The sequence below is a fragment of the Rhinoderma darwinii genome, chromosome 4 (genome assembly GCF_050947455.1).
Source record: "Rhinoderma darwinii isolate aRhiDar2 chromosome 4, aRhiDar2.hap1, whole genome shotgun sequence".
In the NCBI taxonomy this organism is placed as follows: Eukaryota; Metazoa; Chordata; class Amphibia; order Anura; family Rhinodermatidae; genus Rhinoderma; species Rhinoderma darwinii.
The window spans coordinates 238,258,377-238,319,010 of record NC_134690.1 but is presented as its reverse complement, the minus strand read 5'-3'; the positions used below and the strand labels follow the sequence as shown (position 1 = coordinate 238,319,010).

At 41.1% G+C, this 60,634-nt stretch overlaps 1 protein-coding gene across 2 annotated transcripts; it reads left to right on the top strand.

Annotated features, from left to right (window-relative positions):
* The first annotated feature begins 7,624 nt into the window (after positions 1–7,624).
* Positions 7,625–40,722, top strand: ZUP1 (zinc finger containing ubiquitin peptidase 1). 2 transcript variants are annotated; one of them, XM_075862304.1, is made up of 10 exons: positions 7,625–7,726; positions 9,913–10,562; positions 12,034–12,141; positions 15,562–15,671; positions 22,147–22,315; positions 25,525–25,713; positions 26,843–27,011; positions 28,514–28,668; positions 32,311–32,531; positions 40,476–40,722. In XM_075862304.1, exons 2-10 carry the CDS (start codon positions 9,950–9,952, stop codon positions 40,521–40,523), a joined length of 1,782 nt encoding a protein of 593 aa, XP_075718419.1. In that variant the 5' UTR covers positions 7,625–7,726; positions 9,913–9,949; the 3' UTR covers positions 40,524–40,722. The 2 variants fall into 2 exon arrangements, with proteins under 2 accessions (XP_075718419.1, XP_075718420.1); XM_075862305.1 differs by lacking the exon at positions 32,311–32,531.
* Positions 40,723–60,634: the final 19,912 nt, after the last annotated feature.

Genomic DNA, 60,634 nt, shown 5'->3' with positions numbered 1-60,634 from the left:
CCCTCCTATCTTGTCTTATGGCTCTGTTATACCCTTTTTTTATAATTTTTTTAGGATATCCCCTATTTAAAAAGCGCGATGTTAAATCTTGAGCCTCTCCTTTGAAGTCTTCAAATCTAGAGCAGTTACGTCTGATTCGAAGAAATTCACTTATTGGGATTCCCTTAATTTGGGAAGGTAGGTGATGGCTACTTGCTGCCAAAAGGCTATTTCCTGACGTTGGTTTACGGAAAGTCGTAGTCATAAGCTGATTTCCTTCCCTGTGAATATTTAAATCTAGAAAACTGATATTAGTCTCACTTGAAGTAAATGTCAAGAAAAGATTCAAACTATTCGTATTGAGATCTTTAATAAACTCTTCCAGGGTTTCCACCGATCCCTTCCAACATAGGAGCACATCATCCATGTATCTGAGCCAGGTAGCCGCACATCTCCTAAAGAGAGGGTGGGGATATACAATAAATTCTTCCCACCATCCCAGATGTAAACATGCATATGAAGGTGCACAAGAGGACCCCATGGCTGTCCCCTGTACTTGGCGATAATATTTGCCATCAAATGAGAAGCAATTGTGGTTCAGGACAAATTCCAACATCTCTATAATGAATTCATTTTGATGGGCCCATTCCCCACCTCGTCTCTCCAGGAAATGCGCAGCGGCCCTTAGTCCAGCCTCATGGGGGATGGAGGTATACAACGATTCTACATCCAATCCCACGAGCAGAAAATCACCCTCAATCGTAAGTTTTTCCAATTTACTTAGGAGATCTCCTGTGTCTAAGACAAAAGAGGGGAGCGCACCCACAAATGGTTTAAGTTTTTCATCTATGTATTTCCCAAGGTGATCAGTTGGGCCATCACACCCTGAGATAATTGGCCTGCCAGGTGGGGTATCTCTATTCTTGTGTACCTTGGGAAGCACATACATGGTAGGTATACGTGGCTCCTTTATCTCCAAGTAATGGAGTTCTTGTTTACTTATCAAGCCCTCATCCACAGCAAACATCAGTTTTCTATTTAGTGTGTGTGTTAAATCTGGAATGGGGTTACCAGTTAGGGGAACATAAGAATTAGTATTTAATTGCCTCTTGATCTCACCGACATAGTATTCCTCCCTGAGGAGGACCACATTCCCACCTTTATCACTTGGTTTGATTATAACATCTTTTAAATTTTTCAACTCTTTTAATGCTTTCCGTTCTTTTTTGGTCAAATTGTCCTCACTCAGGAAGGAAGACCAGTCAATGAGGTCAATGTCCCTGTGCATGGCCTCCAAAAAGGCCTGAGTACATCTATTAGAGCAGACACTGGGCATTACGCTACTCTTTTTTCGCAATCCCGTAAACTCCGGGATAAGATCCTCCGTAAACATCTCTCCATCTCCCATGTCTCCAGATACGTGACTCTCCTTCCATAACTCATCTAGATCTATTAGTGCATTCATATCTGTCAATCCAAGATTGGACAGTAAGTTGGATCCCATTCTCTCATCCATGGGGGATATCTCTATATGGCTATCTGGGTTCTTCTCTATTTTTTCTCTCTCCCCATGCCAAAGTCTCAAAATAATTTTCCTCAAAAACAGGTGTAGGTCTTTATAGATCTCAAATTTATTTCCGGGGGTAACTGGTGAGAATCCTAAACCACGATTTAATAAAGAAATATGATCATTTGTTAAAACAATTTCTGTTAAATTAATTACATTGTTCACATTATATTCTATCTCCCCCTGCGTTGCCTCGTGTTCGGCCCTCCTTTTTTGTCTACTAATTTTTCCTCTCCGTACCTTCCTCTGTTTCGATCCCCTAAAAAAGAGACTTTACTTTGTGTATCTTCTACTCTAGTATATTTCCCTGTCTCGTTATCACTTGACAGATCACTTGTTGTTTCCCCATCCGTTGATGTGTATGTATTTTTCCTCGTCCATGGTTTACGTCTATTAAATCCCTCCCTTTTATTTGAAAAAGAGAAAATTTGCTGTTGTTCAAAATCAAAAATATCTCTTTGAAATTTTTTCCTTTTACGGGTAGAGATTTCCCTAAGTTCTAACTCTACTTCTCTCTTGAGATTAGTATTTAATTTCTCAAATTCAAGATGGGAAGAAAACTCATCCAATTTTCTAACACTATCCTCAATTTCCATAGTGAGGGATCTCAACATAACTCTTTCTTCATCTATTAGTAAATCCATTAATTTTTTTGAATGTCTTAGACATTCTTCATCCCATTTTTTTAGGAACTCCTCTCCTTTGAAATGGGAAGCCGGAACGGTGCGTCTACGTAACCCTCTAGGTGTAATATCGGATTTTTTATATGCTTCTAAACTTTGGATATCCCATTTACGTCTTAAATGGTTCAATGTTAATTTTCTATGGTTTTTAAATAGGCCGTATATATCTCGGCTTGAGTCCTCTATACTCCTATTGACCTCACAATTTAATAATGCAGCAATTTGTGCATCGACCTCTACATCTAGGCAATAAGCCATTCTTAAGGGAAAAGAAAAAAAGAAAAAAAAAAAAAAAAGAAAAAAAAAAAAGGCGGGGAAGGAAGACACCACTGATCACACAAGGCGGAAAGGGATATATTCTCAAGGTAAAGAAAAACAGGAGAGAACACCTCCTTAATTAAATATGAGCTAAACACAAGAAATGGTTATAAACCATACCTAATAGAAATCCCAAAATATGCAATCCATATATAGCACGGTGCCGTTTCGGAGAGCAACAATTCAAAAAGAAAAAAACAAAAAATATTTTCCAAAACATACCAGGCACTCTTTGGGATAAGAATAATTTTATATAAATTTTTATTAAATTCCATATAAAAATATATTTTAAAGATTTTTCATATATAAATATATCTCTTTCCTCTTTTATCCATAATACAAAGATTTTTTATAGGAAAAGAAAAGGGTTTGAGAAAACACATTTGTTTCAAACTAGATGTACATAATTTAAAAAAAAAAAAAAAAAAAAAAAATAAAAAATTGTCTCCTGGCCAGGATACCAACACAGACTTTTATAACATTACTGCCATTAATTTATCCCCCTCTAAACACAATGACATGTCATGATGAGATATCTAGGTAATAGGTGTTCTATACATAAGCCAAAATCAGACCCATATAAGAGAATTGCTATAAGAACCGGTTCTGAAGATTTTTTTATCCAGACACCATTGGTCTCCGTTCACACTTGCGCTTTTTTCTTTTTACTCCTTCTTTTCTAATTTTGGTCCGAAACCAACAGAAACAGTTCCTCTTGTGTGATAGCAATGCAATTGTATATAAGGAGTTAAATATTCATCTTTAAATCTTCCTATACTCGGGGGCAGCCGAGATTTCACCCAAAGGTGAGCAAATTTAAGCAATGGAGCACGCTCCTACATTCAAGAGTCGGAATCCTGCTATGCTGGTATCCACGTTAAATTTTTATTCAGACACCATTGGTCTCAGTTCACACTTGCAGTTTTTGCTTTTTCCTCCTTCTTTTAAAATTTTGGTCCGAAACCAACAGGAGCAGTTCCTCTTATATAATAGCCATGCAAATATAGATAAAGAGTTGAATACTCATCTTTATGTTGATCTCGCAACTCAAGGTGGACTGAAAGTTCACTCTTTTTCACTATGTTCCTCCTCCTGGAGCAATTGTAGAGTTAAGGCAGATTTTAAAAAAATATATCAATCGCGTTTTTCACCCCTTCAATCTCATCATTGGCAGATCACAATTCCCACATGGAAGGTTCTCCTTATATCCACTCCATCCACGGTCAATCCTTATGTTGAATAGCTTGGATCTTCCTATACTCGGGGGCAGCCGAGGTTTCACCCAAGGTGAGCAAATTATAGCAATGGAACACACTCCTCATTGGAGAGTCGGTATCGTAATATGCTGGTATCCACGTTGGTTTTTTCTGGCAACACTGGAGACTACAAGACGAGGCAAGGTTGACGTCACTACCTGCCAGGTGTTTTATATCCCTTTATGTTTTGGAAGTGATCTTGTCGGTTTGGCATTTGGGTGGGGGTTGCGTGGATCCTTAAGGGCCGGCTGTGTAACAGCGTCCCGTGATTTTTCCACGCACCAACCAGCGAACTAATTTTCCTTTTATAAATACTTTTTTTCTCTGGATAAATGGATAGGTCCTATGGATGTTCTCTGTCCCTGGGTGATGGGGACTCGGTCCCTCCGGAAATATTCTCGGGGTTGGACCCACTCCCTGTCACCCGGGTACAGAGGATGCCTTGCCTGATTTTCGGCAGATAAAAATTAGCGGGACACTATCATATTACTGTAATAAATAGGTACTTTATGGGCTTAATGCTTTATGGACAGTCCGTTGACAGGTGCAGCGTCAAATTAGTGTTATACCATCTGAAATGCAACATGGATCTCTCATCATTTATTTAATTTTTTGGATTTTTTATTTATTTTTATTTATTTATTTTTTTATTTTATTTTCTTATTTATTATTTATATAATTTTCTGTTATATTTTATTTATTATAGACACTGCTGATCACTAATGGGTTTGTTAGGGATAAATGAATTTTTCTTAATCCAAAAAATGGGAATTTACTTGCAATGTACTGTGTGTATATGTTTTGGTATTTTATATATATGTATATTCCCGGATAGAAATGTATGATGAAATACTGAGGGGAATCTATAAATATGGACAAAACATGTGTATAATTGGACGTTTTGGATTTGAATCATTGGATTCTATGAGTACTTAATGTAATATTTTTACATATGGGTTCAGTTCCCTTTAAATTTGGCACTATAAAGAGGCCAGACTTTACTGAACTCACAAAATGGCTCTGAGGAAATCCTGGTTTGGGATGAAACATGTCAGCTGATCAATTAGTCTACACCTGGCAGGTAGTGACGTCAACCTTGCCTCGTCTTGTAGTCTCCAGTGTTGCCAGAAAAAACCAACGTGGATACCAGCATATTACGATACCGACTCTCCAATGAGGAGTGTGTTCCATTGCTATAATTTGCTCACCTTGGGTGAAACCTCAGCTGCCCCCGAGTATAGGAAGATCCAAGCTATTCAACATAAGGATTGACCGTGGATGGAGTGGATATAAGGAGAACCTTCCATGTGGGAATTGTGATCTGCCAATGATGGGATTGAAGGGGTGAAAAACGCGATTGATATATTTTTTTAAAATCTGCCTTAACTCTACAATTGCTCCAGGAGGAGGAACATAGTGAAAAAGAGTGAACTTTCAGTCCACCTTGAGTTGCGAGATCAACATAAAGATGAGTATTCAACTCTTTATCTATATTTGCATGGCTATTATATAAGAGGAACTGCTCCTGTTGGTTTCGGACCAAAATTTTAAAAGAAGGAGGAAAAAGCAAAAACTGCAAGTGTGAACTGAGACCAATGGTGTCTGAATAAAAATTTAACGTGGATACCAGCATAGCAGGATTCCGACTCTTGAATGTAGGAGCGTGCTCCATTGCTTAAATTTGCTCACCTTTGGGTGAAATCTCGGCTGCCCCCGAGTATAGGAAGATTTAAAGATGAATATTTAACTCCTTATATACAATTGCATTGCTATCACACAAGAGGAACTGTTTCTGTTGGTTTCGGACCAAAATTAGAAAAGGAGTAAAAAGAAAAAAGCGCAAGTGTGAACGGAGACCAATGGTGTCTGGATAAAAAAATCTTCAGAACCGGTTCTTATAGCAATTCTCTTATATGGGTCTGATTTTGGCTTATGTATAGAACACCTATTACCTAGATATCTCATCATGACATGTCATTGTGTTTAGAGGGGGATAAATTAATGGCAGTAATGTTATAAAAGTCTGTGTTGGTATCCTGGCCAGGAGACATTTTTTTTTTTTTTTTTTTTTTTTAAATTATGTACATCTAGTTTGAAACAAATGTGTTTTCTCAAACCCTTTTCTTTTCCTATAAAAAATCTTTGTATTATGGATAAAAGAGGAAAGAGATATATTTATATATGAAAAATCTTTAAAATATATTTTTATATGGAATTTAATAAAAATGTATATAAAATTATTCTTATCCCAAAGAGTGCCTGGTATGTTTTGGAAAATATTTTTTGTTTTTTTCTTTTTGAAGTGAATAGACATCCCTTCCAGCCAGGACGTGATGTCTATTCAGAATCCTGACACTTCGCTAACGTTTGTGTGTCATTTACAGCACAGATCGAGATCACGCTGTGTTGTAAATGACACACAAACGTCAGCGAAGTGTCAGGATTCTAAATAGACATCCCGTCCTGTCTGGAGGTGATGTCTATTCACTGTCAGGACACTTCAGTAATGTTAATGTGTGTGTATGTGACTTAACATAGTGATCTAGTAAGAACACTATGTGCAGTGTAAATGAATGGAGAGAAGTGTATAAGGCTGAGTTCACACGAGCACATTAACGTCCGTAATGGACGGACGTATTTTGGCCGGAAGTCCCAGACCGAACTCAGTGCAGAGAGCCGGGCTCCTAGCATCATAGTTATGTACGATGCTAGGAGTCCCTGCCTCTCTGCAGGACAACTGTACCGTACTGTAATCATGTTTTCAGTACGGGACAGTAGTTCCACGGAGAGGCAGGGACTCCTAGCATCGTACATAACTATAATGCTAGGAGCCCGGCTCCCTGCAGTGTGTTCGGTCCGGGGCTTCCGGCCGAAATACGTCCGTCCATTACGGACGTTAATGTGCTCGTGTGAACCCAGCCTAACGCTGATTGGTCACTGATTGGTCACTGATTGGTCACTGATTGGTCAGCGTCATACACTCCTCTCCACAACGCCCACTTGGTCAAAAAGTAAAACACGCCCAGTTGGTCATTAAGAAAGCCATTAGCATAAAGCTAAAATAGGTCATAACTCCGTCAAAAATGATAGTTTTTCTAAATAAAAAACACTGCTGTAATCTACATTACAGCGCCGATCACATCATGTACAAGATAGGCCACTTATAATGTGGTGACAGAGCCTCTTTAAGTGCAGAATGATGGGGGGGAAAAAATTATTTTTTTATCTTAGCACAAGGTCTCAACATAACAAAATGTGGAAAAAAGTGAAAGGGTCTGAAGACTGTCCGAATGCATTGTAATTTAATTAAGGGATACTACAAGACTCTGATCCAGTCTGAAATGGCTGATAACAGGGACAAATAGATTGCAATCATATACACAGCAAATAAAGAAAAGATAGACTAGTTGTCTTCAACCTCTGTCTCTCCAGCTGTTGTAACGACTTTCCCCTTTATGTGGTTATAGAATCTAAGCCGTTCACATTGTCAGTGACAATGGCTGTAGTGTCATAGGTTGTGGTCTACTGAGCTAGTATCGCGTTAATAAAAATAATGAAATCACACTTTGTAAAGCAAACGAGCCGCTATATTGCACATTATACGGTTCTATGAGCTCTGCATTTCCAGAATGACAATCAGCATCGTTCTCTTTGTACAGAGCTGCATGCATGCGTCACTTTACGGCGTCGCACTTTCACAATAGCCAACCGCATCATGGCGTCGCACTTTCACAATAGCCAACCGCATCATGGCCGCCTTCTTACTCTAGAGAAGGTTCTGTACGCTGGCTCCGGAATTATACGTCACTTGTAGGAGGGGCTTCAGTCAGTTGTATTGCAATACTGGGCACCGAGTAGGAAAAAGAAACTGAGAAGTAAAACGGGTTATGCCCGCCATTCTGTGTGTACCGGCATGAGGGCAGGTAACAAGGGGAAGGGGTTATAAGGCTGCTGTGTACCTGATACCGGGTGCTGATATAAACATCTGTATTGTAAAATGGCATGGCGGAATACTCATTCATAGTTCATTATAAAAGTTACATGACTACAAGATCTAAGAGCTTTGTATCTACAGTCTTGTCTGAATAGCCCTCGTATTATTGGTTGGCAGGAGGTGTGAATTTGGGTGCATTTATTCAGATGTATTTTATATCCATGTTCACACTGGCGTTAAGTTCTCGTCGCCCCTGGTAGCGTAGTCTTGTGCTGATCCACCTGGTAACTTACAAAACATGAAAATAGATCCGTCATATATAACGTGGATCCTTTAAAAATGGAACGCATGATGACAGCAAATGTTTTAGAGGTGAATTGACGTGTTCTGGTCATATGGCGGTTTTTGATGCGAGTTGCTCTAAATTGTAGCAAAAATGCAATATGCGCGCATGACCTAAAGCCATCTAAAATCAATAGTGTGTGGGCAGCTTAAGCGGATGACGCACGGACCATAAATACGCTATGAGACCACATCCCTTATGTGATACGTATATTCTGCTCGTTGCCCATTTTACTTTTCATTTTACCGTTTTTTTAAGGCAAATTTGTGAACATGCTGCGTTTCTTAGGCGCTCTGACAGGTCATCCCACTGCGTTGCTGGTGCCTGCTATACAACTGCTGCAACTTTTATATAAATCTTTAAGCGACAATCTTTAGAGCTAGACATGTGGTATAAAAGATCTGAGCAATGTAGTGCGCCAACTTCCCAGAATATATTCCCTATATTCACGTATGGTAGCCAGGTGTTAGTGTAGTGAATGGATTTTTATAAAACACTGTTCATACCGTATGGTTAAAAAAAAACAGCTAGTTGTCGGGGAATGCTGCGTTTTAAAAAAATAAAAAATTATTATTTTGTTATACAGCGTGGGCCATTTATATGGATACACCTAAATAAAATGGGAATGGTTGGTGATATTAACTTCCTGTTTGTGGCACATTAGTATATGGGAGGGGGGAAACTTTTCAAGTTGGGTGTTGACCATGGCGGCCATTTTGAAGTCGGCCATTTTGTATCCAACGTTAGTTTTTTCAATGGGAAGAGGGTCATGTGACACATCAAACTTATCGAGAATTTCACAAGAAAAACAATGGTGTGCTTGGTTTTAACGTTACTTTATTCTTTCATGAGATATTTACAAGTTTCTGACCACTTATAAAATGTGTTCAAAGTGCTGCCCATTGTGTTGGATTGTCAATGCAACCCTCTTCTCCCACTCTTCACACACTGATAGCAACACCGCAGAAGAAATGCCTCCCGATCTGACCCCCTTAGACTTTTATCTTTGGAGTCATCTGAAGGCAATTGTCTATGCTGTGAAGATACGAGATGTGCAGCAACTGAAACTACGGATACTGGAAGCTTGTGCTAGCATTTCTTCTGCGGTGTTGCTATCAGTGTGTGAAGAGTGGGAGAAGAGGGTTGCATTGACAATCCAACACAATGGGCAACACTTTGAACACATTTTATAAGTGGTCAGAAACTTGTAAATAACTCATGAAAGAATAAAGTAATGTTAAAACCAAGCACGCCATTGTTTTTCTTGTGAAATTCTCGATAAGTTTGATGTGTCACATGACCCTCTTCCCATTGAAAAAACTAAAGTTGGATACAAAATGGCCGACTTCAAAATGGCCGCCATGGTCAACACCCAGCTTGAAAAGTTTCCCCCCTCCCATATACTAATGTGCTACAAACAGTAAGTTAATATCACCAACCATTCCCATTTTATTTAGGTGTATCCATATAAATGGCCCACCCTGTATTATAAAAAAATTTGATATATAAACCACAGCAATCCATAATAAAGCTCTATGCGCTATAATAATCTATACAAAAAAGGTATAACTTTTCTTGTTAGGTTGTTTTCTATTGATTGCTATAAGTTCTGGTTCCCAACGTTTACATGTGTCTACGATATAAATGACACCATACATTTAAGCCCATGACGCCAGGTCTGAAGAATGAGATACTGAAGGTAGTCCTTTAAATCGGTGTCACTGTAGAGGGTTCATCATGTCATATTCCAGCTGGGCTGTTTTTTTTTGTGTATTTGAAAGGGGTCTTGATTTTCTGCATATTAACCCTTAGTATCTTTTTTTTTTTGCTAGATTCCAAAACTTTTATCCACTTGTCAATATTATATTGATGGTGGACCCAAACAGTATCTCCAGCATGCTGGTTTGTGACATATGCACACAGGAGGTGTCCTCTGAAGAGGACATGAAGAGCCATTTGCTCTTGGCACACATAGAACAAGACTGTTGCTGTCCTTTTTGCACAGTTGCTGGTCTCACGTATGATGAACTGAGCCATCACATTCATACCGCACATGCAGACATCTTGGAACCATGGAGTAGTGATGAAGAGCGCTCTGAGGAAGTCCATGAAGGTACAACCACTGCCGTCGGCAGCTCCTACAGTGCGCCAGACAGCACGGGAAACCACAAGATGACTCCTGAAGAATGCAAGATCCCTCTAGACGTAGAAGAGAACAACCAAACACATAGAAGCTGTAAAGAAGAGGATGTCCCCAGAAATGCTGACGCTTTCTGTACAGTTCCAGCATCCGAAGACTCTGAACTTGGCGATGCTGTTATGGAGAACAATGCTCCACCTACAGCGTCTGCAGCATACATTGCTGGCGGTGGAGACCTTGTTGTAGAGTGCCCCTTTTGCTTTGAAGCTAAAAACTCTATAGACAAACTTGAGCTACATGTAAGAATGGAACATGCGGATCTCTTGGTGTCACCCACTAAAGGCTAGTGTTATTTTATGTGTTGTGTGATCAATTAAAGCGTAACTAACTTCTAAGGTGACTTCAGAATAATGTGTGTACATGGGGAATAACACTATTTCTGACTGTTATTTTGCGTGTATCCCCTCTAGCTCTAATTCTCAGTTGTCTCTGAGCTAGCGAGCAGAAACTAATGTCTGCCATCTTTCCTGTACACAGCACATAGTGAACAAAAGAATCCTGCTCTCCTATCTCTATCACAGATATATATATATATATACACAAGAAAATGGCAACAACAGTCTGTAAACACCAATGCCACCTAAAACACACTATATATATATATATATATATATATATATGCATTACTGCTGAATCTACTTGCAATGGTGAGCTTTTTAAGCGCACATTTTGATCAAGTCTTTCTTGTCTGTTATATATATATATATGGAGCTCATTATACAGCAGAATATAGCACTGGGGGTGACATAGAAATCTTACTAGGAGGCGGGTACAATTTATAAATTACCTATTTCCCGCTATGCCTTTTCATGGTTTTGGGATTTATTCTTAAAATTCAGAGGCATTTCAAATTTCTAACCTTTATTAGACGGCACTTAGCATCACAAGTTAAAAACCCACTTAGTAGGCCTATCAATCTCTGTTCGCTAGTAGTAGAAGTAGTATATTCAGTAGTGATCGTTTCTTGATATTTTTATGGTATTGGGAAGCGTCTGCAAATCACTACCCCATCAGCAATAACACAGAACCTATGTTATAGCGTCAGGACGCCATCTAGACGAAGCATGTCGAGGGGTGGGGGGAGGGCTCTGTTAGGTGTTTTTTAATCATACTTTAGGTTCTGTGTTATTGTGAACACTACTGAATACACTATTTCTACTGCAAGCTAGAAGAGATTGATAGGCCTGATACATATACAGGAGTGTTCACAGAACACTAAGTGGGTTTCTAATTTGTGAGGCTAAATGCCTTCTAATAAAAGGTCAGAAATGTTAATTGCTTCTGAATTTTAAGAACAAATCCTGATACCATGGAATAGTGTAGCGAGGAACTCCCTGTATGTGGTCGCCTTGTTGTGGCAGGTGGGCTCCCACAATTTGATCAAACTGAGTGCTAAGAACCTCACATTTATAAGTACAATAAATATAGCGTTGAAGTAATTAAAATAATAAAAATGCATAATAGATATGAAATTGTATATATATCTTAGCATCTGCAGTGTTCAGCTGCCTCTTTTTGTCATTGGCTAGTTGCATAAAAGTCACAGCTCATTAGCACATGCACATTTATTTCATGTTTTAGGAGAAGCTCACTAACCATGTTGTTTGAAGCATGGGTGTGAACATCTTTGCCGGTGTTCAGTAGGAGAATATAAAGTTCTCTACCAACATTGCGTTTTAGTTTACAGTTTTGTCATTTTCTGGGGGTTTTGGTGCAGTTTCCTTTTTTTAATTTATTTTTTTGTCTCCATTAGGAAATGCCAAACAGCAGTTTGAATGCCCAATGTGTTCTCTGGTTTGTGCCAATGGTAACATTCTGCAAGAACATGTAAATCTGCACTTGGAGGAAAACCATGATACAGGTAAATTTTGTTTTTGTCTTTTTCCTAATATTTAGTACATATAGTGACATGTAAGTGGCCTTGTATTTATTTCCTCATGCTTTCGTAATATAGTTGCTGCACAAGATTCTTGATAAATTGCAGTGGTCTTTTGCATTAGGCTGGGTTCACACAGAGTTTTTTTGCAGGCGGAAAATGTGCCTCAAAATTCAGTTTGGACGTTTGAGGCAGATTTTTCTCTGCCTGCATGCCGATTTTTCGCCCGTGGCCATTGAGCACCGTGGGCATAAAACGCTGTGAAATACGCTTTCTCTGCCTCCCATTGATAGCAATGGGAGGTCAGAGGCGTAATCGCGCGAAGATAGGGCATGTCCCTTCTTTCTCCTGCGAGCCGGTTTTACCGTTTTTTAGCGGGAGAAAACCGCCTCCCATTGAAATCAATGGGAAGCATACTCTGCCGTTTTTTGGCTAGTTTTGTGGAGCGGTTTGCATGCAAAAAGCTCGTAAAAAAACTCAGTGCGAACCCAGACTTAGGCCTTATTTACACGAACGTGTGCTTTTTGCGCACGCAAAAACCGCTGCATTTTTTGCGCGTTGCAGTTCCGTGTGGCATCAGTGTTTGGTGCGTGGCTGTGTGATTTTCGTGCATATGGCATCCTTATGACACGCGGTTTTGAGGTTTAGGAAATGAAATGAAAGAGGTGGTTTTATTTTTCCCTTCATTACTTGAACTGTTGCGCGAATCACGCGCAGCACACGGAAGTGCGTCTGTGTGCTACGCGTGATTTTCACGCACCCATTGACTTCAGAAAACACTAAAGTATAGGACATGCAGTCAGTTTCACGCAGCGGACACACGCGTGAAAAACACGGAATGTCTGAATGGCCCCATTGAGTTACATAGGTCCGTGTGGACGTGAAACACGTTTGTGTAAATAAGGCCTTAAAGGGGTTTTCCGAGTTAAAATTACTGTGTATTAATGCTTGTAATTTATTAATGTAAATAACATTTGTAATATACTTACGTTTTCCAAATTGGCCCCGTTTCCAGATCCTGCCGTGGGGTACTTGACGGGTGATGTCACTCTCTGGCCGCTGTGTTGATCTTCAATTCTCTTCCGGGTATACGACTCGTCACTTGTGACGTGCCGTGTATTTGCTATTCTTTTGTAACGCCCGTAACGCGCATGTGCGGTCCCTGCTGTTATCTCGAGAACTTGACAAGCGAGAGAACAGCAGGGACCGCGCATGCGCGTTCTTGGCTGTATGACAGAACAGCCCATACATGCCGTGTTGCTATTGACGTGCCGTCTACCAGGCAGATACTTTTAACAGTTTGACCACCTGATAGGTATATGGCTCCTAAACAGAGGGGGCAAAGAGAGTGACGTCATGAGTCATGTGCCCCATGGCAACATTGGGAAACGGGCCAATTTTAATACATAAGTGTATTACAAATGTAATCGCATTCCAAGGTTAAAAGCACGAACACATAAAAGTATTATCTCGGAAAACCTCTTTAAGACCACAATATGAAAATATTATATTTTAATTGTAACATTGGGTAATTGAGTTTTGCTGACTGTGGCTCACATTTATTGGTGTATTGTCAGAGAGACATAAGGCGGTGGCTATGATTAACTATTGGAGAGCATGTGGCCCATTTAGTCTTCTTGCCCAGGGGTCCTGTGCAGTCCGTGTCTCCCCTAATTGTATGAGACACACACATGCCATAACATTAAAACCACCTGCCTAATATTGTGTATGTCCCCTGTGTGCCGCCAAAACTGCACTCCTCCATTAAGACAGACTCCACAAGACCTCTGATAGAGTACAAAACCTTAGCAGCAGATCCTTAAAGTCGAGGCGGGGTCTCCATGGATCAAACTTATTACTCCAGCACATCACACTGCCTCTGTCGGCTTGCCTTCTTCCCCTAGTGCAACCTGGGGCCATATCTTTTCCACGTAAGCGATGCGCACATACCCGGCTGTCCACATAATGAAAAAAAACAACTGAATTCATCTGAACGAGCCACCTTTTTCCATTGCTGACATGGGCCAGTATGGGCACTCTGACTGATCTGCAGCTACGCAGCCCCAAACCCAGCAAGCCGTGATGCACTTTGTGTTCTGACAACTTTCTATCGTAGCCGGCATGAACTTTTCAGCAATTTTTGCTACAGAAGCTCTTCTGTGCGACCGGAAAAAACGGGCTAGCATTTGCTTACCTTGCGCATCAGTGAGCCTTTGACGCTCATGCCCCTGTCGCCGGTTAACCGGTTGTCCTTCCTTGGACCACTTTCAGCAGGTATGTACCACTGCATACCGAGAACACCCCACATAACCTCATGTATTGAAGATACTCTAAACCAATCGTTTACCCATCACAAGTTTGCCCTTGTCAAAGTCGCTCAATATGCTTGCCCATTTTCCTTCTTCCAACACATTCACTTCAAGAACTGACTGTTCACTTGCTGCCTAATATATGCCACCCCTTGACAGGGGCCATTGTAACAAGATAATCAATGTTATTCACTTTTGAGTGTATGTGCAGAAGGGCTTGAAAATTGTGAGATGTACAGTAGGTGTCGTTTTATTTTTCAGGATAACCATATGTAAGGGATGGTTGTGCCAATTTATGGATGTGATCACAACATTTTTATTTTGGATACAGGATAATCTGAAAACTTAGGTTGAGTAGGATTGAAATGACATTAAAGGTCCTACTTACCTTTTAAAAGGGGTTGTCTCATAAAAATAACAAATTACGGAAACGATAAAAAATAGGTTTGCCATAAATATCAAATCTATCACTGGCCAACGAGTTCTTAAAACTTTTACCTTACAATATATAACAAAATTATCCTTATACAACCGTATTTCATAAACTGTCAAAATGATTGCACCGTTGTCAGTGGTAACCAACATGGGGTACTCCAATGTGTCAGAAGTTGGGGAATTACATTCATTCAACAGATGGATATTGTATTTTAATAGGATCAAAGGTTAGCTAATACACCGTGGGTCCTTCCTATACTCAATACTGCACCTAATGTGACCCAATCCTTAACCCCAGTGGTCTCATGAAGACAACTCCTTTGTAAAAAGAAGCCGGCACAGAGATCAGATGTTCTCCCCAGGTAATCTGCGGCCAGCCGCACAATTGTATAGGAGCATATGTAGCAAACGAATGGCGATTTGTGTAAACGCTTTTTGCGCAGTAATAATGGCTGCCACACCATTAACACCCCAAGTGAATGTACCCCAATGGTATTCAGCCTGTGAAACTAAATGAAAATTTCTACGTGTGTAGATGAAAGGTGCATTATGAATACTCTGAAAGTTGCCCATATCTGAATAACTATATCATTTATATAAATTACCCCTTTCACCTAGATATGAAATGTTATATTATAAATTTGAAATTTTGTTTTCACAGCCAAGATCACTGGTGACTCTTTTTTAGCCAGACAGCTACAGGCTGAAGAGGATAAACGGAGAAGAGCAGAGGAGGTGGAGAGAGAGAAAACAGAATTCCAGAAATTGCAGGTGCTCAGGCTTCCTAAAAGTATAATAACATAATGAACTCCATATAATTCTTACGCTTCAAGCACAAAATGACCAAAACATTACAATAATTACCTTGTTTAAATAGGGTGAAAAACCGTCAATAAATGCAAAAAGAAGTGTTTCTCCTTTCCGAAATGTAGAATTTATACATAGACATGTGGTGACCTTGTTTTTCATATTGTAACTTATTAACCCCTCAATGACCAGGCCTTTTTGTGCATTGATGACCAAGCACTTTTTTATTTATTTTTTTCTCAGTCGCATTTCTAGGAGACATAACTTTTTCTGGGTGGGGGAATTATATATTTTTTTTTGTGCACTCGGCGGCTTAATCAGTGTGTTAACTTCATTGCTCGGGTCGTCATAATTGCGGTGATACCATTATAAGCATTTTTATTTTATTTTTTACCTTTCCAAAATAAAACCACTTTTTATGGAAAAAAGTGTTCTGTTTTATTTTATTTAGAATATTATTATTATTTTTTTATTATTTTTTTTCACAAACTTTATCTACCCTTTTTTTTATTTTGTCCCACTAGGCGACTTCACAATGTGATCTTCTGATCGCAGATATAATGCTTTGGTATACTTAGAATACCAAAGTATTATTGCCTGTCAGCGTAAAACTGACAGGCAATCTATTAGGCCATGCCATAGGCAGCTACTGAAGGCAGATCTGGGGTCCTTTTATTAGGCCCCCAGCTGCATTGGTTACCCTGCATCGCGGGTGTGCCAAAGGGGTGACAGAGGGAGCTCCCTCCCTCTGTCAAACACCTTAGAAGTCGCAGTCGCTATTGACCGCAGAATATAAGGGGTTAAACTGACGTAGTCTGAGTGCTCTTCGATTGCGGCAGAAAACTGGCTGTGTATAACAGCCGTGCTCCTGATGCAGATACGAGTGAAGGATATATCCTTCACAATGTGGGAAATAGCACCCGCTTGTGACAGATATATCCGTCACAATTCGTTAAGGGTATGTGCACACACACTAATTACGTCCGTAATTGACGGACCTATTTCGGCCGCAAGTACCGGACCGAACTCAGTGCAGGGAGCCGGGCTCCTAGCATCATAGTTATATACGGTGCTAGGAGTCCCTGCCTCTCTGCAGGACAACTGTCCCGTACTGTAATCATGTTTTCAATACAGGACAGTAGTTCCACGGAGAGGCAGGGACTCCTAGCATCGTACATAACTATGATGCTAGGAGCCCGGCTCCCTTCACTGTGTTCGGTCCACTACTTGCGGCCGAAATACGTCCGTCAATTACGGACGTAATTAGTGTGTGTGCACATACCCTAAGGGGTTTTAAACTATATGTGAAGAAAATGAATTGTATAACATACGATAGTAGTAAAGACTTAAACATCCATCTTTTATGATGGTAAACATTTTGGAAGTCATTTATCACTAATAATTCATATTAAAAAAGAGTTTCTTTAAAGGGGTCTTGTCCTAGACTTTAAGATATTAATCTGACAGCAGCAAGTTTTATAAAATAAAAAAAAAACAACATAACTCACCCCTGAGCTCCAGCACCGATGCTCTGATGGCCTCCGCCGGCTTTGATTGTTTATTTTCCTGCAGCAATGACAATCGCCACTTGTCACAGCGGTCACATGCCATATCTGCTAGCATCATTGTTGAGGCCAGTGATTGGCTACAGCAGTCACTTGGACACAGCACGTCATCGCTGCAGGATTATAAACCATGACCGGCGAAGACCACCAGAGCATTTGCATAACACGTGAATATTTTATAACCTATCCAGCAGTCTATTTAATTTCTCAGACAACCCCTGCAAGGCAGCAGACATTTTACTTGCTGTAGAACTTTATTATTGAACGGATTTCCAAACATCAGGCAACACTCCAAAGATGTAGCAAAAAAGTAAAGGAGCTTTATTAATCCATCAGTCAGGTGCAACGTTTCAGCTCTACAGTAGAGCCTTTCTCAAGCTAGTGAAAGTATGTGACCTCAGCATATACATGGGCAAACTGCAATCTAGAAGTAATTGTATACACAAACTGATAATTAACCATACATAAACATACACTATAAATACAGTGTATGACAAATGTATAACAATAATGATACAGGTAATGTATATAAAGCTTATAATGTGATTTTATATATCATCGCTCTTCGAAAAGTGTAAGAACAGTAGGTAAACATTCATAATTGTACATAACGATCAATAGAGTCACCGCCTGACAGAACGATTAAAATACACTTTATTATTTGCTAAAGTAAAATATGGCTCCGTAAGGCCAATTCTCCAGAAACAGGCATAAGCAAGAGATCAAAAAGGAGAGCAGCGCCCAGGGGTGATGGTACGTATTGACACCCACAGATCACTCCTCATAATGTTATAAGTATTCACTGAACCCTTGCCACAAGTTTTCTATCTAATCCTCCGCGTTTCAGTATCACATACCAATGTGATACGTCATCAGGGATTTTAGAAACAATAATTGATTGAACGGCCGGATAGCAGCTGATTTAGCCTCTCGGAGCGTGCACGACTCGAATGTAATGGCCATTCGACCAAGATATATTTAACCATTACCCTAGAAGATGACCTGAGTATAAAATACCCAATATGTGGGAAAGCATCCAAGATAATCCAAAACGTTGAACCACTCTACATTGAGGACAACAACCTTATACGAGCAGCCAAGAAAACACTTGCATAAGTGTATACACAAAAACCAACAGGAGCGCACCATATACCCTCCCCTCTACCACGAGGGAAAAAGTCGATCGTGCCCGGGCAAGGAAAACGCACACCAGCCATTTCTATAATATGGACAGGTGCCTAAAACCTTACTACTCAATCCTGTACAAAGGTATTAGTGTAAAGGCCATTATAAGGCCCATGATAAAACCACACAGAACTTTAGGTTGTCATTGGATGCCATACCACATTTGATGTAGTCTATATTACTTAAAGATTAATGGGGAAGGAGGGGAGGAGAAGGGGTTTATATAATCCTGCTTGAACCTTGTTAATTCATCTCACATAGCCCCTAATATACCTATTGGCAATAGTGTTAAGTGCTCACACCACTGACATATACACAAAAATATAATCATTATATTCAAGTATCTATGTATAGTTTTTATTAAGAATAAAGACAATGATCATTAACCGGTTTCATTTCTGGTGAGCCCATCCATGTTTGACAATAACGTGGTCTGTGAATAAACAAAAATCTGAAAGTTAAAAATAGTACTAGACAAAAATAATAAAGTCAAAACCTACACTGAGGCTGTAGTAGAACGGAGTAGAGGAGATACGCGGAGTAGCATTTAAATAGCATTACCCAAAGGGAAATCGACACCAAATGGCAATAGTGTTATCTGGGTTCAATTAACAAGGATCAAGCAGGATGATACGATATAAACTCTTCTCCTCCCCTCTTTCCCCATTAATCTTTGAGTAATATAGACTACATCAAATGTGGTATGGCATCCAATGACAACCAAAAGTTCTGTGTGGTTTTATCATGGGCATTATAATGGCCTTTACACGAATACCTTTGTACAGGATTGAGTGGTGAGGTTTTAGGCACCTGTCCATATTATAGAAATGGCTGGTGTGCGTTTTCCTTACCTGGGCACGATCGACTTTTTCCCTCGTGGTAGAGGGGAGGGTATATGGTGCGCTCCTGTTGGTTTTTGTGTATACACTTTTATATAAGTGTTCTCTTGGCTGCTCGTATAAGGTTGTTCTCAATGTAGAATGGTCCAACGTTTTGGATTATCTTGGATGCTTCCCCACATATTGGGTATTTATACATAGGTCATCTTCTAGGGTAATAGTTAAATATATCTTGGTCGAAATTACAGACCTTATATTACAACAGAGAGTTTTTAGACCTCGCATTGTAAATAGACTAATCGTAATGTACATTGTACTTCCCTGCTTCTTTCATACTTACGTCACTTGTCAAATAGCGACATTGAAGGTTAGTCCCTCTATGCCCTGTTCTAATATGGCTACTTAGTGGAGTCCCCTTACATTTGTGACATGCACAATGGAGTGACACACTCCAGATGTATCTAGTCTCCTGGGCATGCACAGTAGCGCTCCAGGGACGCCGTGATTAGCGAGGTCTGCAGTAACACATTTTCTTGCCGGTCCTATTATGGGGAGTGTTTTTCATGTGATTTTAAATGTACAGGTGAGGTCTATTGATAGTTACGTACAATTATGAATGTTTCCCTACTGTTCTTACACTTTCTGAAGAGCGATGTTTTTATATATACATATATATATATATATATATATATATATATATATATATATATATATACATATATATATATATATATATATATATATATATATACACTTCCGTTCAAAAGTTTGGGGTCACCCAGACAATGTTGTGTTTTCCATGAAAACTCACACTTATGTTTATCAAATGAGTTGCAAAATGACTATAAAATATAGTCAAGACAATGACAAGTTTAGAAATAATGATTTTTATTTGAAATAATAATTTTCTCCTTCAAACTTTGCTTTCGTCAAAGAATGATCCATTTGCAGCAATTACAGCATTGCAGACCTTTGGCATTCTAGCTGTTAATTTGCTGAGGTATTCGGGAGAAATTTCACCCCATGCTTCCAGAAGCCCCTCCCACAAGTTGGATTGGCTTGATGGGCACTTCTTGCGTACCATACGGTCAAGCTGCTCCCACAACAGCTCTATGGGGTTGAGATCTGATGACTGCGCTGGCCACTCCATTACAGATAGAATACCAGCTGCCTGCTTCTTCCCTAAATAGTTCTTGCATAATTTGGAGGTGTGCTTTGGGTCATTGTCCTGTTGTAGGATGAAATTGGCTCCAATCAAGCGCTGTCCATAGGGTATGGCATGGCGTTGCAAAATGGAGTGATAGCCTTCCTTATTCAAAATCCCTTTTACCTTGTACAAATCTCCCACTTTACCAGCACCAAAGCAACCCCAGACCATCACATTACCTCCACCATGCTTGACAGATGGCGTCAGGCACTCTTCCAGCATCTTTTCAGTTGTTCTGCGTCTCACAAATGTTCTTCTGTGTGATCCAAACACCTCAAACTTCGATTTGTCTGTCCATAACACTTTTTTTTCCAATCTTCCTCTGTCCAATGTCTGTGTGCTTTTGCCCGTATTAATCTTTTCCTTTTATTAGACAGTCTCAGATATGGCTTTTTCTTTGCTACTCTGCCCTGAAGGCCAGCATCCCGGAGTCGCCTCTTCACTGTAGACGTTGACACTGGCGTTTTGCGGGTACTATTTAATGAAGCTGCCAGTTGAGGACCTGTGAGGAATCTATTTCTCAAACTAGAGACTCTAATGTACTTGTCTTGTTGCTCAGTTGTGCCGCGGGGCCTCCCACTTCTCTTTCTACTCTGGTTAGAGCCTGTTTGTGCTGTCCTCTGAAGGGAGTAGTACACACCGTTGTAGGAAATCTTCAGTTTCTTGGCAATTTCTCGTACGGAATAGCCTTAATTTCTAAGAACAAGAATAGACTGTCGAGTTTCACATGAAAGCTCTTTTTTTTCTAGCCATTTTGAGAGTTTAATCAAACCCACAAATGTAATGCTCCAGATTCTCAACTAGTTCAAAGGAAGGTCAGTTTTATAGCTCCTCTAAACAGCAAAACTGTTTACAGCGATGCTAACATAATTGCACAAGGGTTTTCAAGTGTTTTCTAATCATCCATTAGCCTTCTAACACAGTTAGCAAACACAATGTACCATTAGAACACTGGAGTGATGGTTGCTGGAAATGGGCCTCTATACACCTATGTAGATATTGCATTAAAAACCAGACGTTTGCAGCTAGAATAGTCATTTACCACATTAACAATGTATAGAGTGTATTTCTGATTAATTTAATGTTATCTTCATTGAAAAAAAACTGCTTTTCTTTCAAAAATAAGGAAATTTCTAAGTGACCCTAAACTTTTGAACGGTAGTGTGTGTATGTGTGTGTGTGTGTATATGTATATGTATGTATGTATGTATATATGTATATATATATATATATATATATATATATATATCCCAATCACATTATAAGCTTTATATACATTACCTGTATCTCTATTATTGTTATACATTTGTCATACACTGTTTATATTGTATGTTTATGTATGGTTAATTATCACTTTGTGTATACAATTACTTCTTGATTGAAGTTTGCCCATATATATGTTGAGGTCACATACCTTCACTAGCTTGAGAAAGGCCCTTTTGTAGAGCTGAAACGTTGCACCTGACTGATGGATTAATAAAGCACCTTTACTTTTTTGCTACATCTTTGGAGTGCTGCCTGATTTTTGGAACTATAAGTTTAGGTGATCTTGGTCGTGTCCCTGGCGGGCCTTGCACCCTCATCATCAATATATTTTTGGCTATGTGGCTGACATTTTTTGTTTTACTATATACACATTCTAGAGACAGTTTGGCCTAGACAATTCAGGAGGATATCGACAGCAGTCTGTGCAAAATCTAGAAAGAGCAGTTGCAAGAGGACGGATGCGTCCTATGGAATTTCACCTGCATAAAGCTCAAATGATGGAATCTTTAGCTACAGGTGTGGAGGATGGTAGAACAAAGACTTCAGGTTGGTACTTTTTTTTTTTTAATTCTGTTTTCGGTCTCATGCACACAACCGTATTTTGACTTTTTGTATGGAGCTGTAATATATCTGCTATAGAGGTTCATAAACCCTCTACTTTACCTCTATGCCTCCAATTTCATACAGAGGCACATAAAGGTTTTTCTGTTGGATTTGTATGCTGTATCTGATTTCGCATGTGTGTGTTCACACGTAGGCTAGCAGAGCCTGTATGGCAGTTCACAAAGGCTGTACGGCTCCATGCTAAGGGCTCTGCCATGTGCATGAGCTCTGATTATGGTTTATAATTGGTTACAGAGTATATAAGAATGCCACAAATGTTGGTAGGCAAACACCCAGGTGTCTGAGGCAATCAAATAATGGCGAATAACGTACAAAAAGAGGGCATATCAAGTTTAAAGAGGCTCTGTCACCAGATTATAAGTGCCCTATCTCCTACATAAGGAAATGGGCGCTATAATGTAGGTGACAGCAGTGCTTTTTATTTAGAAAAACGATCTATTTTCCCCACTTTATGAGCGATTTTTAGCTTTATGCTAATTAGTTTCTTAAAATTGCCATAAAACGAAAAATCTTCATGACTCCGTCAAAATAAACGTTTTTAAAAAAAAATTATCTACATTACAGAGACTATCAGATTAGGTAGAAGATAGGGCACTTATAAATCGGTGACAGAGCCTCTTTAAGTAACAAGCTGTACATAACAGGAAAGATACAAGGATGAAAGGGGTAGGGAAAAAGGTTGCTGAACAGATGCAGGAAAAGACAAGGATAAGTACGATGGCTCCTGATGTCCATCAGTGGAAGAAACTGAAGTCTACTACTTTCTGTAAATTAGGCAGTCAAATGTTTCTTCAGGGATTCTATTATGGGTGAATTGTAGCAGGTGGTTCACTGGTAGTCCCTAGCGGTAACCACAGTGAGCGGCCCAGAGGCTTTAGACTATCTCTAACGCGTGCGTACGTCCCTGCTCTTCACCCGGCGCATGCGCATTACGATCTTTGTATTCGACGTTCTAATCGGCAGTACTGCGCATGCACCGAATAAAGAGCTGTGACGCTGAGCATGCGCAGTACTGCCAATTAGAACGCCTGGTGAAGAGCAGGGACGCGTGCACATGAGATACAGTGTTCCAAATTATTATGCACATTGGATTTAAGTGTCATAAACATTTAATTATTAGTTTTTCAATTAAACTCATGGATGGTATTGTGTTTTAGGGCTCTTTGGATCATTGTAATCCATCTCATACACCTGTGATAATTAGTTTGCCAGGTGTGCCCAATCAAAGGAAAACTACTTAAGAAGGACGTTCCACATTATTAAGCAGGCCACAGGTTTCAAGCAATATGGGAAAGAAAAAGGATCTCTCTGCTGCCGAAAAAGCGTGAAATAGTGCAATAACTTGGTCAAGGTATGAAAATATTGGATATTTCAAGAAAACTTAGGCGTGATCATCGTACTGTGAAAAGATTTGTGGCTGATTCAGAGCACAGATGGGTTCGTTCAGATAAAGGCATAATGAGGAAGGTTTCTGCCAGACAAATTAATAGGATTAGGAAAGCAGCTGCTAAAATGCCATTGCAAAGCAGCAAACAGGTATTTGAAGCCGCTGGTGCCTCTGGAGTCCCGCGTACCTCAAGGTGTAGGATCCTCCAGAGGTTTGCAAGTGTGCATAAAGCTATTATTCGGCCACCCCTAAACAATGCTCACAAGCAGAAACGGTTGCAGTGGGCTAAGAAATACATGAAGACTAATTTTCAAACCGTGTTGTTTACTGATAAGTGCCGTGCAACCCTGGATGGTCCAGATGGATGGAGTAGTGGATGGTTGGTGAATGGCCACCATGTCCCAACAAGTCAGCAAGGAGGTGGCGGAGTCATGTTTTGGGCTGGAATCATGGGGAGAGAGCTGGTAGGCCCCTTTATGGTCCCTGACGGTGTGAAAATGACCTCTGCAAAGTACGTAGACTGACCACTTTCTTCTGTGGTACAAAAAGAAGAACCGTGCCTTCCGTAGCAAAATTATCTTCATGCATGACAATGCACCATCTCATGCTGCAAAGAATACGTCTGTGTCATTGGCTGCTATGGGCATAAAAGGAGAGAAACTCATGGTGTGGACCCCATGTTCCCCTGACCTCAACCCTATTGAGAACCTTTGGAGCATCCTCAAGCAAAATATCTATGACGGTGGGAGGCAGTTCACATCAAATCCGAAGCTCTGGGAGACTATTCTGACATCCTGCAAAGATATTCAAGCATAAACTGTCCAAATACTCACAAATTCAATGGATGCAAGAATTGTGAAGGTGATCTCAAAGAAGGGGTCCTATGTTAACATGTAACTTGGCCTGCTAAGTTTTTTTTGATTGAAAGAGCTTTTGATTTCTGTAAATATGACCTCCTGATGCTGCAAATTCAACAAATTACCATTTTAGTTCTCTTTACAACCTTTAAAATGTTTTGATCTCTGTTGTGCATAATAATTTGAAACAGCGCATTTTGAGTGATTTACTTCTAAAAAAAAAATCTGTTATCATTAGGAGATTTGTTCAATAAAATTTGCATTATACTCCAATGGTTGATGACTTGAAGATTATACTGACTGTCATTTGCATCGACTATTTAGGAAAATCAGCGAAAAATAACATTTACATAATAATTTGGAACGCGGTGTAGTACGGGGCCAGGCATGAACGCGCCGATTACGCTGCCTGGCCCCTGTCAATCAACGTAGGGAGGGGGGTCGGACTGGGGTGCAAAGTAAGAGCATTTAGGTGCAATGGTAACGCCCTCATGGCACCTAAATGCTCATTAGCATAAACGTAATAAAACGTATTTCTCAACAAGGGAGGCAGTAAGCAGAAAATGAAAATAAACGTTAGAAACTGGTTAGTCTCCTCCATAATACCCTGTTACTAGTTTAACTGACATTCTGGTGACAGACTCCCTTTAAGTTTTCGTCATTTTACATGAAATCCGTTGCTCGGTCTTCTATTCTGTTTATCCTGTCCTGTTGAATCAGTTTTTATTACCATGTATTGTATCTATTGTCAAAGTGTAGATCTTTTCATCAGAGATACGATTATAAGATTTGTACTTCCTTTAATGAAAGTTCTTCAAGCTGCTTAATGTAAAATACATACATATTTATATGTACCTAGACTGATCTTTCTGATCTTATTTATCAAGGGGTTCTGGAAGCTTTACGTCAATATTACATCATTTCTGGCCCAGAAGTGCGTCGTGTCTGGCTTTGCTCTCCGTTGGACCACTTCAGCAGATCCGCTGGAGACAAAGGATGGGGTTGTGGCTTTCGAAATTTTCAAATGCTATTTTCTTCTGTTTTGTTGAGCGACACATACAGGGAGCTCCTACAAGGTATTTTATTACTCAGATATAATGGTATAATATGATATCATATTTAGTGCTGTATAAAAATCAATAAATCATATTCATATATTCCTCGATTCCACTTTTTTAGATGTTAATAATTCATAGAATGTTGTTTTGATAAGTGGGACAGAAATCCAGGGATACTCGAGGAGCTGCTACTCCGCTCTATGCAGTGTAGAATAGTAGGCAGATACATTTACTTATGATATCTAAGATGCTAAACTGTTTATCTAAGACAGGGGTGGCGAACGTCCAGCCCGCGGGCCATATAAGGCCCATGAGATCATTTGGTCCAGCCCGACCTTACTCAGGCCACGCCATTCGCTACGGAGCCAAGTATGGCGGCGGTCTGAGTGAGGTTGGTGCGTGCCGGCCCAAGCGTGGAACGGTCAGGTGACTGGTCTGGTCCACTTTCGTCACAGCACGCCCCGACCTCACTCTGACCGCCGCTGCCGCCTTGTCGTTCCCTCCTTGGCTCTGTCTGTCAAGTATGGTGGCGGTCTGCGTGTGTGCCGGCCCAGGAGTGGACCAGTCCAGTCACCTGACATGAGGTGTCATAAATATCTCTGATGGGAAAACCCCTTTAAGTAAGTAAGTTGAAACAACTTACTGCTGCGAGCACTTCTTTACAAAACTTACCATTGTAAAGAGTCGACTGCGCTCCATACTGACAGGGTGCGTTAATGACATGTTTGACTATATGTAGCAGGCTCATTTTTAAGTTGGTAATTTTGTGTGGCCCGCGAATGATGCTATAAATATCCAGATGGCCCTTGGCAGAAAAAAGGTTCCCCACCCCTGATCTAAGATCTTTTGGTGCAAGGTTCGAGAACTGCTTCAGCATGAGACAGAGGTAGATGAAGTGAGATGTCATGTAGGAGAGAATTTGGCTCATGATGCTCACATCATGTTATAGCTATATGTTTTTATGAATGCATTTTTTTATTTCATTTTTTTCCATATTTTTTATTTTAATATCCACATACGCTACAATGTCCTCAGGTGCCTATGCCATAAATACCAGAATGGAAAAAGATTTGTAGAAGACATGATGCGGTAAAGAAATTTAGATGATAGGCGTATTCTCATTATGTATTTACTTGTATTGTTTTAGATTATAGATCCATCCCTTGTATTCCTAAGATTCAAGCATTGATTGAAGATGCTTGGAAGGAAGGATTTGATCCTCAAGGTGCCTCTCATTTCAATGGTAAATTGCAAGGTACAAAGGCTTGGATTGGAGCATGTGAAATATATTGCCTTCTAACATCTTTGAGGTTAAAGTAAGTGAAATCAAATATGTTCAGTATGTGCATTTTATCATTGAATTTAGAGACTTTATTTAGATCTAGTTTGTGGAATTTTAATTCTATCTACTATCCCGGATGCGCAGGCAGTATATTTACTATTGGTCAGTTAAGTTACTTAGCCTTGTAAAGGCTTTATATACTGAATGGCCACTTTATTAGAGACACCTGCCCATTCACAAATGGATCTTTCATGTATGGAAATTACACGTGACCCCGGAGTGCAGCATAAAATAAAGTGAGCAAGTTTTCCATGAATCCGTTTCCGTGTCACTGCATTAGAATGGGAAAATCAAGCAATATGCGCAACTTCAAACTCGGTATGGTCATCCGTGCTAGTCTAGCTGGGGCCAGTATTACAAAAAAAAACTGACAATTTTGTTTGGTAGCAAGTATACGGAGAATGGTGTGATCAAGAAAAAACATCCATCAGAAGGGGAACCTGTGGACATAAACTCCTCAACAAAAACCGTAAGACAAGACTCCAGTTGGCAAAAAAAAACAACAATTGTATCACTGAGCAGTGTAAAAACATTGCCTGGTCGGATGAATCCAGATTTCTGTTGCACCTTGCTGATGGGAGGGTCAGAATTTGGTACAAGCAGCTTGAATCTATTAATCCTTCCTTTCCGGTGTCAAGCATTCATGTTGGTGGAGGTGGAGTAAGGATGTGGGGAACATTTTTTGGCACACCCTTGGTCCTCCGATACCTGTAGATGGACGTTTGAACAGTAGGGCTTGCCTAAGCATTGTGGCCGACCAAGTTAATCCCTTCAAGGCAGCGGTTTACCCTATATCAGAGGACACTATAGCAGCAACTGCGAGAAGCTAGCCTGTCTGCATGGTCATCCCTACGCATAACCAGTAGAACAGAGCGAGAAATGAGACCGATCATGTGTCCACTTTGGTAAATTTACTGAGGTAGACACCGTAAAGGCTATTGAAAAGAAACAGCAGGTGGCGCTATGAACACATTATTCCTGGTATATTTGGTCATTTATAAGCATTTTTTAAATATTTTTATAATTTGGCGCTGGATTTTTCTATAACAATAATTCTCGTGGGACAACCCCTTTAACTGCACTTTCCAATATTCCCAGCCACAACTCTGCTTACTTCTAAACTTTAAAGCAATGCACATGACCCTATTGTATGAATGTCAAACACCACAAGAGAGAAGTATTTACTGTACTTGGGAAAACTGGGCAGTTGCCATTGGCATAAATATATTGGGTTACATTATTTGGGGCATAACCATGATTTGGGTAAAAGTTGTTCACCCCTGCTTTTTATTACCCTGCTACCATTCATTTTTTTGCCAATAATAGATGGATAAGAAAAAATCTAGCCAGAACAAAAGTTTGAGAATTTATAGCATGACAGTAGAAAACTGCAAACCCCAAATATCAGAATTACATTTTCTATTTGTCAATATTCTTGTGCAGAATACATTTATGTTCTAATATATCTTTTTATAGATGCCGAATTATTGACTTTCACACACCTAGTAGTCCATCAGGAACACATCCCCTTTTGTTTGAGTGGGTTCTGAACTATTATGCATCTGATACTCGCAGAAATGAAGGCAAAGTAGTGTGTTCCTCCAAGCCTGCGATTTACATCCAGCACCAAGGTAATGTACAGCTCTATATAATAATTTTCTTCCTCTCATCTAGTATGATAGATCTATACAATAAATCTTGGGTTGTATCCTGTTTTGTCCATTTACATTCAAAGAAGTTTTCTGTTGTCTGACCTCCGCCTCCGGGCCCACTGTGTGCAAATGAGCAAGCTGGTTTTCATTCCGAGAGAAGCAGTGTTTGCATGAAGGACTGTTAAATAAGCAGTTTGGCAATGAACATAGGGTGTTACGTTATAGGATTAAGAGGTCTGTATCGCCACAAATGCTGACATATACAGCACCTCATACCAGCTGTTCCTCTCACTGTGCTGTATCCAGTGCTTCTATTCTGTCAATGGAGATAGAAGAAAATCATCAGCCTCTCTCCATTTTCTAAACACCAGGCTTACAGTTTGATACTTTTTGTCAAGCCATAACAAGGAATAAATTTTAAAAAATACAAGTATAAATATTTCCTTTATATGTGACCCCCATCCCCCTTTTTTTTTATCCACTTCTATTCCATTCCATCACCTGTTCATACCAGGAATCCATCAATAAGCAAACATAAAATATTCAACAAATATGATATGCTGATCTTCTTTTAACTACGCTGCTCTAGCTGCCAGTGTGAAGGTTTCTGCCGTCACGCTCGTTAAAAATACAATGCCCATAACCGCAAGACTCCCACTGGTTGATGGCATCTATTTTGCTAGCCATACACAAGTAAACTGTGGGCCAAATGACTTTTCATTTAACAGCCATAAATTTGTAGGCTAAAGGCCCTATTACACTGGCAGATTTTGGCCGGTGCAGCGAGCGCCGATCAACGAGACAGCTCGATGATCAGCGCTAGTTTGCTCCTTTCACAAGGAGCTCTGTATAGGGATGAGCGGTTGTTACTCCAATCGCACAATCCAATCGTCCCCATAAGTTCTCATGTCAGCAGCGCGTCTCCCTGTTTACACAGGCAGATGTGCTGCCGACAACGATAATATTTTACTTTCTTAGAACAATACGATCAGCAGAGGGTTTGCTCATTAATCTGCTGATCGCTGCCCTGTTTACACAGGGCAATTATCGGCAACGAGCGTTCTATGAATAATAATAGTTTGCCCGATAATTGCCCAGTACAAAACACCCTTTAGTTTGCCCATGCATTTATGTTTATTGCGGAGTGATCAGCTCTGCCAGACATCTCATATCTAGGAGGAGCAAAGTATTCGGACGGATTTAAGACCCACATACTCGAACATTGTTTCCCCTGAGGGATGAGATTGAGCTGCCCTAGGTAATTGTTGGCTTTTTTTTCCCCAATACTAGGAGAAATATGTAAATAGATCATAGCAGTCTTAAGAGGCTATAACATCTGGCATCTGCTTATCCTTATTAGACAACCCTAAATTGTTTTGGGGGCCCCTTTTTTAGGGAGATCTTCAGAGAAATTGCACACTATATAAAATTTTTGGGAAATAAATTCAGTTTAAAAGCATGAGGTTGCAGATTGAACACAATCCTCTACAGCAACATTCAGTTTGTAATTGGGTTTGCACTATCCCTCAGTACTCAGGATGGGAACTTTAAAGTTTAGTGCAAACCCAATTACCTGTCTCCTCTCCTGACATGTCTATTTTAGTAAATACTTGTATTGCCCATAAAATAACAATTCTGGAACATAGTTCTTAAAACTGGGTTGTGCCATTCATATGTTATTACTGTTAGAAAAGTATGAATAAACTGATAACTGGGTGTTACCTTTCCCCTTGTCAAATAGGTGTGTCCCTATTCTGTCTCGCTCTGTCAGCACTGATTGGACGTTGTCAGTCTGTGTAGGGACACAATCCAAATTGTAACACCCAGTTGTCAATTTATTCATACATTTCTAGGAAGAATTACAGAGTAATGGCACAACCTTAGATGCTTCAGAACTGTTAGTTCATGGGGAATATAATTATTTACTAAAACAGAAATGTCAGGAGAGAAGACAGGTCGTCTAAGTATCATCAGCAGTTATAGACACGGCTCCTGTATTTAGGTATTTGATTTAGCAGCAGGTCCTTTCTGATGTCACTACTGCTCACCCTCTGTCGCTGTAGGCGTTCAGGAAACTCGGGGCAATCACTTTCTGCTCACACTGAGGCTCCATTCACACTGCATTTGATGTGAACGTTAGACATGTGCTGGGAAATACTCCCCACGTATGCGCTAAACTGATATCCGTTTTCTGCTGGTGAGCACACAGCCATTCATTCTCCGTAGAAAAACATTGGTAGTATAGGTCATATTAAAAACCTCCGTGAAGTTAAACGTGGCACCATGCGCAATGCTAAGTGTCAACTAGAGTGGGGTAAAATATACTGCCACTGCTGGAGCAGAGTGATGAATCACATTTCACTATCCGTGTTGGTCTAGGATATATTTCTTTATGGACCATTTAGAGTCAGTGTAGTTTAGAAAAGTGTGTGAGGTCACATGATTGACCAATCAGCTGCTGCATCCTGCAATCTGAGATGGCTGAACAAGGGGCGAGTTCCCTAATGAATATACACCAGGAGCCGTGTACCTGTAAATATATATTTTTTTCCTCATGTAATACATAAAAAAATATAAATTTTATACAAATAATTTACACCAAATATCCAAAGCATAACTTTAGAAATCTAGAACAAAATTTCCTCCCATTCTTGCACACACCCATTCCACAGTGTAGTTGGAAAAAAAATCATCATCTTTATTTATATCGCGCCAACATATACGGCAGCACTTTACATATGTGCACATATATGGACAAAGATTTTTAAAAAACAAAACTATACCCAAATTGATTGTTTTACTTACTCCGAGATAGAGGTCAAGCCCCATGATTATCTTTCATTCTTACAAGTTCAATCGCCAAAGGTTGCTTCTACTGATAAGATATGCGGTAGAGGAAAAAAAAAAAAAAGAGGAAGTGGCGCTCCTCTAAGGTAACTGGTTTTTAAACATTTAGCATGCATCATAAGAAGCGGTTTGGTCTTAGACTTAAATACCGCGGGGTTGTGCAAACACAGGCACAACACTACTTCTTAGCGTGTGTGTGAGTTTGTCTGTTTCGATGCCAATCACTGCTATCCCTGGAAGGGTTAATCTTTAAATCTTGTTAATCTTCCTGGTTCGTCTGCTAAAGTTTTCAGCTGCTGAGTGTGTGTTTTCGTGAACGCGCTCTGCAGCTAAGCCAATCAAATAATAGCCCACTTCCTATCATGCCTCACTTCAATGTAGAGTCCCCCGCACAAGTGATATCTACATATAGACACGGGGAAAAAAGGGATGAAAGCAGAACGACGCTGATATTATATATTGGGATAATCATTTTAATTAGAATAAAGGATCTATAAAAACTTCTGTAACTTTACAGCTACACTTGAAGATACCTAGAACAAATTCACGACCGCTGAAACGTAAGTTACTGGCATGTAAACAGTCATAGAGCAGGATATATTTATTATATGGTTTTCTAATGATTTCTCAGAAGACAGAGAAAAATAGCATTTTGGTGACAAACGTTCAAAAATTCTGACTGTATAACCAAAGTTAAGTAGAGTTTTAACATTAAGGTTACGTGCATGTGGTATTTAGTGAACGCATATTCATAGATTTGTGGGTATGATGCAGGTCACAGTCGCACCATTGTGGGAATTGAAGAGAGGAAAAATGAATCCTACGGTCTATTACTGTTTGACCCTGGATGTCCTTCGGAAGCTATGCAGAGATTGACTAAACAAAATGTGGCTGCTGGTGATCTAAAATACTTTCGTAAATATCTTGGTGGACTAAAACATAAGCAGTACCAGATTGTGGCAGTAGAAGGCATTCTCTCCCCAGAAGAAAAGGCAGTAAGTGTTACTCAACGAGGACCTATCCGCTCTCTTGCCATGTTAGTTATAGTGAATACTTTGTACTCTCCATGAAATAACAATGATGGAGCTTTTTTTTCTCTCCGAACTCTGCATTGTACCATTCGGAAATGTATGAATAAATGGACAACTGGCTGTTATTATTCCCCTTGTCAATAGGGTGTGTCCCTACAGTCACACTGTCAGCACTGATTGGCCAGTGATGCATTTTGTAGGGACACTCCCCTTTGACAAGGGAATGGTGACACTCAGTTGTTTCAGATGTTTTGAGCAGGAATAGCATGAGCATGCGTAGTTCTAATAAAAGATGCTCCAGCATTGTTGTTTCAAGAATTTATTAACCCGTTACCATTACTTTTTTTTTTCCTATTGTAGATATTGCATTTATCTATTGTTAATATAGTTGTCGCATTTAAGTCCCTTGAGTGCATTTTAAAACCTTTTAACCCCTTCCCTCTTTGGCCACTTTGACCTTCCTGACAGAGCCTCATTTTTCAAATCTGACATGTTTCACTTTATGTGGTAACTTCGGAATGCTTTTACCTATCCAAGTGATTCTGAGATTGTTTTCTCGTGACACATTTGACTTTATGTTACTGGCAAAATTTGCTCGATACGTTCAGTATTTAATTGTGAAAAACACCAAAATTTAGTGAAAAATTGCAAAAATTAGCATTTTTCTAATTTTAAATGCCTCTGCTTGTGAGACAGGCAGTTATAAACACACAAAATTGTTGCTAATTAACATCCCCCTTAGGGTATGTGCACACACACTAATTACATCCGTAATATACGGACGTATATCGGCCGCAAGTTCCGGACCGAACTCAGTGCAGGGAGCCGGGCTCCTAGCATCATACTTATGTACGACGCTAGGAGTCCCTGCCTCGCTGCAGGACAACTGTCCCGTACTGTAATCATGATTACAGTACGGGACAGTTGTCCTGCAGCGAGGCAGGGACTCCTAGCATCGTACATAAGTATGATGCTAGGAGCCCGGCTCCTTGCACTGTGTTCGGTCCGGGACTTGCGGCCGAAATACGTCCGTCAATCACGGACGTAATTAGTGTGTGTGCACATACCCTTATGTCTACTTTAGATTGGCATCGTTTTTTGAACATACTTTTTATTTTTCTAGGACATTACAAGGCTTTGAACTTTAGCAGAAATTATTCACATTTTCAAGAAAATTTCAAAAGGCTATTTTTACAGTGGCCAGTACAGTTGTGAAGTGTCTTTGAAGGCCATATATATTAGAAACCCCCAATAAGTCACCCCATTTTAAAAACTTCACCCCTCAAAGTATTAAACAGCATTTAGAAAGTTTCTTAATCCTTTAGACGTTTCACAGGAATTAAAGCAAAGTAGAGGTGAAATTTACAAATTTCATATTTTTTTGCAAAAATAAATTTAATCAATATTTTGTAATACAGAAAGTTTAACCAGAGAAATGCAACTAAATTTTTATTGCCCAGGTTCTGCAGTTTTCGGAAATATCCCATATGTGGCCCTAGCGTGCTACTGGACTGAAGCACCGGCCTCAGAAGCCACGGAGCACCTAGTGGATTTTGGGCCCTCCTTTTTATTAGAATATATTTTAAGCAACATGTCCGGTTTGAAGGGCTCTTGCGGTGCCAAAACACTGGAAACCCCCCACAAGTGACCCCATTTTGGAAACTAAAGCCATTGATAAAATGATCTAGGGGTATAGTGAGCGTTTTGACCCCACAGGTTTTTTACAGAAATTATTGGAATTAGGCCCTAAAAATTAAAATCTACATTTTTTCAAAGAAAATGTAGGTTTAGCGAATTTTTTCTCATTTCCACTAAGACTAAAGGAGAAAAAGCACCGCAAAATGTGTAAAGCAATTTTTCCCGAGTAAAACAATACCCCACATGTGGTAATAAACGGCTGTTTGTAAACACGGCAGGGCTTAGAATGGAAAGAGCGCTACTTGGCTTTTGGAGATCACATTTAGCAGGAATGGTTTGCGGAGGCCATGTCACATTTGCAAGTCACCTGAGGGGACAAAACAATGAAAACGCCCAAAAATGGACTCCTTTAGGAAACTACTCCCCTTGAGGAATTCATCTAGGGGTGTAGTGAGCATTTTGACCCCACAGGTGTTTCATAGAATTGGGCAGTGAAAATAAAAACAATCCTTTTTCTTCAATAAGACGTAGCTTTAGCTCAAAATGCTGCGTTGACTCTGGACTTGATATAACACAGTGGACCAACACTGTTGCTCAGTGGTCCAAAGTCCTGTTTTTAGATGAAAGTAAATTTTGCATTTCATTTGGAAATCAAGGTCCCAGAGTCTGGAGGAAGAGTGGAGAGGCGTCAATCCAAGTTGCTTGCGGTCCAGTGTGAAGTTTCCACAGTCAGTGATGGTTTGGGGGCCTTGTCATCTGCTGGTGTTGGTCCACTGTGTTATATCAAGTCCGGAGTCAACGCAGCCATCTACCAGGACATTTTCGAGAACTTCATGCTTCCCTCTGCTGACAAGCTTTATGGAGATGCTGATTTCATTTTCCAGCAGGACTTGGCACCTGCCCACACTGCCAAAAGTACCAATACCTGGTTTAATAACCACAGTCAGGGCCGCCATCAGGAATTTCAGAGCCCCCTACAGCTAAATTTTCTGGGCCCCCCTACCGTGGCACCGCCTGTTAACGGTACTCCGTCCAGCACTATATCATGGTACCCAGGGCCGCCATCAGTGGGGGTATTATGGGTACTGATGTGAGAGGCCCGGCCAAACCTAATTGAAAGGGGGGCCCGGCAAACTGCCGCGACTTGCCTTTAGTAGAAAAAAAACAGGCCCCTGCAATGGGGCCCGTTTTTTTCACCAAAAGAATGTCATGAGCTGCGGGCCCCCTTTTCAATTAGGTTTGGCCGGGCCTCTCACATCAGTACCCCTAATACCCCCCCCTGATGGTGGCCCTGGGTAGCATGGGGGCCGTCAAACACCGCCGCCCGTGCGACCGATCACGCGCACCCACAAACTCCCGCGCATGCGCACCGGTGACCGCCTGGAACCGCGCACCGAATTTTGAGGCAGATTTTGACCTGCCCACACTATCTTGCCGCGTTTTTTGCCCGCGGCGATTGAGGACAGCAGACAGAAAACGCAGCGAAAAATGCATTTTCTGCCCCCCATTGATTTCGATGGCAGGTCAGAGGCGGAACCGCGGCAAGAAAGGACGTGCTGCTTTTTCTTTTTTCCGCGACTGGCTCCCATTGATTTCAGATTAAATCAATGGGAGGCGGTTTTGGAAGTTTTTTGGTGCTGATTCTGACGCAGTGTCCGAGTCAATATCAAGGCCCAAAAACTCTGTGAACTGGGCCTTATTGTTAGGGCTTATTCAGACGAACGTGTAATACATCCGTGCAACGTGTGTGATTTTCACGCTCCTCGCACGGACCTATGTTACTCTATGGGGCCGTGCGGACTGTCAGTGATTTTCATGCAGCGTGTGTCCGTGTGTCCGCTGCGTAAAACTCACATGTCCGATATTTGTGCATTGTTCGAGCATCACGCACCCATTGAAGTCAATGGGTGCGTGAAAATCCCGCTCAGCACTTCCGCAGCCGTATAAACTATGAATGAAAACAGAAAAGCACCACGTGCTACAAACATACAAACAGAGTGTCATAATGATGGCGGCTGCGCGAAAATCACGCAGCCGCGCATCATACGCTGCTGCCACACGGAGCTGTTATGGACCTTTTGCAAGCGCAAAATGCCACGTTTTTGCGCGCGCAAAAAGCACACGCTTGTGTAAATCCGGCCTTAGGGTAGGAACACACTAGGCATGAACGCTGCGGATTTTATGCAACACATTTTATTGTGGATAATCCGCAGCGTATTACAGTCGCAGCCGAGTGGATGAGATATGAACAAATCTCATCCACACGCTGCAAAAATAATGGACCTGCAGTGTGGCTTTTTGGCTTTTTAAGCCGCAGCGTGTCAATTTATTCTGTGGAATCGCTGCTCCTCTGTTGCGGAAATGCTGCGGTTCTGCCGCAAAAATCACACATGAGAAGAAAAAAAAAGGCACTTTTTTAAATTTATAAAAAAGTTTAGACTTGCCCCGGCCGTAGTCCTGGTGACGCGATCCTCTATTCTTAGCGCAGCCCGGCCTCCTGTCATGACGTTTCATCCCATGTGACTGCTGCAGCAGTCGCATGGTCTACAGCGTCATCCCAGCAGGCGGGGCTACGTTCAGAAGAGAGAGATGCGTCACCTAAACTACGGCCGGGGCAAGTCTAAACGTTTTTTTCCCTGCAGGATTCCCGCAGCGGACATGCCTCACGAAACCTGCGCCACTATTTGGTGCGGTTTTGCTGGCAGAATTCCCTGCGGCTACCGGGGCGGATAAGCTGTGTAGTTTTACTCCGCATATCCGCCTAGTGTGTCCCTTATGATGTCGCTCCTGGAGCTGCTGCCGGTCTCTAAATAGGCAGTTGGTTCAGTAGAATTTGGAATTCTTTTTTTTGGTGAACCAGCTTAAAAAAATACAAAACTTTTGTGTTAGGGCCTGTTCACATCACCGTTCGCTTCTGCTCCGGGGTTCCGTCTGAGGTTTCTGTCGGGTGAACCCCGCAGCGGAAAGTGAAAGTGATAGCACAGCTTCCGTTTCCATCACCATTAGCGCAGTCGACTGCGCTATTGATTCCGTCCGAAAACCAGCCGGAATGGTGACGAACGGAAACCATTAGCGATGGTTCCGTCACCATTGAGATTAATGGTGACTGAAACGGAAGCTGTGCTGTCACTTTCACTTTCCGTTGCGGGGTTCACCCGACAGAAACCTCAGACGGAACCCCGGAGCGGAAGCGAACGGTGATGTGAACAGGCCCTAACACAAAAGTTTTGTATTTTTTTAAGCTGGTTCACAAAAAAAAATAATACCAAATTCTACTGAACCAACTGCCTATTTAGAGACCGGCAGCAGCTCCAGGAGCGACATCATAAGGAACACACTAGGCGGATATGCTGAGTAAGACTACACAGCTTATCCGCCCCAGTAGCCGCAGGGAATTCTGCCAGCAAAACCGCACCAAATAGTGGCGCAGGTTTCGGGAGGCGTGTCCGCTGCGGGAATCCTGTAGGGAAAAAAACGTTTAGACTTGCCCCGGCCGTAGTTTAGGTGACGCATCTCTCTCTTCTGAACGTAGCCCCGCCTGCTGGGATGACGCTGTAGACCATGTGACCGCTGCAGCAGTCACATGGGATGAAACGTCATGTCAGGAGGCCGGGCTGCGCTAAGAATAGAGGATCGCGTCACCAGGACTACGGCCGGGGCAAGTCTAGACTTTTTTATAAATTTAAAAAAGTACCTTTTTTTTTTTCTCATGTGTGATTTTTGCGGCAGAACCGCAGCATTTCCGCAACAGAGGAGCGGCGATTCCACAGAATACATTGACATGCTGCGGCTCAAAAAGCCACACTGCAGGTCGATTATTTTTGCAGCGTGTGAATGAGATTTGTTCAAATCCCACCCACTCTGCTGCGACTGTAATACGCTGCGGATTTTCCACAATAAAATGTGTTGCATAAAATCCGCAGCGTTCATGCCTAGTGTGTTCCTACCCTAAGGCCGGATTTACACAAGCGTGTGCTTTTTGCACGCGCAAAAAACGTGGCGTTTTGCGCATGCAAAAGGTCCATAACAGCTCCGTGTGTCAGCAGCGTATGATGCGCGGCTGCATGATTTTCGCGCAGCCGCCATCATTATGACACTCTGTAGGTATGTTTGTAGCACGCGGTGCTTTTCTGTTTTCATTCATAGTTTATACGGCTGCGGAAGTGCTGGGCGTGATTTTCACGCACCCATTGACTTCAGTGGGTGCGTGATGCGCGAACAATGCACAAATATAGGACATGTCGTGAGTTTTACGCAGCGGACACACGCTGCGTGAAAATCACTGACAGTCCGCACGGCCCCATAGAGTAACATAGGTCCGTGCGAGGCGTGTGAAAATCTCGCACGTTGCACGGACGTATTACACGTTCGTCTGAATAAGCCCTAACAATAAGGCCCAGTTCAGAGTTTTTGGGCCTTGATATTGACTCGGACACTGCGTCAGAATCAGCACCAAACAACTTCCAAAACCGCCTCCCATTGATTTAATCTGAAATCAATGGGAGCCAGTCGCGGAAAAAAGAAAAAGCAGCACGTCCTTTCTTGCCGCGGTTCCGCCTCTGACCTCCCATCGAAATCAATGGGAGGCAGAAAATGCATTTTTCGCTGCGTTTTTTGTCAGCTGTCCTCAATCGCCGCGGGCAAAAAACGCAGCAAAAAAACGCGGCAAGATAGTGTGGGCAGGTCAAAATCAGATTTTTTTTTGCCTGCAAAATACTGTGTGAACAGGGCCATACATGATCAGCACTTTGAGATAATTTACTCACTGTGTCAGAAGAGATGCTCCCACTCCAGTCCTCTTCCGGCGATGTCTTCCAGGCGACGTCTTCGGTCCAGACGTCCAGGTAAGTTTTGTCCATGTGTGTCCGCGGCTGTGCGCGCTTCGTTCGTGGGTGCGCGCGCGGCCGTCTCCAGTGCGGGCGTTCGTGGGTGCGCGCTCGCGAGTTTCCTTGTGCGCGCGATCGAGTGCGCGCGCGCGGGCGGACGGTTTGACAGCCCCCCATGACGAGGGGAGGGGGCCCGCAGCAGCAGCAGCAGCTCACGACATTCTTTTGGTGAAAAAAACGGGCCCCATTGCAGGGGCCCGTTTTTTCCTACCAAAAGAATGTCGCGGCAGTTGCCGGGCCCCCCTTTCAATTAGGTTTGGCCGGGCCCCTCACACCACTACCCCTAATATCCCCCCTGATGGCGGCCCTGACCACAGTATAACTGCGCTTTACTGGTCAGCAAACTCGTCTGACCTAAACCCTATAGAGACTCTATGGGGAATTATCAAGAGGAAGATGAGAGACACCAGACCTAACAATGCAGACGAGCTGAAGGCTGCTATCAAAGCAACCTGGGCTTCCATAACACCTCAGCAGTGCCTCAGGCTGATCGCCTCCATGCCACGCAGCATTGATGCAGTAATTCATGCAAAAGGAGCCCTGACCAAGTATTGAGTGCATATACTGTACATACTTTTCAGTAGGACAACATTTCTGTATTAAAAATCATATTTGAAATTGGACTTATATAATATTCTAATTTTCTGAGGAAGTAAATTTGGGGTTTTCATTAACTGTTAGCCATAATCTTCAACATTAAAAGAAAAAAATGACGGAAATAGACCACTGTGTGTAATGAATCTATATAATATGAGTTTCACTTTTTTAATTGAATTACTGAAAAATTAACTTTTTGATGTTGTTCTAATTCATTGAGAAGGACTAGTGTGTGTATATTATATATACACATACAGACAGAGAGCACTGGCCGGGGATTCCGATCCTGGACGGAGCTTAGGTGGCGCTATCTACAGAGGGTTGTGTGGTGGGTGTATTCCACGGCTCTCAAAGCCCTTGATGCCTTTCTCTGACACAGCCGTGTACCTGACCAGGCGCTGTTACAATTATTAAACAATGCTTTTCTGACCCTGCCTAAATCCTCCTAAAACTACAAATATCAAGTTTACATGCAGGTATCTGTAATATACCACACACTCTATGTCCCCATCACAGAGTGTTATGAAATGGGTACATGTTAGGGAGGCTGCGTCTGTTTCAGGTTTTGAGTGCCGTTTAATAATACAATCAGAATGCATCCTGGCTTACAGAGTAATAAAATATTTGCAAAAACTAATTGATAAATTCTGTTTGTGTTTAATATCTAGAGAAATATTCATACAGTACATTAAACCGAGCACAGTGAAATGCTGACTACAGTTCTTGGTAAATTTTGTTCTTGTGTTATAAATATAGTAAAGCTAATATATGGCTCTTGTATTTAAAGGGACGTTTACAGATGTCAAAAGTCTTCCATGCTGAAAGAATTCCTTGAAGATCCAACTTCAAGTTGTGCAATTTCCAAAAGAGGTTTCTTAACCCTCGACTCAGTCCTTTCAGTTTTTTGGGGTTTTTTTTTTGCTTTAAAAACAGGAGTTGTCTGACACTGGTGTGAATGAGATTTGATATTTTTTTTATTCTGCAATCATCTCTTATATCCGTTATGTATGTTTGTAAATACAGACTGTTTTAAGCAATGCTATTTTCTATTGATTAAAAATTATTTATAATAAAAAAAAAAATGTAAATGTTTTTGTTATAGTAATTTAAATCTGCTTACCCCATTAATTTAATACTGTAATCGATGATGATTCTATACTTTTATATAAGGCCGGTCCACATGTAATCTAATGAAGCATTTTCGTCCCAATACCAGCCATGTGAATGAGATTTAAACAAATCTCACACACATTCTGCTGGACATTTTTTGTGCAGACATTAAGCAGTCCAATTCGCTTGTATTTCACTGTATGAACTTGTAGGAGTAACTAAAGACATGACGCCATAAGTGTGGTTCCTGAGATCTTGGCTCGGTCTAAATTACAACAGGTAATGTTTTACATTGTTATCTGGCTTGTCATAGGACTGCCCTAATAAGTCTTTGAGTTAATTTGAACCCCTTGGAAGTATGCGTTGTAAAAGCTATGCGATTTTGTAGTTTGCATCAATCACTATACATGTGGGCTGTATCCACAACCATCTGCAGAAGGTGTCCGCAGTATAGCATAGCTGATACTCTGCTGCAAGGATTGGAGATGACTAATGCCTTCAAATACATAAATGGCGGGGGATCAAACCTTGAATGCCATGGACTTTACTTTTCTAGTTTCCATGGAGACAGGGTTTTGTCAGTAATGAACCCATAAAAAGGCAGTAATAACTGAAAATGTATACTGTAATGCCATGTGCTATGTATGTATGTAATATACACTAAATAGACAAAAGTATTGGGACACATCTCAATCATTGAATTATTTGTTTGGTAAAGTCCCATTGCCACAGCTGTATAAAATCAAGCACCTAGCCATACAACCTGCCGGTACAAACGTTTTTAAATTAATTTGTCGTTCTAAAGAGCTCCCTAAATTCCAGTGTGGTACTGTAATAGGAGGCCACAAGTCTGTTTGTGAAAGGCCTTCCCTCGAAGATATTCCACGGTCAACGATGAGTAGTATTATTGCAAAGTGGAGGTTTTTAGGAACCACAGCAACTCAGCTGCAAAGTAACAGACCACGTAAAGTTACGGAGCGGTGTCACTAAGTACTGAGGTGCACAATGCATAAGTTGTCTATGCTCTGCTAACTCAATAACTGCAGAGTTCCAAACCTCGTCTCGCATTACTATCGGCACAAAAGCGTGTGCTAGGAGATTCATGGCATGGTTTTCCATGGCCGAGCAGCTGCATGCAAGCCTTACAAGCAAACAAATATGCCAAGTGTCAGATGGAGTGGTGTAAAGCACGCTGCCACTGGAATCTCGAGCAGTGGAAAAGTATTCTATCGAGTGACAAATCATTCTCTATCTGGGTCTGGGTTTGTCCAATAGAACGTTACCTGTCTGACTGCATAGTGCCAACTGTAAAGTTTGGTGAAGGAGGGATAATGCTAAGGGCATGTTTTTCAGGTGCTGGTTGGTCTAGCCCCCTTAGGTCCAGTAAAGGGAAATCTTAATGCTTCAGCATACCAAGACATTTTGGGCAATTGTATGCTTCCAACTTTGTGGGAACAGTTTAGGGAAGGCTCTTTTCTGTTACAGCATGACTTTTCCCCAATGCACAAAGCAAGGTCTATAGGCCAAAGGAATGGGTGTGTGAGTTTGGTGTGGAAGAACTTGGCTAGCCTGCACAGAGCCCTGACCTAACCCCCATCGAACACCTTTGAGATTAAGTAGAACAGAGATTGCGAGTCAGGCCCTTTTGTCGAACATCACTGTCTGACCTCACAAATGCACTTCTTGATTAATTGGTAAAAATTCCCAAAGACACTCAATCTTGTAAAAAGCCTTCCCAGAAAAGTGGAATCTGTTTTAGTCACGACGGGGGAACCAGCTCCATATTAATGCCTATTGACTTAGAATGGGATCATGTAAAAGCTCATGTAGGTGTAATGTATAGGTGTTCCCGTAGTTTTGTCCAGATAGTGTACTGGTGGTACAAACTTCGCAAATGTAATATAAATTTCAATATCCTAATATTTTATTTTGACTAATGATGTAATGAACCTACACATGTATTCGCAATTCCCTAACTTACACTTATAAGAATCACTGTGAACAGAAACAAGTTGTCACAGAGCGAGCCATGGGGAATACAAAATTGTAATGCAGCTTGTGTATTCTAACAGGCTGTTAGAAATCCGTAGGAAGCATTATGGAGTGTAGCTCCATAATATGTGTAAGTTGACCAAACGTTATTTGGATGTAGTAACAAATTGTAATGGATGAAAAAAAATGGCAAGTTGTCTTCCTGGTACCCCTATCGAATGCTAGATCACCGGAACCCGGTCTCCCTTTCCTCCAGCTGCACAACCGCAGCTAGGAGTATTCTGAATGGAGCGGCGGTAGAGTATGCGCTTGCCGTTCGGAACAAATCCTATTCTATTAACAGAAACAGTTTTTGAGTGGCAGTTTATTGTTTAAATGTGGCCAGGTCTTGAAATGCAGAAGGCTGGAACAGTGGAGTAGCTATATGCTATCACCATTATGGGAATACACATCGTGGTGCTGAGAAATGTTGTAATCTTAATTCGTTCCTTCTGGCAAAGTTAATTTTTTTTATTTTCAAAGTGACTCCTGTCTTCCCTTTTTTTGGGGGGTTTTATTAATCTAAATAGTTCAAAAACTTCTAGATCAGATTGTAACTATAGTTTGGCCTATTTGGCAAGGCTTCTACTTTATAATGATATTAATGGCATTATATGTAAACATTTGACCTGCTGAGAAACGAAAACTGCCTGAGACTTTAGTATAAATATATCATTTCTTCTGTTATATGTTCACACTTGGCAGATTTGTTGCAGGTCTAAACCTCTGAGTGACTCTGACAAAAGCCAAATTGTGATGGTTAGACGACTGTCAAAGCATCTCCAAAACAGCAGGTCTCGTGGGGTGTTTCGGGAATACAGCAGTTATTACCTACCAAAAGTGGTCCAAGGAAGGACAGCCAGTGTACTGGTCACAGGGTCATAGGCACCCAAGGCTCATTGATGTACCTTGGAAGCAAAGGCAGATCCCACAGAACAGGTACTGTAGCACAAATTGCTGAAAAAAAGTTATTGCTGGCTAAGATAGAAAGGTGTCCGAACACACAGTGCATCGCATCATGCTACGTAGCAGACCGATTTAGAGTTCCCATGCAGGCCCTGTCCATCGCCAAAAGCACCTACAATAACTACCTGTGCATCAGAACTAGACAATGGAGCAATGAAAGTAGGTTGCCTGGTCTGATGAATAACATTCTTTGACATCATGTGGACTGGTTTGGGGGACATGACAAAGTTCTAGGTGTTCACTTGGCCTCCGAAATTCCCCAGATCTCCGTATGATAGAGCATCTTTGGGTTGTACTGAAACAAAAAAGTATTTTATGGAGCCCCCCCCACCTCGCAACTTAAAAGATGTGCTGCAAACGCCCTGGTGCCGTATACCACAAGACGCTTTTTAGATGCCTTGTGGAGTCTATGCCTCGACATGTCAGAGCTGTTTTGGTGACACGAGGGGAAACGACACTATGTGTGAAGCAATGTATATCTAGGATAACCAACACAAGAAGGATAGAAATGTATTACAGTAAGATTTACACACATTGGAGGCTTGAACAGAGAAACTAGATATGTGACCAGCTGTAGTTCCCTGCATAGCCAGGAGCGCATCTCTGGAAAAACACAAAGGGATGCAGCCATAAATCAGCATTGCAGCCGCTTCAGGATTGGTAGGGTTCCCAGAGTTTTGACCCCCACCTTCATAAAGTGATGGCATATCCTAGGAATATTCCGTCACTTTATAAGTTTCTAATAACCCTTTCGTGACACTGCAGAAAGTCTAACTTGTTCAGTGTGGTAGCCCTTTTAACATTTGTATTTTATGACCTCAGATCTGCGGTCCTAAAAGTAGGCAAATTTATGGACATAACACTTCAGAAAGCAATAGACAGCATAGTGAAAAGCACAACCATTAAGAACATGAAACATGATCCTCTTGCTAATTGAACCTATTTTCCAAAATACATTTCAGACCGAAGTACAGGAGATTTGATGTAAAGGTAAAATACTACAGATGCTTATAGTGAACAAGTGTATTTTAGAATTTTAATTCTAAAAACTAGAATAGTTCAGATTTTTATATCTTTTTCCAATTGGACATAAACAGTAATGGGGTGACCTGGTGTCTTTTGATTAGGACCTCATGCACACAACCGTATTGCTGACTTGCATCTAATTATAACCCCTTCCCAACAATTGTCATCAGTATATGTCATAGAAAGCTAATGCTTCCCCCAAAATTTTGTATACTTGCGACATATAGATGGCACGGGCTCAGAAGCAGAGTCTGCATCCTCAGCTACTAGTGTCCGCTGCATGTTACAACTGACACCCTACTGTAATGGCATGGACAGGAGCTAGCTCCGATCCCCACCATTAATCCCTTAGATGCCGCAGTCAAAAGCAACCGCGGCATCTAAGGGGGTTAGTAGACTATCTGCATCCATGCAATGCGATCTCGGTAGTGCCGGTGGCTGTTATAACAACCAGAGGCCTAACAATAGACTTATGGTCTGCCAAGTATGGAAGCCTATTAGGCCCGGTCAGTGTGAAACTGACTGGCATAATACACTGCAATACATAAGTATTGCAGTATATTATAACAGACATCAGACAGTTGGACCTCCAAGTCCCCTAGTAGGACTAAAGAAAAAATATGTAATGAAATATAAGAAAATAGAGAGACCTTTTGTCCCTTATCAAGTCCTTTATTAGAGAATGAAAAAATATATAGAATTGGTATAGTCCGTAAAACAGCCTGAACTAAAAAAAAAAATCTTGTGATATTTATCCCACGCGGTGAAAGCCGTAAAAACAAAACCAAAAAAACTGACAGACTTCCTGATTTTTTTTTGGTCACCTTGCCTTCCAAAAATTGGAATAAGGGTATGTGCACACGACCTCTTTTCAGACGTAATGGAGGCGTTTTACGCCTCGAATTACGCCTGAAAAGACGGCTCCAATACGTCGGCAAACATCTGCCCAATGCTTGCAATGGGTCTTACGATGTTCTGTGCAGACGAGCTGTCATTTTACGCGTCGCTGTCAAAATACGGCGCGTAAAATGACGGCTCGTCAAAAGAAGTGCAGGACACCTCTTGGGACGTTTTTGGAGCTGTTTTCTCATAGACTCTATTGAAAACAGCTCCAAAAACGGCCGAAAAAACGCCGCGAGTTGCTCAAAAAACTACTGAAAATCAGGAGCGGTTTTCCCTTGAAAACAGCACCGTATTTTCAGACGTATTTTGACTCTGCGTGTGAACAAACCCTAAGTGTGAAAAAATTTGCATGCATCAAAAAATGGTATCGATAAAAACTACACAAGCTCTTTTACAGCTCAGTCGACAAAAAAAATTTAAACTTTATGGTTCTCAGTACATGGCGACAGAAATAAATACAAAGTTGTAAAATAAAGAAACAATATAAAGTTGATATCGCCGGACTTATACTGACCCGCAAAATAAAAGTTAACACGTCATTTATTGCTGTTAATTGGTTGCCTTGCCTCCCAAAAAATAGGCGATATAGTGATCAAAAAGTTGCAAGTATCCAAAAAAAACGGTACCCATAAAAACTACAACTTGTCCCGCAAAACAGCTCTGTAGACTGAAAAGCAAAAAATTTATGGCTCTCAGAATACGGCAACCCGAATAAAAAAAAATTTGTAAAAAAATTATTTTGTGCACAAGTAATAAAACATATAAAAATGACAGTATTGTTAAAAAAAATTACAAAAAAAAAGTAGTCAGACATCACTAACCTGATAAATCAATGTTTTTGTTAGAAGTGATATCTCTACATAATCATTTACTTATAAGTGTAGTAGAAAAAAAAACCGAGCCAACAATTAGGACATGCAAGCCGCTCATTCTGAGTAATTGAATCATTAATTGAAAGGGGCTTGTTCAAAATAATAGCAGTGATGAGTTAAATTGGTGAAGCCATTCATTCTGTAGAACAACAAGTATAAATTTTGTCCCTTATGTACGGTAGGAGGATGGCAAATGTTGCACATGTTCGTAATACATTTCCTTCTGAAATACTGGGGAAAATAGGTAGTTCCAGACATTGTTCTGATGAAAAACGTACTTTTGATTAAAAAGTTGATTGGAGAGGGAAAAAACAGAGAAGTCTAGCAAAATATTGGCTGCTCAGCTAATATGATCTCAAATGCCTTGAAGTGGCAACCGAAACCTGAAAACGCGGAAGGAAGTGTGGAACTACTGTTCGAATGGATCGAAGAATAACCAAAATGGCAAAGGCTCAAACAATGATCACCTCCAGAAAGATCAAAGAAGATCTGAAGTTACCACGGAGTACTGCTACAAGATCAGAGAACGAGCCAAGTTGCCAGCAAGCGCTCCCTGCAAAATTCCGTTGTTGAAAAAAAAACACATGTCCTGTGTAAAAGGGCGCGTGGTAATAACTGGATTCACCTACTCGTGTTACCCACTATTACTACCTCCTCTATATCAGGGTCACTAGGGTTATGCCTAGTTCCCTTACCTTTTTCCTGTATTAACGTTAGTTTTGCTTTTGCTACTAATTAAGGGAATACGATTGTATGTAAATAAAAGGTAATATTTATTAATACAAACCATAATCACACTTCGATAAAATACACCAAACACAGTTCATTGTAAATAATCACAGTATAGGATCTGTGTATCCCAATACACATAACTTAATATGTATTGAATACACTAACACTACACGTGGTACAGTATAAACAAGGTATCACAATCCTAATCTAATCCACCACCCACTTACCTAAACACACACACACGTACACACGTTGCATTACAATACATACACATAAGTTACGTAATTCTCACACGCTTACTATTTCTGTCCCACTCCCTCCTAAATAACTGTCCCTGTGCACTAAGAGTTAACAAGAGAGGTGGAGGATAAAGGGTTACCAGGGAAGTCAGGTAAAGGGTTAACAATGGGAATGTGCAGGCAGGTGGGAAAGGGTTAACAATGGATGTTTACCAGGGGATGTGCAGGTAGGTAAAGGGTTCAGGCAGGTGGTAAAGGGTTAACTTAGGGGAAGCAAGGGTTAAACCAGGGAGCGTAGGGGATAGTGCGTTAAAGTGTGGGGCTAGGACAGGGCTGAAAGGGTAGCTCGTTACCCAGGGGAGTGAAAGGGTTAAATGCAGCTGTTGCTGCACTTGATTCTTATTGCTCGTTGTTCAGGGGAGGAGGGCGTTGTTGGAGCCGGAGTGATGAACCGGGGAGGACTGTTGGTGGAGCAGGTAAGTAGAGCGTTGTTGGTGGAGTGGTGAGGGCAGGTCCCAGCTACTGAGCACAACGACGCAGGGCTATTTAAACCTTGCCGATACACTCGTAGCAGGGCGAGTGGCGCTCGCCCTTGGCTATCATGGGTCGGCGCGTTGATATGACCTCAATTGCCAACCCATGAGCGCGCAAGAGCGCTGCCGCGCGCACAGGAAGTTTGAGGGTATGTGCACACACACTAATTACGTCCGTAATTGACGGACGTATTTCGGCCGCAAGTACCGGACCGAACACAGTGCAGGGAGCCGGACTCCTAGCATCATACTTATGTACGATGCTAGGAGTCCCTGCCTCGCTGCAGGACAACTGTCCCGTACTGAAAACATGTTTTCAGTACGGCACAGTTGTCCTGCAGCGAGGCAGGGACTCCTAGCATCGTACATAAGTATGATGCTAGGAGTCCGGCTCCCTGCACTGTGTTCGGTCCGGTACTTGCGGCCGAAATACGTCCGTCAATTACGGACGTAATTAGTGTGTGTGCACATACCCTAAGAGGGAGACAGGAGATCAAAGCAGTATCTTCTGTCTCCACCGCTTCCAAGCAAAGCAGGTTCATAACGAGTTGTCCTGCTTTATTGTGAAGCCGCTGCTCATGGCCAGGGCTGTGACTCTGCAGACCTGGCTCATGAGACACATACATATACATATTATATACACACACACACACACACACACACAATCACACACTCACACACGTGTAGAATATATAAATATTAGGGGACACTTTTCTTTACAATCCCCCTGTTGTCGGGAACTTCACAATGCAATTTGGGGAAGTGTTTGTGGGGTTGTATTTACCCCCCTCAACCTCACTGGTTACTGGTAATGGTCTGAGATGGAAAGTAGACTATTGGATCTAGGTAAGGTTCACTGAAGTGACAACTGAGTAAAATATACCTTTTAATAGTAACTTGTTCTAAAAACAGGGGTAACACACCACTGTGACATGAGCCCCACCGTGAAAATTAAAAAATGTATTAAACAAAAAACACTGAGTCATTATGATACATATATCTCAGTGTTTGTAACGATATTTGTCTGGAATCAGCATATATCCTGGGCACAACAGTAGTACAATCCCCAAATGAAGCACCGGTGTCCGAAAGAAATCGGATCTCCTAGCGCTGGGTGTAACACAATATGACTGTCCCCTATGCAGACATTCCATAAACAATAAACGACCCTACGCGTTTCAGATACTCATCCTCAGGGGTCCGTATCTTGGTAACTCTGGCCTCATCACCAGCGATAGTAGTATTCAACAGCAGATATTCTGCTGTGCGTCACGGGAAGATGCACGTATCGATGTCAACGGCATACTTCATTGCAGGCGCTGGGTTACTATAAACACCTAAACTCCACCCCTCGTATTAGGCGGCAACACATGAACTGACCAATCACAACACCCTCTCGATTCGTGACACCTGCCCATGTGACCCCCCGCCGTCAGCTGACAGCCAGGGGTCATCATCGACCGCATCATACCGAACGCGCAGGCGCAGTAGAAGCCAAGGACGTGTCGCCCGGACTGCCATACACGAGGAAGGTAAGCGCTACACGATAATATATTTTGTAAGTATATCTTGCGGGACAGTTAACCACCGCAAGTGGACTACCTCACAAAGCAACTCAAAGTGAATAAACACATGTAAGGTGGACAAATTTACTAAGTCCCTCATATTTAGAAAAACTGACAAACGATCTCTTTATGTGTCGGCTGACCAAAATGGCCATCTCAAAATAGTACACTATGCAAATGAAACTCACCCACCCTAGAGGCAACCCAAGTGAAGGTTGGCCACCTAAAGGGGAATGGTATTGCATATTAAATAAAACATGTATAATTAGTCTGCTCGTTTAAACCTGCTGGTTGTATACATGCCAGTCTATGGATCCATTGGGCTTCTTTACGTAAAATCAGGTTGTCCCAGTCCCCTCCTCTTTTAGGGGGTCTAATAAGTTCAATTGCTTGAAACTTTAAACATGCTGCCTGGCCTTGGTGTTTAGCATGCACGTGCTTAGATATTGGGGTGTCCCTAGCATGGATAATATCTCCAACATGCTCCCTAATCCGGCGACGAAATTGTCGTGCTGTTTTACCCACATAATTTAGGGGGCATGGGCATGTAATCAGGTAAACCACACCCGCTGTCTTGCAATTGAAAAAATCCCGAATATTGTATTTTTTCTGTGTAGCAACACTGGTGAAGCTATTCCCTTTGAAAATGAAATCACAAGCTTTACAGCTACCACATCTAAAAGTGCCTGGTATTTGTCTATCCAGCCACGTACCCCTAGGTGAAATGGGGTCAAAACAACTGTGCATGACTCTGTCCCTAATGTTTTTCCCTCTCCGATACGTGACAGACGGCCACTGTGTGATCTGGTCTACTAAATCTGTATCAGAACTGAGAATACGCCAATACCTTTTCAGTATCTGCATAATATCATTTTGTTTGGAATCATAGGTGCCTATGAGTCTCGTAACCTGTTCTTCTTTCCATTTTTTAGGAACCAGGAGACATTGCCTGTCTGCATCCCTTGCTCCCTCATAGGCCTTCCTAATAACACTCTTGGGGAAACCTCTATCCTTCAATCTTGTTTTGAGTTCCTGGGCTTGGCACTCAAAATCACCCATAGAGCTACAATTCCTACGTACTCTCATAAATTGGCCTTTCGGAATGCCACGTTTGAGGGGATAAGGATGACAACTATTCCATTGCAAGAAACTATTGGTTGCTGTTTCTTTCCGATGTACCTTGGTACGGATTGTGCCTTCTTCTGTTTTTATAATTTTCAAATCTAAAAAAGACAATTCTTTTCCACTGATCTCACATGTGAACTTTAGCCCTATATCATTATTGTTGAGGGCTGCTACAAAACTATGGAACTCATCCGCTGTAGAGTTCCAGAGAATCAGCACGTCATCAATATATCTAATCCATAATCCAACGGATGAAGTCCATTTGGCAAATTTGTCCCCAAAGACAATTGTCTCCTCCCACCAGCCAAGAAATAAATTTGCATAGGTGGGAGCAGCAGGACTCCCCATTGCAGTACCACATTGCTGATGAAAAATCTTGTCTTCAAAAATAAATATATTTTTTTCAAGAACAAACTGTAATAACTGCAAAACAAAACGGTTATGGGCTGCAAACTGAGTGCCTCTTGATCCCAGATAATACTCGATCGCTTTATAACCCAATTTGTGAGGTATGGATGAATACAACGCCTCAACATCCAGGCTAGCCAAGATTGTATCTTTCTCCAAAGAAATACCATCAATCTGTTTCAAGACATCCATAGTGTCACGTACATATGATGTGAGACTCAAGACAAAGGGGCGCAACACCTGATCAACATATGTACTCACATTTTGAGTTAAATTATTAATGCCTGAGACAATGGGTCTGCCACGTAAGGGAGGATACCCTTTGTGGATTTTGGGCAGACTATAAAAACACGCCATGACAGGAAATTGTGGGTACAGGAACCCAAACTCACTTGCACTAATCAAAGATCTGCTCTTTGCATCACTCAGAATGCCCAGCAACTCTTTCTTGAATAGTGCTGTAGGGTTGTCCTTTAAAATGGTGTAACAGTCATGGTTAAGTAAAATGTCCTCACACATTTTTTTGTAATCATCCCTGTTCATGACCACAATGTTCCCACCTTTATCAGATGCCTTTAGAACAATGTTTTGTTTTTTCTCTAGAGTGGTCAGAGCTAATCGTTCGGACCAAGACAAGTTGTTATCTATGCCCCTACTGTCCTGACTAAGATTTTTGATCTCATCTCCCACCATCTCCACAAATAAATCCACATTGGTAAAGTCTCCTATAGGTGGCAGCTTTCTACTCTTCATTTTAAGATTAGTGAAAGGACCTAAACCTGGGGCTCTACCAGATTCCTCTAATAACCCCTCTAAGGCCACAAGGCCTTCCATATCAGACTCTTCCAGCCCTAATTCCATACATTTTTTCCTATTATGGTGTTTGAAAAATTTGATCCATTTGAGTTTGCGAGCAAATAAATTAAGATCCTTTATCCAAGAAAATGAGTCAAATTTAACTGTGGGGACAAAGGAAAGTCCCTTTTCTAATAATGTATTCTCTGATGCACTCAAAGTATATTCAGATAGGTTAATGATTTGTAGCCTATCCATGTTGTTTCCCTTCACTAATCCTTTTGTCCCCTCAGCATATAGCGGGAAATGGGGGGATTGTTGGCTAAAAAATTATTGCCACTATTAGAAGAGGTTCTAGCGCGGCCTCTATTTCTACCTCTAAATCCTCCCCTAAATTTTTGTTTCCCACCGCTACCACCAAAGAAAGGGCCCACCCTTTCAGAGTCTGTTGTTTCACTCTCTGATGTGGAAGGGTCAGATTCCCTCGGCCCCCTATTGGTCTGTTGATATTGCTGTTGTTGTGTGTTAACAAAATCGTAAGCTTTTTTCTCCCTAAATTCCTGTAGATCTCTCTGGAATTGGAAGTGTTTACGTTCCTTTAAATGATTAGTGAACCTTTCTAAAGTTTGTTGAAGGATTTTATCTTTTTTATCAAAACCAGGGGTGTCTACCAAGGACTTAGCTGCCTCAATCTCTTTTTTAAGCTCAGCACTAATAGAGTCAAACTGGACTTTCTCTTCCTCTACTAAAATCTGCATCAGCCTAAGTGAACTCCCTGTGATCTCCTGTTCCCACCTTTCTTTTATATTGGTGGTTTTTAATCTTGATGCTGGAACAATGGGGACCCTAAGGCCTCTGGGAACTATCTTGTTTTTTAAATAGTTTTCCAGACTCTGAATCTCCCACCAGCTTCTAGTGTAATCCTTATGCAATCTATTAAGGTTTTTAAAGGTAGATTTAAGAGATGCACCCTGAACTGTATACACCAGTTCACATTCAGAAAAGACGCTTTTAGCCTCACTCATCCACCCTTCTGTGTTTAAATCAGAGAGTGCAAAGGCTGCCATACCCAGATATAATGAAATTATTAACTGTATGGACTAAATGTAATTTCACTGTATAATTTGATGAAAGTCTAATTGTGCTCCCACAATATGAAAAAAATAAATATAAGGTTCACTGAAGTGACAACTGAGTAAAATATACCTTTTAATAGTAACTTGTTCTAAAAACAGGGGTAACACACCACTGTGACATGAGCCCCACCGTGGGGCTCATGTCACAGTGGTGTGTTACCCCTGTTTTTAGAACAAGTTACTATTAAAAGGTATATTTTACTCAGTTGTCACTTCAGTGAACCTTATATTTAATTTTTTCATATTGTGGGAGCACAATTAGACTTTCATCAAATTATACAGTGAAATTACATTTAGTCCATACAGTTAATAATTTCATTATATCTGGGTATGGCAGCCTTTGCACTCTCTGATTTAAACACAGAAGGGTGGATGAGTGAGGCTAAAAGCGTCTTTTCTGAATGTGAACTGGTGTATACAGTTCAGGGTGCATCTCTTAAATCTACCTTTAAAAACCTTAATAGATTGCATAAGGATTACACTAGAAGCTGGTGGGAGATTCAGAGTCTGGAAAACTATTTAAAAAACAAGATAGTTCCCAGAGGCCTTAGGGTCCCCATTGTTCCAGCATCAAGATTAAAAACCACCAATATAAAAGAAAGGTGGGAACAGGAGATCACAGGGAGTTCACTTAGGCTGATGCAGATTTTAGTAGAGGAAGAGAAAGTCCAGTTTGACTCTATTAGTGCTGAGCTTAAAAAAGAGATTGAGGCAGCTAAGTCCTTGGTAGACACCCCTGGTTTTGATAAAAAAGATAAAATCCTTCAACAAACTTTAGAAAGGTTCACTAATCATTTAAAGGAACGTAAACACTTCCAATTCCAGAGAGATCTACAGGAATTTAGGGAGAAAAAAGCTTACGATTTTGTTAACATACAACAACAGCAATATCAACAGACCAATAGGGGGCCGAGGGAATCTGACCCTTCCACATCAGAGAGTGAAACAACAGACTCTGAAAGGGTGGGCCCTTTCTTTGGTGGTAGCGGTGGGAAACAAAAATTTAGGGGAGGAGTTAGAGGTAGAAATAGAGGCCGCGCTAGAACCTCTTCTAATAGTGGCAATAATTTTTTAGCCAACAATCCCCCCATTTCCCGCTATATGCTGAGGGGACAAAAGGATTAGTGAAGGGAAACAACATGGATAGGCTACAAATCATTAACCTATCTGAATATACTTTGAGTGCATCAGAGAATACATTATTAGAAAAGGGACTTTCCTTTGTCCCCACAGTTAAATTTGACTCATTTTCTTGGATAAAGGATCTTAATTTATTTGCTCGCAAACTCAAATGGATCAAATTTTTCAAACACCATAATAGGAAAAAATGTATGGAATTAGGGCTGGAAGAGTCTGATATGGAAGGCCTTGTGGCCTTAGAGGGGTTATTAGAGGAATCTGGTAGAGCCCCAGGTTTAGGTCCTTTCACTAATCTTAAAATGAAGAGTAGAAAGCTGCCACCTATAGGAGACTTTACCAATGTGGATTTATTTGTGGAGATGGTGGGAGATGAGATCAAAAATCTTAGTCAGGACAGTAGGGGCATAGATAACAACTTGTCTTGGTCCGAACGATTAGCTCTGACCACTCTAGAGAAAAAACAAAACATTGTTCTAAAGGCATCTGATAAAGGTGGGAACATTGTGGTCATGAACAGGGATGATTACAAAAAAATGTGTGAGGACATTTTACTTAACCATGACTGTTACACCATTTTAAAGGACAACCCTACAGCACTATTCAAGAAAGAGTTGCTGGGCATTCTGAGTGATGCAAAGAGCAGATCTTTGATTAGTGCAAGTGAGTTTGGGTTCCTGTACCCACAATTTCCTGTCATGGCGTGTTTTTATAGTCTGCCCAAAATCCACAAAGGGTATCCTCCCTTACGTGGCAGACCCATTGTCTCAGGCATTAATAATTTAACTCAAAATGTGAGTACATATGTTGATCAGGTGTTGCGCCCCTTTGTCTTGAGTCTCACATCATATGTACGTGACACTATGGATGTCTTGAAACAGATTGATGGTATTTCTTTGGAGAAAGATACAATCTTGGCTAGCCTGGATGTTGAGGCGTTGTATTCATCCATACCTCACAAATTGGGTTATAAAGCGATCGAGTATTATCTGGGATCAAGAGGCACTCAGTTTGCAGCCCATAACCGTTTTGTTTTGCAGTTATTACAGTTTGTTCTTGAAAAAAATATATTTATTTTTGAAGACAAGATTTTTCATCAGCAATGTGGTACTGCAATGGGGAGTCCTGCTGCTCCCACCTATGCAAATTTATTTCTTGGCTGGTGGGAGGAGACAATTGTCTTTGGGGACAAATTTGCCAAATGGACTTCATCCGTTGGATTATGGATTAGATATATTGATGACGTGCTGATTCTCTGGAACTCTACAGCGGATGAGTTCCATAGTTTTGTAGCAGCCCTCAACAATAATGATATAGGGCTAAAGTTCACATGTGAGATCAGTGGAAAAGAATTGTCTTTTTTAGATTTGAAAATTATAAAAACAGAAGAAGGCACAATCCGTACCAAGGTACATCGGAAAGAAACAGCAACCAATAGTTTCTTGCAATGGAATAGTTGTCATCCTTATACCCTCAAACGTGGCATTCCGAAAGGCCAATTTATGAGAGTACGTAGGAATTGTAGCTCTATGGGTGATTTTGAGTGCCAAGCCCAGGAACTCAAAACAAGATTGAAGGATAGAGGTTTCCCCAAGAGTGTTATTAGGAAGGCCTATGAGGGAGCAAGGGATGCAGACAGGCAATGTCTCCTGGTTCCTAAAAAACGGAAAGAAGAACAGGTTACGAGACTCATAGGCACCTATGATTCCAAACAAAATGATATTATGCAGATACTGAAAAGGTATTGGCGTATTCTCAGTTCTGATACAGATTTAGTAGACCAGATCACACAGTGGCCGTCTGTCACGTATCGGAGAGGGAAAAACATTAGGGACAGAGTCATGCACAGTTGTTTTGACCCCATTTCACCTAGGGGTACGTGGCTGGATAGACAAATACCAGGCACTTTTAGATGTGGTAGCTGTAAAGCTTGTGATTTCATTTTCAAAGGGAATAGCTTCACCAGTGTTGCTACACAGAAAAAATACAATATTCGGGATTTTGTCAATTGCAAGACAGCGGGTGTGGTTTACCTGATTACATGCCCATGCCCCCTAAATTATGTGGGTAAAACAGCACGACAATTTCGTCGCCGGATTAGGGAGCATGTTGGAGATATTATCCATGCTAGGGACACCCCAATATCTAAGCACGTGCATGCTAAACACCAAGGCCAGGCAGCATGTTTAAAGTTTCAAGCAATTGAACTTATTAGACCCCCTAAAAGAGGAGGGGACTGGGACAACCTGATTTTACGTAAAGAAGCCCAATGGATCCATAGACTGGCATGTATACAACCAGCAGGTTTAAACGAGCAGACTAATTATACATGTTTTATTTAATATGCAATACCATTCCCCTTTAGGTGGCCAACCTTCACTTGGGTTGCCTCTAGGGTGGGTGAGTTTCATTTGCATAGTGTACTATTTTGAGATGGCCATTTTGGTCAGCCGACACATAAAGAGATCGTTTGTCAGTTTTTCTAAATATGAGGGACTTAGTAAATTTGTCCACCTTACATGTGTTTATTCACTTTGAGTTGCTTTGTGAGGTAGTCCACTTGCGGTGGTTAACTGTCCCGCAAGATATACTTACAAAATATATTATCGTGTAGCGCTTACCTTCCTCGTGTATGGCAGTCCGGGCGACACGTCCTTGGCTTCTACTGCGCCTGCGCGTTCGGTATGATGCGGTCGATGATGACCCCTGGCTGTCAGCTGACGGCGGGGGGTCACATGGGCAGGTGTCACGAATCGAGAGGGTGTTGTGATTGGTCAGTTCATGTGTTGCCGCCTAATACGAGGGGTGGAGTTTAGGTGTTTATAGTAACCCAGCGCCTGCAATGAAGTATGCCGTTGACATCGATACGTGCATCTTCCCGTGACGCACAGCAGAATATCTGCTGTTGAATACTACTATCGCTGGTGATGAGGCCAGAGTTACCAAGATACGGACCCCTGAGGATGAGTATCTGAAACGCGTAGGGTCGTTTATTGTTTATGGAATGTCTGCATAGGGGACAGTCATATTGTGTTACACCCAGCGCTAGGAGATCCGATTTCTTTCGGACACCGGTGCTTCATTTGGGGATTGTACTACTGTTGTGCCCAGGATATATGCTGATTCCAGACAAATATCGTTACAAACACTGAGATATATGTATCATAATGACTCAGTGTTTTTTGTTTAATACATTTTTTAATTTTCACGGTGGGGCTCATGTCACAGTGGTGTGTTACCCCTGTTTTTAGAACAAGTTACTATTAAAAGGTATATTTTACTCAGTTGTCACTTCAGTGAACCTTATATTTAATTTTTTCATATTGTGGGAGCACAATTAGACTTTCATCAAATTATACAGTGAAATTTTATTGGATCTAGGTACCAAGACATCACCCGCCAGCACTCCACGCCCTTTTACATTGGCGAGCCAGTCCTAACAATTTTCAATTTATTTCTGTGTTTTGTACAATAAAATTTTGTTAAAACGTGAATTGAGATAGGCGGAGAGGCGTGGGCAGTTAACGTACGTACATGGTAAAGGGTTGTGTTATACTGTGCGCCTAGACCTTGAAGTTTGGATGAGTAACACTGATTTAAGGCTTAATACAGGATACAATTGAGAACAGAGAACCTAGTTATTTATTGTGGTTTTTCTAAAAGGTATTAACGTTTTTATTTTGCTTTGCGGTTTGCTGCTCTACTGCAACAAATCGTCGGGAGATCGAGCAATGCATAAGAGTATTCAGAAGTATCGACATCGGTGTCCTTCAAGTGAAGTCCAGCTGTTCAGGAAAAGGCGTTCCGAAGTAAAGGACCTTTTTCATGCAGCAAGGGACAAGGAGGACAATGCAGACTGAGATTACTTCTGGAACAATGAGTATGGATTTCTCCACACTTAAAACACCTGGCCAAAAACAGTACATTCAATCCAGTAACACCCACTACATATAGGTCAACAGGAATGCTGTTGTCCACTATGCTGGACAAGGCTCATGCACATGACAAGATGTGCATTAGCAAGAAGAGAGTTTTTAATAAAACCTCTAAACGGCTCCACATGCTAATCATGCTAATAACTAATCTGTGTTTGAGGAGATGTGGAAGCCTGAAAACACAGAAATGAAGAGCGATTCCCCAAATTTTTACTGCCAGTATTGTGTCAACAATGTGAAGCAGGTTTGTGCTTTGCAGACACAAATGGCAGAGAATGCCCAATGTAAAATTGTTAGATAAGCAGATTTGCATGCTGGAATCGCAGGTGATAGTTTTGAGAAATCATGATGATGATATTGATGCACAGTTGACTGAGTCTTATGCGGTGATCAATGCATTTAAGGATAAGGCGGCATCTACGGATGCCCAAGTTGAATGATGAACTTGCAGCTAGGTCACAATTGGTAACCAGTATGCAAAATAGCATAAAGGATTTTTCAAATATGTTACCGGCCTTCTCTTTTTCACAAAGTTTTCCCTCTACAGGGCAAAAGGGGGGTGGGTGGAGTGAAAGGAGTGATGGATCAGATGTCCCAAATAGTGATCCCATCCAGAAACCTGAAGCTAACACTGTTACGAAAGTGTTACACAAATGTAAGCGTACAATATTTAGAAGTGTGTCCTTAGTCATGCAGAACTTTAAAAGCTCATGCACCTCGACTGCCCTAAGTCCAGCAGAGCATGTACTATTAAATGTTTTGCATGTGCCGGCTCAAGCCATATTGCAAAGTACTGCGAGTCTTCGGGTACTAAGAAATGTGGTCCTGTTAAATGTGGTCAGATGGGACTTATTGCTAGGAACTGCCACAACATAAGCAAATCTGGAAAGCCCAGCGACATGGCAATAGAAAATGGCCACGTAACAACAAATGGTGGGTTTAGGCAAAATGGCTCCATAAGATTCTCCTTACAGCCTTATGAGCTCCACCACGTGCTCAAGGGTCTAAATGACCAACCACAACTGGGGAGGAGTTTAGGAAGATGGCCATAAATTGCATGTGTCAGCTGTTATGTCTGTGTTTGTCCCCAATTGTCCATTTGTTTTCATTTGCGTTTTCATTTTGTGGTTCTTTCACAGATTTTATTATGGTATATCCCTGGTTATCAGTAATGTGTATTTAAACTTTATAGGTGTTGCCTGTATTTATAATACATAAGAAAGCCACTCCAGGAAAACAACTGGGAGAATCCGCCATTGAATAGTGGTGTATTTGCGCCCAATGTTTTAATTGTTCTCTATTAGGATAATGTTGAAATTTTTATTTTACTGTGGACTCTGGTAGAGAGGTGCGGGCAGGTAACATAAGTTCACGGTTGTAGGGTTTTATGTTATACTGTGCACTCAGACCTGGGAGGTTCAGACAGGGAACACAGTTTCATCTGAGGCCCAATGCGAGTGCAATTAAATGCAAAGGAATAATAGTATGACTGATTTTATGTTTAACTGGAGTGTTCCTTTAGGAAAGTTTGGACAGGGGGAGGTAACCCTTGCATTACACCCATATCTTTATTTTAAGATAATGGGTTTGGTAAGACAGGGATATAGTTCCACAAACCTGAGAATTGTGAAGTACCACAAAATGGTGCTTTATCTACAGCTCCCCTCAGATATCCTAACCTATAAAGGCAGCCATCCATATCTGTCTGTACAGATGGATGGTGAAACAAGGAGGATGCCAAGGTAGTTAGGACCGGGTGCTTAGACACCAGTGTTGTGATACCGAGTGGTCCTGTGAAATGAAGGCCAACCCAATCAAACTTAAAATACATGGGTCGAGGGTATTGGTGCTGGTATCAAATGCAGAACGTTTTATATACCATCCACGTGACTAACTGCACCGAAAAAGGCATACTCCTCACAGGAAAGTATTGTACCCTTAATCCCGTATTAGGCATTGATGTGGCGGATCAGAAGGAAAGAACTCCTATGACTCCTGAAAGGAGGCTCGACATCTGTCCAGACACCCCTGTGAAACTCCAGATGATTCCTCTTGGGTTTGGCATCGAACTAAGAAAGCTCCTGCTAGACTTCAGTGAGGAAGAGGATGTTGTGGAGAAACTGAAAGATTTCCAACATCGATCACAGAAATAGTGAATAACCTTGAGATGGACTCGGAAGTGTCTTTATGGGAGAGCTTGTTCGGATATAGTCCCAAGGCCACTTCTTTAAAGGAACAGTGTCAAGATTTTATTTTATTTTTTTAATTAATTTGCGTTTTTATTTAATAAAATATTATATTGACTTTATTTAATTTTTCACACACAAAGTTTTTTTTTTATTGACACTTTCTTACTGTACTGGGGGCTGCCATGTTTTATTTAATCTTTGTATGTGTCTCTTAACGGCACATACACAGATGGAATACAGCAGC

Excerpts from the sequence above, each read along its gene's own strand:
- ZUP1 (XM_075862304.1), top strand. The coding sequence starts at position 9,950 with ATGGTGGACCCAAACAGTATCTCCAGCATGCTGGTTTGTGACATATGC. Across the intron at positions 27,012-28,513 it reads CTAACATCTTTGAGGTTAAA|ATGCCGAATTATTGACTTTC; the intron begins GTAAGTGAAATC and ends ATCTTTTTATAG. Across the intron at positions 32,532-40,475 it reads TCTCCCCAGAAGAAAAGGCA|GGACGTTTACAGATGTCAAA; the intron begins GTAAGTGTTACT and ends TTGTATTTAAAG.